Genomic DNA, 72,089 nt, shown 5'->3' with positions numbered 1-72,089 from the left:
TGTAAAATTCCATTATGATGTCATAATGTAACATTCCATTATGATGTCATAATGCAAAATTCCATTATGATGTCATAATGCAACATTCCATTATGATGTCATAATGCAAAATTCCATTATGATGTCATAATGTAAAATTCCATTATGATGTCATAATGTAACATTCCATTATGATGTCATAATGTAAAATTCCATTATGATGTCATAATGCAAAATTCCATTATGATGTCATAATGCAACATTCCATTATGATGTCATAATGCAAAATTCCATTATGATGTCATAATGTAACATTCCATAATGATGCCATAATGCAAAATTCTATTATGATGTCATAATGCAACATTCCTTTATGATGTCATAATGTAACATTCTATTATGATGTCATAATGCAACATTCCATTATGATGTCATAATGTAACATTCCATTATGATGTCATAATGTAACATTCCATTATGATGTCATAATGCAAAATTCCATTATGATGTCATAATGCAAAATTCCATTATGATGTCATAATGTAACATGCCATTATGATGTCATAATGCAAAATTCCATTATGATGTCATAATGTAACATTCCATTATGATGCCATAATGCAAAATTCTATTATGATGTCATAATGCAACATTCCATTATGATGTCATAATGTAACATTCTATTATGATGTCATAATGTAACATTCCATTATGATATCATAATGTAACATTCCATTATGATGTCATAATGCAAAATTCTATTATGATGTCATAATGCAAAATTCCATTATGATGTCATAATGTAACATTCCATTATGATGTCATAATGCAAAATTCCATTATGATGTCATAATGTAACATTCCATTATGATGTCATAATGTAAACTTCTATTATGATGTAATAATGTAACATTCCATTATGATGTCATAATGTAACATTCCATTATGATGTCATAATGCAAAATTCCATTATGATGTCATAATGCAAAATTCCATTGTGATGTCATAATGTAACATTCCATTATGATGTCATAATGCAAAATTCCATTATGATGTCATAATGCAACATTCCATTATGATGGCATAATGTAACATTCCATTATGATGTCATAATGCAAAATTCTATTATGATGTCATAATGCAAAATTCCATTATGATGTCATAATGTAACATTCCATTATGATGTCATAATGTAACATTCCATTATGATGTCATAATGCAACATTCCATTATGATGTCATAATCTAACATTCCATAATGATGCCATAATGCAAAATTCTATTATGATGTCATAATGCAACATTACATTATGATGTCATAATGTAACATTCTATTATGATGTCATAATGTAATATTCCATTATGATGTCATAATGTAACATTCCATTATGATGTCATAATGCAAAATTCCATTATGATGTCATAATGCAAAATTCCATTATGATGTCGTAATGCAAAATTCCATTATGATGTCATAATGCAAAATTCCATTATGATGTCATAATGTAACATTCCATTATGATGCCATAATGCAAAATTCTATTATGATGTCATAATGCAACATTCCATTATGATGTCATAATGTAACATTCCATTTTGATGTCATAATGCAAAATTCCATTATGATGTCATAATGCAAAATTCCATTATGATGTCATAATGCAACATTCTATTATGATGTCATAATGCAACATTCCATTATGATGGCATAATGTAACATTCCATTATGATGCCATAATGCAAAATTCTATTATGATGTCATAATGCAAAATTCCATTATGACATCATAATGTAACATTCCATTATGATGTCATAATGCAAAATTCCATTATGATGTCATAATGTAAAATTCCATTATGATGTCATAATGTAACATTCCATTATGATGTCATAATGTAAAATTCCATTATGATGTCATAATGTAACATTCCATTATGATGTCATAATGCAAAATTCCATTATGATGTCATAATACAACATTCCATTATGATGTCATAATGCAAAATTCCATTATGATGTTATAATGTAACATTCCATAATGATGCCATAATGCAACATTCCATTATGATGTCATAATGCAACATTCCATTATGATGTCATAATGTAACATTCTATTATGATGTCATAATGTAACATTCCATTATGATGTCATAATGTAACATTCCATAATGATGTCATAATGCAAAATTCCATTATGATGATATAGTACAAAATTCCATTATGATGTCATAATGCAAAATTCCATTATGATGTCATAATGTAACATTCCATTATGATGCCATAATGCAAAATTCTATTTTGATGTCATAATGCAACATTCCATTATGATGTCATAATGTAACATTCCATTATGATGTCATAATGTAACATTCCATTATGATGTCATAATGCAAAATTCCATTATGATGTCATAATGTTAAATTCCATTATGATGTCATAATGTAACATTCCATTATGATGTCACAATGTAAAATTCCATTATGATGTCATAATGTAACATTCCATTATGATGTAATAATGCAAAATTCCATTATGATGTCATAATGTAACATTCCATTATGATGTCATAATGTAACATTCCATTATGATGTCATAATGTAACATTCTATTATGATGTCATAATGTAACATTCCATTATGATGTCATAATGTAACATTCCATAATGATGTCATAATGCAAAATTCCATTATTATGATATAATACAAAATTCCATTATGATGTCAGAATGCAAAATTCCATTATGATGTCATAATGTAACATTCCATTATGATGCCATAATGCAAAATTCTATTATGATGTCATAATGCAACATTCCATTATGATGTCATAATGTAACATTCCATTATGATGTCATAATGTAACATTCCATTATGATGTCATAATGCAAAATTCCATTATGATGTCATAATGTTAAATTCCATTATGATGTCATAATGTAACATTCCATTATGATGTCACAATGTAAAATTCCATTATGATGTCATAATGTAACATTCCATTATGATGTCATAATGCAAAATTCCATTATGATGTCATAATATAACATGCCATTATGATGTCATAATGCAAAATTCCATTATGATGTCATAATGTAACATTCCATTATGATGCCATAATGCAAAATTCTATTATGATGTCATAGCGCAACATTCCATTATGATGTCATAATGTAACATTCTGTTATGATGTCATAATGTAACATTCCATTATGATGTCATAATGTAACATTCCATTATGATGTCATAATGCAAAATTCCATTATGATGTCATAATGCAAAATTCCATTATGATGTCATAATGTAACATTCCATTATGATGTCATAATGTAACATTCCATTATGATGTCATAATGTAAAATTCCATTATGATGTCATAATGTAACATTCCATTATGATGTCATAATGCAAAATTCCATTATGATGTCATAATGCAACATTCCATTATGATGTCATAATGCAAAATTCCATTATGATGTTATAATGTAACATTCCATAATGATGCCATAATGCAACATTCCATTATGATGTCATAATGCAACATTCCATTATGATGTCATAATGTAACATTCCATTATGATGCCATAATGCAAAATTCTATTATGATGTCATAATGCAACATTCCATTATGATGTCATAATGTAACATTCTATTATGATGTCATAATGTAACATTCCATTATGATGTCATAATGTAACATTCCATTATTATGTCATAATGCAAAATTCTATTATAATGTCATAATGCAAAATTCCATTATGATGTCATAATGTAACATTCCATTATGATGTCATAATGTAACATTCCATTATGATGTCATAATGTAAAATTCCATTATGATGTCATAATGTAACATTCCATTATGATGTCATAATGTAAAATTCCATTATGATGTCATAATGTAACATTCCATTATGATGTCATAATGCAAAATTCCATTATGATGTCATAATGCAACATTCCATTATGATGTCATAATGCAAAATTCCATTATGATGTCATAATGTAAAATTCCATTATGATGTCATAATGTAACATTCCATTATGATGTCATAATGTAAAATTCCATTATGATGTCATAATGCAAAATTCCATTATGATGTCATAATGCAACATTCCATTATGATGTCATAATGCAAAATTCCATTATGATGTCATAATGTAACATTCCATAATGATGCCATAATGCAAAATTCTATTATGATGTCATAATGCAACATTCCTTTATGATGTCATAATGTAACATTCTATTATGATGTCATAATGTAACATTCCATTATGATATCATAATGTAACATTCCATTATGATGTCATAATGCAAAATTCTATTATGATGTCATAATGCAAAATTCCATTATGATGTCATAATGTAACATTCCATTATGATGTCATAATGCAAAATTCCATTATGATGTCATAATGTAACATTCCATTATGATGTCATAATGTAAACTTCTATTATGATGTCATAATGTAACATTCCATTATGATGTCATAATGTAACATTCCATTATGATGTCATAATGCAAAATTCCATTATGATGTCATAATGCAAAATTCCATTGTGATGTCATAATGTAACATTCACTTATGATGTCATAATGCAAAATTCCATTATGATGTCATAATGCAACATTCCATTATTACGGCATAATGTAACATTCCATTATGATGTCATAATGCAAAATTCTATTATGATGTCATAATGCAAAATTCCATTATGATGTCATAATATAACATTCCATTATGATGTCATAATGTAACATTCCATTATGATGTCATAATGCAACATTCCATTATGATGTCATAATGTAACATTCCATAATGATGCCATAATGCAAAATTCTATTATGATGTCATAATGCAACATTCCATTATGATGTCATAATCTAACATTCTATTATGATGTCATAATGTAATATTCCATTATGATGTCATAATGTAACATTCCATTATGATGTCATAATGCAAAATTCCATTATGATGTCATAATGCAAAATTCCATTATGATGTCATAATGCAAAATTCCATTATGATGTCATAATGCAAAATTCCATTATGATGTCATAATGCAACATTCCATTATGATGTCATAATGTAACATTCCATTATGATGTCATAATGTAAAATTCCATTATGATGTCATAATGCAAAATTCCATTATGATGTCATAATGCAAAATTCCATTATGATGTCATAATGTAACATGCCATTATGATGTCATAATGCAAAATTCCATTATGATGTCATAATGTAACATTCCATTATGATGCCATAATGCAAAATTCTATTATGATGTCATAATGCAACATTCCATTATGATGTCATAATGTAACATTCTATTATGATGTCATAATGTAACATTCCATTATGATATCATAATGTAACATTCCATTATGATGTCATAATGCAAAATTCTATTATGATGTCATAATGCAAAATTCCATTATGATGTCATAATGTAACATTCCATTATGATGTCATAATGCAAAATTCCATTATGATGTCATAATGTAACATTCCATTATGATGTCATAATGTAAACTTCTATTATGATGTAATAATGTAACATTCCATTATGATGTCATAATGTAACATTCCATTATGATGTCATAATGCAAAATTCCATTATGATGTCATAATGCAAAATTCCATTGTGATGTCATAATGTAACATTCCATTATGATGTCATAATGCAAAATTCCATTATGATGTCATAATGCAACATTCCATTATGATGGCATAATGTAACATTCCATTATGATGTCATAATGCAAAATTCTATTATGATGTCATAATGCAAAATTCCATTATGATGTCATAATGTAACATTCCATTATGATGTCATAATGTAACATTCCATTATGATGTCATAATGCAACATTCCATTATGATGTCATAATGTAACATTCCATAATGATGCCATAATGCAAAATTCTATTATGATGTCATAATGCAACATTCCATTATGATGTCATAATGTAACATTCTATTATGATGTCATAATGTAATATTCCATTATGATGTCATAATGTAACATTCCATTATGATGTCATAATGCAAAATTCTATTATGATGTCATAATGCAAAATTCCATTATGATGTCATAATGCAAAATTCCATTATGATGTCATAATGCAAAATTCCATTATGATGTCATAATGTAACATTCCATTATGATGCCATAATGCAAAATTCTATTATGATGTCATAATGCAACATTCCATTATGATGTCATAATGTAACATTCCATTTTGATGTCATAATGCAAAATTCCATTATGATGTCATAATGCAAAATTCCATTATGATGTCATAATGCAACATTCTATTATGATGTCATAATGCAACATTCCATTATGATGGCATAATGTAACATTCCATTATGATGCCATAATGCAAAATTCTATTATGATGTCATAATGCAAAATTCCATTATGACATCATAATGTAACATTCCATTATGATGTCATAATGCAAAATTCCATTATGATGTCATAATGTAAAATTCCATTATGATGTCATAATGTAACATTCCATTATGATGTCATAATGTAAAATTCCATTATGATGTCATAATGTAACATTCCATTATGATGTCATAATGCAAAATTCCATTATGATGTCATAATGCAACATTCCATTATGATGTCATAATGCAAAATTCCATTATGATGTTATAATGTAACATTCCATAATGATGCCATAATGCAACATTCCATTATGATGTCATAATGCAACATTCCATTATGATGTCATAATGTAACATTCTATTATGATGTCATAATGTAACATTCCATTATGATGTCATAATGTAACATTCCATAATGATGTCATAATGCAAAATTCCATTATGATGATATAATACAAAATTCCATTATGATGTCATAATGCAAAATTCCATTATGATGTCATAATGTAACATTCCATTATGATGCCATAATGCAAAATTCTATTATGATGTCATAATGCAACATTCCATTATGATGTCATAATGTAACATTCCATTATGATGTCATAATGTAACATTCCATTATGATGTCATAATGCAAAATTCCATTATGATGTCATAATGTTAAATTCCATTATGATGTCATAATGTAACATTCCATTATGATGTCACAATGTAAAATTCCATTATGATGTCATAATGTAACATTCCATTATGATGTAATAATGCAAAATTCCATTATGATGTCATAATGTAACATTCCATTATGATGTCATAATGTAACATTCCATTATGATGTCATAATGTAACATTCTATTATGATGTCATAATGTAACATTCCATTATGATGTCATAATGTAACATTCCATAATGATGTCATAATGCAAAATTCCATTATTATGATATAATACAAAATTCCATTATGATGTCAGAATGCAAAATTCCATTATGATGTCATAATGTAACATTCCATTATGATGCCATAATGCAAAATTCTAATATGATGTCATAATGCAACATTCCATTATGATGTCATAATGTAACATTCCATTATGATGTCATAATGTAACATTCCATTATGATGTCATAATGCAAAATTCCATTATGATGTCATAATGTTAAATTCCATTATGATGTCATAATGTAACATTCCATTATGATGTCACAATGTAAAATTCCATTATGATGTCATAATGTAACATTCCATTATGATGTCATAATGCAAAATTCCATTATGATGTCATAATATAACATGCCATTATGATGTCATAATGCAAAATTCCATTATGATGTCATAATGTAACATTCCATTATGATGCCATAATGCAAAATTCTATTATGATGTCATAATGCAACATTCCATTATGATGTCATAATGTAACATTCTGTTATGATGTCATAATGTAACATTCCATTATGATGTCATAATGTAACATTCCATTATGATGTCATAATGCAAAATTTCATTATGATGTCATAATGCAAAATTCCATTATGATGTCATAATGTAACATTCCATTATGATGTCATAATGTAACATTCCATTATGATGTCATAATGTAAAATTCCATTATGATGTCATAATGTAACATTCCATTATGATGTCATAATGCAAAATTCCATTATGATGTCATAATGCAACATTCCATTATGATGTCATAATGCAAAATTCCATTATGATGTTATAATGTAACATTCCATAATGATGCCATAATGCAACATTCCATTATGATGTCATAATGCAACATTCCATTATGATGTCATAATGTAACATTCCATTATGATGCCATAATGCAAAATTCTATTATGATGTCATAATGCAACATTCCATTATGATGTCATAATGTAACATTCTATTATGATGTCATAATGTAACATTCCATTATGATGTCATAATGTAACATTCCATTATTATGTCATAATGCAAAATTCTATTATAATGTCATAATGCAAAATTCCATTATGATGTCATAATGTAACATTCCATTATGATGTCATAATGTAACATTCCATTATGATGTCATAATGTAAAATTCCATTATGATGTCATAATGTAACATTCCATTATGATGTCATAATGTAAAATTCCATTATGATGTCATAATGTAACATTCCATTATGATGTCATAATGCAAAATTCCATTATGATGTCATAATGCAACATTCCATTATGATGTCATAATGCAAAATTCCATTATGATGTCATAATGTAAAATTCCATTATGATGTCATAATGTAACATTCCATTATGATGTCATAATGTAAAATTCCATTATGATGTCATAATGCAACATTCCATTATGATGTCATAATGCAAAATTCCATTATGATGTCATAATGCAACATTCCATTATGATGTCATAATGCAAAATTCCATTATGATGTCATAATGTAACATTCCATAATGATGCCATAATGCAAAATTCTATTATGATGTCATAATGCAACATTCCTTTATGATGTCATAATGTAACATTCTATTATGATGTCATAATGCAACATTCCATTATGATGTCATAATGTAACATTCCATTATGATGTCATAATGTAACATTCCATTATGATGTCATAATGCAAAATTCCATTATGATGTCATAATGCAAAATTCCATTATGATGTCATAATGTAACATGCCATTATGATGTCATAATGCAAAATTCCATTATGATGTCATAATGTAACATTCCATTATGATGCCATAATGCAAAATTCTATTATGATGTCATAATGCAACATTCCATTATGATGTCATAATGTAACATTCTATTATGATGTCATAATGTAACATTCCATTATGATATCATAATGTAACATTCCATTATGATGTCATAATGCAAAAGTCTATTATGATGTCATAATGCAAAATTCCATTATGATGTCATAATGTAACATTCCATTATGATGTCATAATGCAAAATTCCATTATGATGTCATAATGTAACATTCCATTATGATGTCATAATGTAAACTTCTATTATGATGTCATAATGTAACATTCCATTATGATGTCATAATGTAACATTCCATTATGATGTCATAATGCAAAATTCCATTATGATGTCATAATGCAAAATTCCATTGTGATGTCATAATGTAACATTCACTTATGATGTCATAATGCAAAATTCCATTATGATGTCATAATGCAACATTCCATTATGATGGCATAATGTAACATTCCATTATGATGTCATAATGCAAAATTCTATTATGATGTCATAATGCAAAATTCCATTATGATGTCATAATATAACATTCCATTATGATGTCATAATGTAACATTCCATTATGATGTCATAATGCAACATTCCATTATGATGTCATAATGTAACATTCCATAATGATGCCATAATGCAAAATTCTATTATGATGTCATAATGCAACATTCCATTATGATGTCATAATCTAACATTCTATTATGATGTCATAATGTAATATTCCATTATGATGTCATAATGTAACATTCCATTATGATGTCATAATGCAAAATTCCATTATGATGTCATAATGCAAAATTCCATTATGATGTCATAATGCAAAATTCCATTATGATGTCATAATGCAAAATTCCATTATGATGTCATAATGTAACATTCCATTATGATGCCATAATGCAAAATTCTATTATGATGTCATAATGCAACATTCCATTATGATGTCATAATGTAACATTCCATTTTGATGTCATAATGTAACATTCCATTATGATGTCATAATGCAAAATTCCATTATGATGTCATAATGCAACATTCCATTATGATGTCATAATGCAACATTCCATTATGATGGCATAATGTAACATTCCATTATGATGCCATAATGCAAAATTCTATTATGATGTCATAGTGCAAAATTCCATTATGACATCATAATGTAACATTCCATTATGATGTCATAATGCAAAATTCCATTATGATGTCATAATGTAAAATTCCATTATGATGTCATAATGTAACATTCCATTATGATGTCATAATGTAAAATTCCATTATGATGTCATAATGTAACATTCCATTATGATGTCATAATGCAAAATTCCATAATGATGTCATAATGCAACATTCCATTATGATGTCATAGTGCAAAATTCCATTATGATGTTATAATGTAACATTCCATAATGATGCCATAATGCAACATTCCATTATGATGTCATAATGCAACATTCCATTATGATGTCATAATGCAACATTCTATTATGATGTCATAATGTAACATTCCATTATGATGTCATAATGTAACATTCCATTATGATGTCATAATGCAAAATTCCATTATGATGATATAATACAAAATTCCATTATGATGTCATAATGCAAAATTCCATTATGATGTCATAATGTAACATTCCATAATGATGCCATAATGCAACATTCCATTATGATGTCATAATGCAACATTCCATTATGATGTCATAATGTAACATTCCATTATGATGCCATAATGCAAAATTCTATTATGATGTCATAATGCAACATTCCATTATGATGTCATAATGTAACATTCTATTATGATGTCATAATGTAACATTCCATTATGATGTCATAATGTAACATTCCATTATGATGTCATAATGCAAAATTCTATTATGATGTCATAATGCAAAATTCCATTATGATGTCATAATGTAACATTCCATTATGTGTCATAATGTAACATTCCATTATGATGTCATAATGTAAAATTCCATTATGATGTCATAATGTAACATTCCATTATGATGTCATAATGTAAAATTCCATTATGATGTCATAATGTAACATTCCATTATGATGTCATAATGCAAAATTCCATTATGATGTCATAATGCAACATTCCATTATGATGTCATAATGCAAAATTCCATTATGATGTCATAATGTAAAATTCCATTATGATGTCATAATGTAACATTCCATTATGATGTCATAATGTAAAATTCCATTATGATGTCATAATGCAAAATTCCATTATGATGTCATAATGCAACATTCCATTATGATGTCATAGTGCAAAATTCCATTATGATGTTATAATGTAACATTCCATAATGATGCCATAATGCAACATTCCATTATGATGTCATAATGCAACATTCCATTATGATGTCATAATGTAACATTCTATTATGATGTCATAATGTAACATTCCATTATGATGTCATAATGTAACATTCCATTATGATGTCATAATGCAAAATTCCATTATGATGATATAATACAAAATTCCATTATGATGTCATAATGCAATATTCCATTATGATGTCATAATGTAACATTCCATAATGATGCCATAATGCAACATTCCATTATGATGTCATAATGCAACATTCCATTATGATGTCATAATGTAACATTCCATTATGATGCCATAATGCAAAATTCTATTATGATGTCATAATGCAACATTCCATTATGATGTCATAATGTAACATTCTATTATGATGTCATAATGTAACATTCCATTATGATGTCATAATGTAACATTCCATTATGATGTCATAATGCAAAATTCCATTATGATGTCATAATGCAAAATTCCATTATGATGTCATAATGTAACATTCCATTATGTGTCATAATGTAACATTCCATTATGATGTCATAATGTAAAATTCCATTATGATGTCATAATGTAACATTCCATTATGATGTCATAATGTAAAATTCCATTATGATGTCATAATGTAACATTCCATTATGATGTCATAATGCAAACTTCCATTATGATGTCATAATGCAACATTCCATTATGATGTCATAATGCAACATTCCATTATGATGTCATAATGCAAAATTCCATTATGATGTCATAATGTAACATTCCATAATGATGCCATAATGCAAAATTCTATTATGATGTCATAATGCAACATTCCTTTATGATGTCATAATGTAACATTCTATTATGATGTCATAATGCAACATTCCATTATGATGTCATAATGTAACATTCCATTATGATGTCATAATGTAACATTCCATTATGATGTCATAATGCAAAATTCCATTATGATGTCATAATGTAACATGCCATTATGATGTCATAATGCAAAATTCCATTATGATGTCATAATGTAACATTCCATTATGATGCCATAATGCAAAATTCTATTATGATGTCATAATGCAACATTCCATTATGATGTCATAATGTAACATTCTATTATGATGTCATAATGTAACATTCCATTATGATGTCATAATGTAACATTCCATTATGATATCATAATGTAACATTCCATTATGATGTCATAATGCAAAATTCTATTATGATGTCATAATGCAAAATTCCATTATGATGTCATAATGTAACTGTCAGAACCTGCAACTCTCGGGGCCGCCGTGCCCACACCACCGGTCCTGCCACCCGGGTTACAGGAGTGCGGCACAGGGGAGCCCCGGTTCTTGTGATCTCCCCGGGCCGCTGTAAGACTGGTCGCCGCCGGGTTGCTAGGGAGGCAGCTGGTGCTTCTAGTCACTTGACTACCAGGCTGGCTTCCCTAGTAACTGTCTGTGCAGCAAGACTGGGGGCGTGCCCCCAGCACCTCCCTGATTAGCCCTGCTGCTGTCAGGCTCCCCGCCCCAATCAGCTTCTGGGGCGGGAGCACTGACAGCATTTAAATATGTGTGTTTTCCTTTCAGCCCTTGCCAGTGTTAGTTTGGTTCTCCAGCTGCACCCGCGTTTATCCTGACTACTCTTTGTGACCCCGGCTTTCCTGACACCTGCTTTTGGACTTGACTACGTTTTTGCCTGACCCCTCCGTACTGCGTACCCTCTTGTTGCCAACCCGGATTGTCTGACCATTCTACCGTTGTTTTGTCTCAGTGTCTGTTTGTCTTCCCGTGTCCCGCTTCCCTAGTGAGGGTAGGGACCGCCGCCCAGTTGTCGCCCTGGGGGTTAGCCCAGGGGGGCAAGTAGGCAGGGACAGGGGTTGCGGGATATCTCAGGGACCCCCATATCCCGGACACTGTCCTGACAGTAACATTCCATTATGATGTCATAATGCAAAATTCCATTATGATGTCATAATGTAACATTCCATTATGATGTCATAATGTAAACTTCTATTATGATGTCATAATGTAACATTCCATTATGTGTCATAATGTAACATTCCATTATGATGTCATAATGTAAAATTCCATTATGATGTCATAATGTAACATTCCATTATGATTTCATAATGTAAAATTCCATTATGATGTCATAATGTAACATTCCATTATGATGTCATAATGCAAAATTCCATTATGATGTCATAATGCAACATTCCATTATGATGTCATAATGCAAAATTCCATTATGATGTCATAATGTAAAATTCCATTATGATGTCATAATGTAACATTCCATTTTGATGTCATAATGTAAAATTCCATTATGATGTCATAATGCAAACTTCCATTATGATGTCATAATGCAACATTCCATTATGATGTCATAATGCAAAATTCCATTATGATGTCATAATGTAACATTCCATAATGATGCCATAATGCAAAATTCTATTATGATGTCATAATGCAACATTCCTTTATGATGTCATAATGTAACATTCTATTATGATGTCATAATGCAACATTCCATTATGATGTCATAATGTAACATTCCATTATGATGTCATAATGTAACATTCCATTATGATGTCATAATGCAAAATTCCATTATGATGTCATAATGCAAAATTCCATTATGATGTCATAATGTAACATGCCATTATGATGTCATAATGCAAAATTCCATTATGATGTCATAATGTAACATTCCATTATGATGCCATAATGCAAAATTCTATTATGATGTCATAATGCAACATTCCATTATGATGTCATAATGTAACATTCTATTATGATGTCATAATGTAACATTCCATTATGATATCATAATGTAACATTCCATTATGATGTCATAATGCAAAATTCTATTATGATGTCATAATGCAAAATTCCATTATGATGTCATAATGTAACATTCCATTATGATGTCATAATGCAAAATTCCATTATGATGTCATAATGTAACATTCCATTATGATGTCATAATGTAAACTTCTATTATGATGTCATAATGTAACATTCCATTATGATGTCATAATGTAACATTCCATTATGATGTCATAATGCAAAATTCCATTATGATGTCATAATGCAAAATTCCATTGTGATGTCATAATGTAACATTCACTTATGATGTCATAATGCAAAATTCCATTATGATGTCATAATGCAACATTCCATTATGATGGCATAATGTAACATTCCATTATGATGTCATAATGCAAAATTCTATTATGATGTCATAATGCAAAATTCCATTATGATGTCATAATATAACATTCCATTATGATGTCATAATGTAACATTCCATTATGATGTCATAATGCAACATTCCATTATGATGTCATAATGTAACATTCCATAGTGATGACATAATGCAAAATTCTATTATGATGTCATAATGCAACATTCCATTATGATGTCATAATCTAACATTCTATTATGATGTCATAATGTAATATTCCATTATGATGTCATAATGTAACATTCCATTATGATGTCATAATGCAAAATTCCATTATGATGTCATAATGCAAAATTCCATTATGATGTCATAATGCAAAATTCCATTATGATGTTATAATGTAACATTCCATTATGATGTCATAATGTAACATTCCATTATGATGTCATAATGTAAAATTCCATTATGATGTCATAATGTAACATTTCATTATGATGTCATAATGCAAAATTCCATTATGATGTCATAATGCAACATTCCATTATGATGTCATAATGTAAAATTCCATTATGATGTTATAATGTAACATTCCATAATGATGCCATAATGCAAAATTCCATTATGATGTCATAATGCAAAATTCCATTATGATGTCATAATGTAACATTCCATTATGATGCCATAATGCAAAATTCTATTATGATGTCATAATGCAACATTCCATTATGATGTCATAATGTAACATTCTATTATGATGTCATAATGTAACATTCCATTATGATGTCATAATGTAACATTCCATTATGATGTCTGTCTTACCTGCTCAAGATTTTGGCAATTTTTTAACCTCATTAACATACCCGTTAAGCACACAGTCTGAGGTAAGACAAATATAAAACACAAGTTTATTTACTCTTTAGTATATGTAAGTAAAATAGTTAATTAACATATAGGCATTGAGATCACATGGGTAACAAAAATAAGCATCAATACATCACCGGATATTGTAGCATCACTCCGCAATCGGGGGATCTCCAGGTACGATTGGCAAGAGGATCCGGTTAGTACGCCGATACGTCTATCGACCACAACAAAACGAGTCCCGACTCTTCCCTGAAGATCACTGCTATTTATGCCGTTCTTACACTACGTGGCATATCTGCTTCTGCGCAGTTATGGGTATATACGTCATTCTAATATGGCTATTCAGGTTCTAGACATGCGTAGTAGATGATTGGCAACACAATATATTGAATATTTTGTCCATGAAGTTATCACATCTGTGTTATATTATGAGTCATTCTTGCTGTCTTACCATATATGTCGATAATATTCTGCATTGAGCAGAATATTCAGACAGGTCATTAGTTCATTGAAGTTCTGGTTAACTCATACGGCAACTAGTTATTTGATTACACAATCATCCAGTTCAATCGTATCCCATACGTGTCACAATCGGTCCTTAATCATTCACTATTTGCCGTATGATACCATTAAAACTTTTGGTTTTCTACAGAATACCTTATATGCCATGAAACAATTCCATAGCGATAAAAGTATTACAACTATGGCCAATACCAAAACAGGATGTATTAGCCAATTAAGAGTGGTTTGTGCAGATGATGAATAACCCATAAAGATGTCATACCAATGGTGTGACGTGGCATCAGCAATAGCCGATCCCATCTTTACAATTTTGCCAGCTATTACAGTAGTACTTACAATATGCGTTGCCAAAGATCTATTAAGCAATTTAATATGTTGCTGTACTTCTTCTGTGTCTTCTAACAACTTTTTGAATTTGGTCAAATTTAGATCCCAATTTGACACATTTAAAGGCAGTGGTTGCCAATTGACAGCCACTGTCTTGTCTTGTTCGGGTAATAACACAAAGGTCTCATTTTCCCAAACAAGTGCAGATACGTTTCGCAAGCATCCTGAAAATGGGACAACCATCCCAGGTACAACAGGATGATTACTTGCCAAACATACCTCCTGTGGGGCTATTTCAACCATCATCTTAAAAGTGAGTGGCAGCACAGTCCATTCACATACATTGATCGTATTTTGTAATAAGCATGGTTCATAAACAGCCGATTGGACCTTGCATATGGTCCCTTCTAATGTATCATCACACAATGATAAATCATGAGTTCTATTTTGGTCATCAATGTAAATCCCGTTAAATCTAGGTACCCAGAAATGCATATCTTCTGGAACACCTATAAGTAAGGGGAGAACTACAAACTTACACATCACATTCTTTTTAGTAACATTGTATATGAATATGGTCCCTTTACATAATATATCATTGCAAACCATTTTCTGCGCCTCCAACTGTATCCAATCAGTCTCAGTTATAGTCTGATTGAACACGGTCCTCCACACTTGCTCATTGCCAGTCATGAGCATAGTTTGAAGTGTGTTCTTTTGTTGTTGCTGATAAATGGTCTGCAAGGTACATATTGACCAATTAACATAGTTAGATATGTTAGAATTTATTTCATATGAAAACCTATTAGATGCATCTTGGAAATCAAGCATTATTGTGTCCACATCCGTTTGCATACTAAAGGGCTGCCATATAGTGGGCATCCAGTTAGCCTGCAATGTGAGCACATCTTTAATACCACTTCCCGCGTTATGCATTCGATTAGCTAAAGTCTCTATATCAAAACCATTAATAGTCCCAGAAAGCGCTCCGTAGCCTCCGAGTAAGGTATCATACCAAGCTCGACGGGAACGCTTGGTAGGACAAGTCCTTGAGGGTGGAAACTGCACGGAGGCTTGTATAACAGTCTTTTGAGCATCTCGTCCCACCATGCGACAGGTGGATGGAACCCTTTTTATATGTCCAGGATCTATTTTAGAAGCATTAATGTTCACGAATACCAGGAACTGGCCCCACATGGCCCGATTCTCGATCTCCGTTGCATTCCCACACGTAATTACTTCTGTCTCATTTAAGGGAAATGAAAACTGCACTCCCGTATTTGTACAATTCTGAACATATTGTATCACCAGGGAGTAATTGAGATATGGCAACTCTTTTGGTCTCTGACAGCAGGACACTTTCACAAGTGACGTAATGTTTATTTGTCCCGTTGCCTTATGCAGTGCATATGAAGGACGGTAGGTCGAACTTATATGCGATAATGGATTTCCACTCCAGATAGTCCCATCAAAGGTAATATTCACGATATAACATTTCTGGTTGGCTTCACAAGTGAAGTTGTCTTGCTTCCTGGTTCGGGTTGAATTCCTCCAGCCCCACGAATAATCATTCCTTCCGGTGTCATTGACGCGGATCCCTGGCGTCCACGCATCACCTACTGCGAACACCGAACACATGACGCCAAGGATTCCAAAAATGATTATGTGATTCTGTAAGTGGCCTTCTCTCCCAAGTGTCCACTTTTTTGGTGAGCCCAAACAGCTGTACCTTGAAGCCATGCTTCCTTTTCCTTGTCAGGTTCTTGTATGGCAACAGAAATCGATGCTGCCGCATCTGCTTGAGAATTAAATAAACGTTCCAATGAGTCAAGAGGGACATGAGCATCAACATGAAACACTGTACTTTTGGTACTCCTAATGAATCCCTCTATGTCTTGCCAAAGCTCTTTCCCCCACAATTCCTTACCATGAATGTTCCAGTCGTTCTTCTTCCATCCCATGATCCAAGTGGCCAAACCATTGGCAACTGACCATGAGTCCGTATACAAATGACATTCTTGCCCTTGTTCCTGCTTCAGAGCTAAGAATACTGCACAAAGTTCTGCATATTGACTACTCTTACCTTCTCCTTCCATGACCAACGTCTTGTCTAATTTTGGATTAAAGGCTACACTTTTCCATCTACGTCTTCCACTGATATACTTGGCCGAACCATCCGTGAACCAAGCATGCTCTTTTTGGGAGTCTGTCAACTCAGAGTAAGGTATTCCCCACTTTACTGGGGATTCCTCCATTTGCGCTACTGGTGTAACCTGACCATCTGGAGGGATATCAGCTATCTTTTCATGCAGGGCAGCTATCCCCCCTTCACCTTTTTTCGCTCTTTCCGAGATGTACCATTTCCACTTAATGATACTCTGCTCCTGGGCATGTCCTATCCGATTGGACTTTGGATTAGATAATACCCAACTCATGATGGGTATTTGCGGCCTTAGAAGGACTATGTGTCCTGTCGTCAATTGTTCAGTATCCACCAGGGCCCAATAACATGCCAACAGCTGTTGCTCCAGTGGAGTGTATTTTTCTCCTGCATCTGGTAATTTCCGATTCCAGAAGCCTAGTGGCACTCTTTTGCCCCCTTGCTTCTGCCACAATGACCAGTTTGCATACATATGCTGAACTGATACATGAAGTTCTATCTCACCATCTTGTAAAGGCCATAAATCTACAGCCTGTTGTATGGCTTCTTTTACTGCCTCAAATGCAACCTGTTGCTCTTCTCCCCACGTGAACTCGTACTTCTTGCGAGTCACCTTGTAAAGAGGAGCAAGAAGCTGCCCCAGATGCGGAATGTGTTGTCTCCAGAATCCAAACAATCCTATGTAGGATTGTGTTTCCTTCTTGTCTTTCGGAGTGGGAAAATTTAAGATTTTCTGCCTTGCCTTAGGGAGAATCTCCCTATGGCCCTTATTCCATTGAATTCCTAAGAATTTCACCGTCTGAGAGGGGCCCTGCACCTTGCTATCATTTATTTCCCATCCTTTTTCTCGCAGATGATGTAACAATTCGTCCAATTGTTTCTTTACAGATTGTTCATCCAGTCCCTGAATCATTATATCATCGATATAATGTGAAAACTGCATTTCTGATGGTAAATCAAACTCATCCAAATGTTCTGCCACCGTCCGGTGACAGATGGTTGGACTATGTATCCAACCTTGTGGCAATCGAGTGAACGTATATTGACGTCCTTGCCACGTAAAGGCAAACTGATCTTGCGCCTTTTCTTCTATTGGAATTGTGAAGAACGCTTGTGCGATATCAATCACAGCGTACCATTGTCCACTGTGACTTTGGATCTGCTCCACAATTGTAATGGTGTCTGGGACAGCTGCCGTCAAGGGAGGTGTTTGTTTATTCAACTCCCTGTAATCGACAGTCATCCTCCAAGACCCATCACTTTTCTTCACAGGCCATACCGGATTGTTCCATGCTGTGGTTGCAGGCCTCACAACCCCAGCATCGACCAAATCCTTAATGGTTTCTCCTATTTCCTTGTGACCTCCAGGAATTCTGTATTGCTTCATAGCAACCAGTTTTCCTGCAGGAGGGATGTGTACGGGTGGCATTTTGACCTTTCCCACCGTAACTGGACAAGCTTTTATCCCTATTTTCCTTACGCCAAAGGCAAACTTACCATCTTCGAGGTGTAGTGTCAATCCTTTCAGAATATCTATGCCAATGATATATTCCGGAATAGGTACTACTAACACCGTGTATTTACGTAAGGGCAAATTGCCCAATTTCAAAGTTACCTGTGTCTGTACTCCCTCAGTAACTTTTCCTCCCAATCCTGAAATATTAACTTTTGGACCTTTAAACTTTTTGGGATTTCCATAAATCAGAGTAGCCTCCGCCCCTGTATCTACTAAAGCTGGGACCCTTTGGACATTACCCCCTTTCCAATGTATGGCTAGCGGGACATAGGGTCTGTCATCCCGCCTAACCCAAACAGGGGCTTGGCTTGCTACCTATGCGGAATCAGAATCTGATTCCTCCAGGAGCGGAGCAGATGGCTTCATATGGTCCTGCACTTGGCTAGCTACCATTGCAGCCATCTCCTTCCATGGATAGATCTTTTGAAAATCCTCCCATTCTAATTTCTTAGGTTCTAAATTAGTGACCTGCTTCTCTCTCTTTTTAGAAGCTTTTGGGGCCACTGAATCTTCCCTTTTATCCACCTTTTTGTTGGATAATACCTTCTGTTTATAAAGACGCCACAAATCACCTGTATCTTTTCCATCAATGGCGTCCTTGGAGACTCCAGCTTTCAGGAGAGCCTGAAACATATCTCTACGAGATACCCTTGGCACTCCTGAATCACCAGTCCCCTGGGAACTAGGATTCCTAGACCTATCACGATCTGTTCGCTTTTCCTCTCTATCCCAGTTTCCCATATCTTGCAATTCCCGCATTCTAGCCACAACCGCAGACATTGGCTCATTAGTCATGGATAGAAGTAGGGTCATCATCACGGCTTTATAAGCCGAAGGTGCAGTCTTAATTAAACGATTTCTAACTCCTGCTGTCAGCCGAGTCTCCAAATAATCTTCCATATGCTCGATGATAATTAATGAGACCCTCATAGCTTCCTCCTTCAACCTTTCAATGCCATCCCTGATAGTGTACCAAGGTTTGTCATTGATTGGAATGTCTGCCTCTGTTGGGAATTTATTAAGAAACCCATTGGTTACTATATTAAACAGGGAAATAGCACTTTCTCCTTGATGACTAGGAAAATATTCTCTAAAATTTCTACTAATTACTGGATCTCTAGTTAGAGTAACAAATCTCATTGCATCTTTTGGATCCAACATTACCCCAGTCGCCCCGTGCTCAAATAGACGGACCAACCATGGTATGTCAGATTCCCCAGGCCTTTGCCTAAATCTACTCAGTATATCATCAACTTCTGACTGAGAAAAATCCTCTAGGGTAAGCCTGGTGCGCCTATGTGGCACCAATTCTTCTTGCACCAACAGTCTCCCATCGGCATCGTACATATAGTTTCCCTGATCGTCATACCTGGGCAACCTTTGCCCATCATGACCTACGATAGGCTGGGTATCGGGTCCATATTCAGTAGTTTCCTTCCTTCTGCTAATGGGCTGGGCACGTTTTAAAGCAGGTGGATCAATTATTGGATTGGGTGGGTCTTCCCAATCCCCCTTATGCCAGTCCTCCTCCCCCGAAGAAGATGAGGAATCCCATAAGTCTCCATCCCACTTATCTGGGTCCCAGTTCACAGAAGCAGAAGCTATAGCTTTCGATACCTTTCGCTTATCAACTTTACCTTTACGCCCCTTATATTTATTCTGAGCAACTTTTACAACAGCCTTTTCTGCAATATTCTGGTAATGTTCTATTTTTTCCTTTATCAGCCTTTGGTTACATTCCAACACCACTCTCTTTCCTTCAGATTCTGCTAACTTTTGTTCCGTCTGATTAAGTTTTCTTATTAGTTGGGACTTCTTCTTATGGATATTCCTATAGGCTGAGGCCAATACCCAATTTCTCCTACCCAACTGAACTGCGTCACCTGCCTTGGCAGGGGTCTCCTCGAGTACCTTAACGACATCGAGGGGCTCTGAATCTTTTAGCTTACTATCCCATGATTCTGCAAGCCCACTATGCATCAACTCCTGAGCTAATATATCATAGGGACCCTCGGACCAGCCGGGGATGTCTATTTTCTGAACGATTTTAGTTTTATCTTTCTTGGTTCTTTTTCTAAACATATTGTTGTCTTATTGGCAAAATGCCAATTGGTGAAACTTTTTGCGCAGAGTTCCCCCTTACAGAACTCACAAAATTTTGGCAACTTGCCAATTGGTGAAACTTTGCACAGAGGTCCCCTTTACTGCGAGAAACCACCCTGCAAATTGGCACCAATTTCCCAAGTCCTGTCTCAAAGTTACAGAACTCCGAAAGTTTTGGCAACGTGCCAATTTGGTGAAACTCTGCACAGAGTTCCCCTTTACAAAATTTTGGCAACGTGCCAATCTGGTGAAACTTTGCACAGAGGTCCCCTTTACGGCGAGGCACCACCCTGCAAACTGGCACCGATTTCCCGAGTCCTGCCTCAAAGTTACAGAACTCCGAAAATTTTGGCAACGTGCCAATTTGGTGAAACTCTGCACAGAGTTCCCCTTTACAAAATTTTGGCAACGTGCCAATCTGGTGAAACTTTGCACAGAGGTCCCCTTTACGGCGAGGCACCACCCTGCAAACTGGCACCGATTTCCCGAGTCCTGCCTCAAAGTTACAGAACTCTGAAAATTTTGGCAACGTGCCAATTGGTGAAATTTTGCACAGTGGTCCCCTTTACTGCTAGACACCACCGTGCAAACTGGCACCAATCTCCCAAGTCCTGCTTCAAAGTTACAGAACTTATAATATTTTGGCAGTATGCCAATGGGTTCAACAAGGATTACTTACTGCAACTATCAATTTGTATTTACTATTATTACTCTATCACCTATCAAAGCAAAGTTATAACCATTTGAACCCCTTGGCAATGGGCCAAAAATCTAATATGGCGACAGCAACCCCCCCGTGCACTGAGAAGCACTGTCACAATACCAAATTATACAGTAATATAACCTTACCAAAGACAACAATATCCTGCCAGACTACGCCAATTTATGTCTTACCTGCTCAAGATTTTGGCAATTTTTTAACCTCATTAACATACCCGTTAAGCACACAGTCTGAGGTAAGACAAATATAAAACACAAGTTTATTTACTCTTTAGTATATGTAAGTAAAATAGTTAATTAACATATAGGCATTGAGATCACATGGGTAACAAAAATAAGCATCAATACATCACCGGATATTGTAGCATCACTCCGCAATCGGGGGATCTCCAGGTACGATTGGCAAGAGGATCCGGTTAGTACGCCGATACGTCTATCGACCACAACAAAACGAGTCCCGACTCTTCCCTGAAGATCACTGCTATTTATGCCGTTCTTACACTACGTGGCATATCTGCTTCTGCGCAGTTATGGGTATATACGTCATTCTAATATGGCTATTCAGGTTCTAGACATGCGTAGTAGATGATTGGCAACACAATATATTGAATATTTTGTCCATGAAGTTATCACATCTGTGTTATATTATGAGTCATTCTTGCTGTCTTACCATATATGTCGATAATATTCTGCATTGAGCAGAATATTCAGACAGGTCATTAGTTCATTGAAGTTCTGGTTAACTCATACGGCAACTAGTTATTTGATTACACAATCATCCAGTTCAATCGTATCCCATACGTGTCACAATGTCATAATGTAACATTCCATTATTATGTCATAATGCAAAATTCTATTATATTGTCATAATGCAAAATTCCATTATGATGTCATAATGTAACATTCCATTATGATGTCATAATGTAACATTCCATTATGATGTCATAATGTAAAATTCCATTATGATGTCATAATGTAACATTCCATTATGATGTCATAATGTAAAATTCCATTATGATGTCATAATGTAACATTCCATTATGATGTCATAATGCAAAATTCCATTATGATGTCATAATGCAACATTCCATTATGATGTCATAATGCAAAATTCCATTATGATGTCATAATGTAAAATTCCATTATGATGTCATAATGTAACATTCCATTATGATGTCATAATGTAAAATTCCATTATGATGTCATAATGCAAAATTCCATTATGATGTCATAATGCAACATTCCATTATGATGTCATAATGCAAAATTCCATTATGATGTCATAATGTAACATTCCATAATGATGCCATAATGCAAAATTCTATTATGATGTCATAATGCAACATTCCTTTATGATGTCATAATGTAACATTCTATTATGATGTCATAATGCAACATTCCATTATGATGTCATAATGTAACATTCCATTATGATGTCATAATGTAACATTCCATTATGATGTCATAATGCAAAATTCCATTATGATGTCATAATGCAAAATTCCATTATGATGTCATAATGTAACATGCCATTATGATGTCATAATGCAAAATTCCATTATGATGTCATAATGTAACATTCCATTATGATGCCATAATGCAAAATTCTATTATGATGTCATAATGCAACATTCCATTATGATGTCATAATGTAACATTCTATTATGATGTCATAATGTAACATTCCATTATGATATCATAATGTAACATTCCATTATGATGTCATAATGCAAAATTCTATTATGATGTCATAATGCAAAATTCCATTATGATGTCATAATGTAACATTCCATTATGATGTCATAATGCAAAATTCCATTATGATGTCATAATGTAACATTCCATTATGATGTCATAATGTAAACTTCTATTATGATGTCATAATGTAACATTCCATTATGATGTCATAATGTAACATTCCATTATGATGTCATAATGCAAAATTCCATTATGATGTCATAATGCAAAATTCCATTGTGATGTCATAATGTAACATTCACTTATGATGTCATAATGCAAAATTCCATTATGATGTCATAATGCAACATTCCATTATGATGGCATAATGTAACATTCCATTATGATGTCATAATGCAAAATTCTATTATGATGTCATAATGCAAAATTCCATTATGATGTCATAATATAACATTCCATTATGATGTCATAATGTAACATTCCATAATGATGCCATAATGCAAAATTCTATTATGATGTCATAATGCAACATTCCATTATGATGTCATAATCTAACATTCTATTATGATGTCATAATGTAATATTCCATTATGATGTCATAATGTAACATTCCATTATGATGTCATAATGCAAAATTCCATTATGATGTCATAATGCAAAATTCCATTATGATGTCATAATGCAAAATTCCATTATGATGTCATAATGCAAAATTCCATTATGATGTCATAATGTAACATTCCCTTATGATGCCATAATGCAAAATTCTATTATGATGTCATAATGCAACATTCCATTATGATGTCATAATGTAACATTCCATTTTGATGTCATAATGTAACATTCCATTATGATGTCATAATGCAAAATTCCATTGTGATGTCATAATGCAACATTCCATTATGATGTCATAATGCAACATTCCATTATGATGGCATAATGTAACATTCCATTATGATGCCATAATGCAAAATTCTATTATGATGTCATAGTGCAAAATTCCATTATGACATCATAATGTAACATTCCATTATGATGTCATAATGCAACATTCCATTATGATGTCATAATGTAACATTCCATTATGATGCCATAATGCAAAATTCTATTATGATGTCATAATGCAACATTCCATTATGATGTCATAATGTAACATTCTATTATGATGTCATAATGTAACATTCCTTTATGATGTCATAATGTAACATTCCATTATGATGTCATAATGCAAAATTCTATTATGATGTCATAATGCAAAATTCCATTATGATGTCATAATGTAACATTCCATTATGTGTCATAATGTAACATTCCATTATGATGTCATAATGTAAAATTCCATTATGATGTCATAATGTAACATTCCATTATGATGTCATAATGTAAAATTCCATTATGATGTCATAATGTAACATTCCATTATGATGTCATAATGCAAAATTCCATTATGATGTCATAATGCAACATTCCATTATGATGTCATAATGCAAAATTCCATTATGATGTCATAATGTAAAATTCCATTATGATGTCATAATGTAACATTCCATTATGATGTCATAATGTAAAATTCCATTATGATGTCATAATGCAAAATTCCATTATGATGTCATAATGCAACATTCCATTATGATGTCATAATGCAAAATTCCATTATGATGTCATAATGTAACATTCCATAATGATGCCATAATGCAAAATTCTATTATGATGTCATAATGCAACATTCCTTTATGATGTCATAATGTAACATTCTATTATGATGTCATAATGCAACATTCCATTATGATGTCATAATGTAACATTCCATTATGATGTCATAATGTAACATTCCATTATGATGTCATAATGCAAAATTCCATTATGATGTCATAATGCAAAATTCCATTATGATGTCATAATGTAACATGCCATTATGATGTCATAATGCAAAATTCCATTATGATGTCATAATGTAACATTCCATTATGATGCCATAATGCAAAATTCTATTATGATGTCATAATGCAACATTCCATTATGATGTCATAATGTAACATTCCATTATGATATCATAATGTAACATTCCATTATGATGTCATAATGCAAAATTCTATTATGATGTCATAATGCAAAATTCCATTATGATGTCATAATGTAACATTCCATTATGATGTCATAATGCAAAATTCCATTATGATGTCATAATGTAACATTCCATTATGATGTCATAATGTAAACTTCTATTATGATGCCATAATGTAACATTCCATTATGATGTCATAATGTAACATTCCATTATGATGTCATAATGCAAAATTCCATTATGATGTCATAATGCAAAATTCCATTGTGATGTCATAATGTAACATTCACTTATGATGTCATAATGCAAAATTCCATTATGATGTCATAATGCAACATTCCATTATGATGGCATAATGTAACATTCCATTATGATGTCATAATGCAAAATTCTATTATGATGTCATAATGCAAAATTCCATTATGATGTCATAATATAACATTCCATTATGATGTCATAATGTAACATTCCATTATGATGTCATAATGCAACATTCCATTATGATGTCATAATGTAACATTCCATAATGATGCCATAATGCAAAATTCTATTATGATGTCATAATGCAACATTCCATTATGATGTCATAATCTAACATTCTATTATGATGTCATAATGTAATATTCCATTATGATGTCATAATGTAACATTCCATTATGATGTCATAATGCAAAATTCCATTATGATTTCATAATGCAAAATTCCATTATGATGTCATAATGCAAAATTCCATTATGATGTCATAATGCAAAATTCCATTATGATGTCATAATGTAACATTCCATTATGATGCCATAATGCAAAATTCTATTATGATGTCATAATGCAACATTCCATTATGATGTCATAATGTAACATTCCATTTTGATGTCATAATGTAACATTCCATTATGATGTCATAATGCAAAATTCCATTATGATGTCATAATGCAACATTCCATTATGATGTCATAATGCAACATTCCATTATGATGGCATAATGTAACATTCCATTATGATGCCATAATGCAAAATTCTATTATGATGTCATAATGCAAAATTCCATTATGACATCATAATGTAACATTCCATTATGATGTCATAATGCAAAATTCCATTATGATGTCATAATGTAAAATTCCATTATGATGTCATAATGTAAAATTCCATTATGATGTCATAATGTAACATTCCATTATGATGTCATAATGCAAAATTCCATTATGATGTCATAATGCAACATTCCATTATGATGTCATAATGCAAAATTCCATTATGATGTTATAATGTAACATTCCATAATGATGCCATAATGCAACATTCCATTATGATGTCATAATGCAACATTCCATTATGATGTCATAATGTAACATTCTATTATGATGTCATAATGTAACATTCCATTATGATGTCATAATGCAAAATTCCATTATGATGATATAATACAAAATTCCATTATGATGTCATAATGCAAAATTCCATTATGATGTCATAATGTAACATTCCATTATGATGCCATAATGCAAAATTCTATTATGATGTCATAATGCAACATTCCATTATGATGTAATAATGTAACATTCCATTATGATGTCATAATGTAACATTCCATTATGATGTCATAATGCAAAATTCCATTATGATGTCATAATGTTAAATTCCATTATGATGTCATAATGTAACATTCCATTATGATGTAATAATGCAAAATTCCATTATGATGTCATAATGCAAAATTCCATTATGATGTCATAATGTAACATTCCATTATGATGCCATAATGCAAAATTCTATTATGATGTCATAATGCAACATTCCATTATGATGTCATAATGTAACATTCCATTTTGATGTCATAATGTAACATTCCATTATGATGTCATAATGCAAAATTCCATTATGATGTCATAATGCAACATTCCATTATGATGTCATAATGCAACATTCCATTATGATGGCATAATGTAACATTCCATTATGATGCCATAATGCAAAATTCTATTATGATGTCATAATGCAAAATTCCATTATGACATCATAATGTAACATTCCATTATGATGTCATAATGCAAAATTCCATTATGATGTCATAATGTAAAATTCCATTATGATGTCATAATGTAAAATTCCATTATGATGTCATAATGTAACATTCCATTATGATGTCATAATGCAAAATTCCATTATGATGTCATAATGCAACATTCCATTATGATGTCATAATGCAAAATTCCATTATGATGTTATAATGTAACATTCCATAATGATGCCATAATGCAACATTCCATTATGATGTCATAATGCAACATTCCATTATGATGTCATAATGTAACATTCTATTATGATGTCATAATGTAACATTCCATTATGATGTCATAATGTAACATTCCATAATGATGTCATAATGCAAAATTCCATTATGATGATATAATACAAAATTCCATTATGATGTCATAATGCAAAATTCCATTATGATGTCATAATGTAACATTCCATTATGATGCCATAATGCAAAATTCTATTATGATGTCATAATGCAACATTCCATTATGATGTAATAATGTAACATTCCATTATGATGTCATAATGTAACATTCCATTATGATGTCATAATGCAAAATTCCATTATGATGTCATAATGTTAAATTCCATTATGATGTCATAATGTAACATTCCATTATGATGTCACAATGTAAAATTCAATTATGATGTCATAATGTAACATTCCATTATGATGTAATAATGCAAAATTCCATTATGATGTCATAATGCAACATTCCATTATGATGTCATAATGCAAAATTCCATTATGATGTCATAATGCAACATTCCATTATGATGTCATAATGCAAAATTCCATTATGATGTCATAATGTAAAATTCCATTATGATGTCATAATGTAACATTCCATTATGATGTCATAATGTAAAATTCCATTATGATGTCATAATGCAAAATTCCATTATGATGTCATAATGCAACATTCCATTATGATGTCATAGTGCAAAATTCCATTATGATGTTATAATGTAACATTCCATAATGATGCCATAATGCAACATTCCATTATGATGTCATAATGCAACATTCCATTATGATGTCATAATGTAACATTCTATTATGATGTCATAATGTAACATTCCATTATGATGTCATAATGTAACATTCCATTATGATGTCATAATGCAAAATTCCATTATGATGATATAATACAAAATTCCATTATGATGTCATAATGCAAAATTCCATTATGATGTCATAATGTAACATTCCATAATGATGCCATAATGCAACATTCCATTATGATGTCATAATGCAACATTCCATTATGATGTCATAATGTAACATTCCATTATGATGCCATAATGCAAAATTCTATTATGATGTCATAATGCAACATTCCATTATGATGTCATAATGTAACATTCTATTATGATGTCATAATGTAACATTCCATTATGATGTCATAATGTAACATTCCATTATGATGTCATAATGCAAAATTCTATTATGATGTCATAATGCAAAATTCCATTATGATGTCATAATGTAACATTCCATTATGTGTCATAATGTAACATTCCATTATGATGTCATAATGTAAAATTCCATTATGATGTCATAATGTAACATTCCATTATGATGTCATAATGTAAAATTCCATTATGATGTCATAATGTAACATTCCATTATGATGTCATAATGCAAAATTCCATTATGATGTCATAATGCAACATTCCATTATGATGTCATAATGCAAAATTCCATTATGATGTCATAATGTAACATTCCATTATGATGTCATAATGTAACATTCCATTTTGATGTCATAATGTAAAATTACATTATGATGTCATAATGCAAACTTCCATTATGATGTCATAATGCAACATTCCATTATGATGTCATAATGCAAAATTCCATTATGATGTCATAATGTAACATTCCATAATGATGCCATAATGCAAAATTCTATTATGATGTCATAATGCAACATTCCTTTATGATGTCATAATGTAACATTCTATTATGATGTCATAATGCAACATTCCATTATGATGTCATAATGCAACATTCCATTATGATGTCATAATGTAACATTCCATTATGATGTCATAATGTAACATTCCATTATGATGTCATAATGCAAAATTCCATTATGATGTCATAATGCAAAATTCCATTATGATGTCATAATGTAACATGCCATTATGATGTCATAATGTAACATTCCATTATGATGCCATAATGCAAAATTCTATTATGATGTCATAATGCAACATTCCATTATGATGTCATAATGTAACATTCTATTATGATGTCATAATGTAACATTCCATTATGATATCATAATGTAACATTCCATTATGATGTCATAATGCAAAATTCTATTATGATGTCATAATGCAAAATTCCATTATGATGTCATAATGTAACATTCCATTATGATGTCATAATGCAAAATTCCATTATGATGTCATAATGTAACATTCCATTATGATGTCATAATGTAAACTTCTATTATGATGTCATAATGTAACATTCCATTATGATGTCATAATGTAACATTCCATTATGATGTCATAATGCAAAATTCCATTATGATGTCATAATGCAAAATTCCATTGTGATGTCATAATGTAACATTCACTTATGATGTCATAATGCAAAATTCCATTATGATGTCATAATGCAACATTCCATTATGATGGCATAATGTAACATTCCATTATGATGTCATAATGCAAAATTCTATTATGATGTCATAATGCAAAATTCCATTATGATGTCATAATATAACATTCCATTATGATGTCATAATGTAACATTCCATTATGATGTCATAATGCAACATTCCATTATGATGTCATAATGTAACATTCCATAATGATGACATAATGCAAAATTCTATTATGATGTCATAATGCAACATTCCATTATGATGTCATAATCTAACATTCTATTATGATGTCATAATGTAATATTCCATTATGATGTCATAATGTAACATTCCATTATGATGTCATAATGCAAAATTCCATTATGATGTCATAATGCAAAATTCCATTATGATGTCATAATGCAAAATTCCATTATGATGTCATAATGCAAAATTCCATTATGATGTCATAATGTAACATTCCCTTATGATGCCATAATGCAAAATTCTATTATGATGTCATAATGCAACATTCCATTATGATGTCACAATGTAACATTCCATTTTGATGTCATAATGTAACATTCCATTATGATGTCATAATGCAAAATTCCATTGTGATGTCATAATGCAACATTCCATTATGATGTCATAATGCAACATTCCATTATGATGGCATAATGTAACATTCCATTATGATGTCATAATGCAAAACTCTATTATGATGTCATAGTGCAAAATTCCATTATGACATCATAATGTAACATTCCATTATGATGTCATAATGCAAAATTCCATTATGATGTCATAATGTAAAATTCCATTATGATGTCATAATGTAACATTCCATTATGATGTCATAATGTAAAATTCCATTATGATGTCATAATGTAACATTCCATTATGATGTCATAATGCAAAATTCCATTATGATGTCATAATGCAACATTCCATTATGATGTCATAGTGCAAAATTCCATTATGATGTTATAATGTAACATTCCATAATGATGCCATAATGCAACATTCCATTATGATGTCATAATGCAACATTCCATTATGATGTCATAATGTAACATTCCATTATGATGCCATAATGCAAAATTCTATTATGATGTCATAATGCAACATTCCATTATGATGTCATAATGTAACATTCTATTATGATGTCATAATGTAACATTCCTTTATGATGTCATAATGTAACATTCCATTATAATGTCATAATGCAAAATTCTATTATGATGTCATAATGCAAAATTCCATTATGATGTCATAATGTAACATTCCATTATGTGTCATAATGTAACATTCCATTATGATGTCATAATGTAAAATTCCATTATGATGTCATAATGTAACATTCCATTATGATGTCATAATGTAAAATTCCATTATGATGTCATAATGTAACATTCCATTATGATGTCATAATGCAAAATTCCATTATGATGTCATAATGCAACATTCCATTATGATGTCATAATGCAAAATTCCATTATGATGTCATAATGTAAAATTCCATTATGATGTCATAATGTAACATTCCATTATGATGTCATAATGTAAAATTCCATTATGATGTCATAATGCAAAATTCCATTATGATGTCATAATGCAACATTCCATTATGATGTCATAATGCAAAATTCCATTATGATGTCATAATGTAACATTCCATAATGATGCCATAATGCAAAATTCTATTATGATGTCATAATGCAACATTCCTTTATGATGTCATAATGTAACATTCTATTATGATGTCATAATGCAACTTTCCATTATGATGTCATAATGTAACATTCCATTATGATGTCATAATGTAACATTCCATTATGATGTCATAATGCAAAATTCCATTATGATGTCATAATGCAAAATTCCATTATGATGTCATAATGTAACATGCCATTATGATGTCATAATGCAAAATTCCATTATGATGTCATAATGTAACATTCCATTATGATGCCATAATGCAAAATTCTATTATGATGTCATAATGCAACATTCCATTATGATGTCATAATGTAACATTCCATTATGATATCATAATGTAACATTCCATTATGATGTCATAATGCAACATTCCATTATGATGTCATAATGTAACATTCCATAATGATGACATAATGCAAAATTCTATTATGATGTCATAATGCAACATTCCATTATGATGTCATAATCTAACATTCTATTATGATGTCATAATGTAATATTCCATTATGATGTCATAATGTAACATTCCATTATGATGTCATAATGCAAAATTCCATTATGATGTCATAATGCAAAATTCCATTATGATGTCATAATGCAAAATTCCATTATGATGTCATAATGCAAAATTCCATTATGATGTCATAATGTAACATTCCCTTATGATGCCATAATGCAAAATTCTATTATGATGTCATAATGCAACATTCCATTATGATGTCATAATGTAACATTCCATTTTGATGTCATAATGTAACATTCCATTATGATGTCATAATGCAAACTTCCATTATGATGTCATAATGCAACATTCCATTATGATGTCATAATGCAAAATTCCATTATGATGTCATAATGTAACATTCCATAATGATGCCATAATGCAAAATTCTATTATGATGTCATAATGCAACATTCCTTTATGATGTCATAATGTAACATTCTATTATGATGTCATAATGCAACATTCCATTATGATGTCATAATGTAACATTCCATTATGATGTCATAATGTAACATTCCATTATGATGTCATAATGCAAAATTCCATTATGATGTCATAATGCAAAATTCCATTATGATGTCATAATGTAACATGCCATTATGATGTCATAATGCAAAATTCCATTATGATGTCATAATGTAACATTCCATTATGATGCCATAATGCAAAATTCTATTATGATGTCATAATGCAACATTCCATTATGATGTCATAATGTAACATTCTATTATGATGTCATAATGTAACATTCCATTATGATATCATAATGTAACATTCCATTATGATGTCATAATGCAAAATTCTATTATGATGTCATAATGCAAAATTCCATTATGATGTCATAATGTAACATTCCATTATGATGTCATAATGCAAAATTCCATTATGATGTCATAATGTAACATTCCATTATGATGTCATAATGTAAACTTCTATTATGATGTCATAATGTAACATTCCATTATGATGTCATAATGTAACATTCCATTATGATGTCATAATGCAAAATTCCATTATGATGTCATAATGCAAAATTCCATTGTGATGTCATAATGTAACATTCACTTATGATGTCATAATGCAAAATTCCATTATGATGTCATAATGCAACATTCCATTATGATGTCATAATGTAACATTCCATTATGATGCCATAATGCAAAATTCTATTATGATGTCATAATGCAACATTCCATTATGATGTCATAATGTAACATTCTATTATGATGTCATAATGTAACATTCCTTTATGATGTCATAATGTAACATTCCATTATAATGTCATAATGCAAAATTCTATTATGATGTCATAATGCAAAATTCCATTATGATGTCATAATGTAACATTCCATTATGTGTCATAATGTAACATTCCATTATGATGTCATAATGTAAAATTCCATTATGATGTCATAATGTAACATTCCATTATGATGTCATAATGTAAAATTCCATTATGATGTCATAATGTAACATTCCATTATGATGTCATAATGCAAAATTCCATTATGATGTCATAATGCAACATTCCATTATGATGTCATAATGCAAAATTCCATTATGATGTCATAATGTAAAATTCCATTATGATGTCATAATGTAACATTCCATTATGATGTCATAATGTAAAATTCCATTATGATGTCATAATGCAAAATTCCATTATGATGTCATAATGCAACATTCCATTATGATGTCATAATGCAAAATTCCATTATGATGTCATAATGTAACATTCCATAATGATGCCATAATGCAAAATTCTATTATGATGTCATAATGCAACATTCCTTTATGATGTCATAATGTAACATTCTATTATGATGTCATAATGCAACTTTCCATTATGATGTCATAATGTAACATTCCATTATGATGTCATAATGTAACATTCCATTATGATGTCATAATGCAAAATTCCATTATGATGTCATAATGCAAAATTCCATTATGATGTCATAATGTAACATGCCATTATGATGTCATAATGCAAAATTCCATTATGATGTCATAATGTAACATTCCATTATGATGCCATAATGCAAAATTCTATTATGATGTCATAATGCAACATTCCATTATGATGTCATAATGTAACATTCCATTATGATATCATAATGTAACATTCCATTATGATGTCATAATGCAACATTCCATTATGATGTCATAATGTAACATTCCATAATGATGACATAATGCAAAATTCTATTATGATGTCATAATGCAACATTCCATTATGATGTCATAATCTAACATTCTATTATGATGTCATAATGTAATATTCCATTATGATGTCATAATGTAACATTCCATTATGATGTCATAATGCAAAATTCCATTATGATGTCATAATGCAAAATTCCATTATGATGTCATAATGCAAAATTCCATTATGATGTCATAATGCAAAATTCCATTATGATGTCATAATGTAACATTCCCTTATGATGCCATAATGCAAAATTCTATTATGATGTCATAATGCAACATTCCATTATGATGTCATAATGTAACATTCCATTTTGATGTCATAATGTAACATTCCATTATGATGTCATAATGCAAACTTCCATTATGATGTCATAATGCAACATTCCATTATGATGTCATAATGCAAAATTCCATTATGATGTCATAATGTAACATTCCATAATGATGCCATAATGCAAAATTCTATTATGATGTCATAATGCAACATTCCTTTATGATGTCATAATGTAACATTCTATTATGATGTCATAATGCAACATTCCATTATGATGTCATAATGTAACATTCCATTATGATGTCATAATGTAACATTCCATTATGATGTCATAATGCAAAATTCCATTATGATGTCATAATGCAAAATTCCATTATGATGTCATAATGTAACATGCCATTATGATGTCATAATGCAAAATTCCATTATGATGTCATAATGTAACATTCCATTATGATGCCATAATGCAAAATTCTATTATGATGTCATAATGCAACATTCCATTATGATGTCATAATGTAACATTCTATTATGATGTCATAATGTAACATTCCATTATGATATCATAATGTAACATTCCATTATGATGTCATAATGCAAAATTCTATTATGATGTCATAATGCAAAATTCCATTATGATGTCATAATGTAACATTCCATTATGATGTCATAATGCAAAATTCCATTATGATGTCATAATGTAACATTCCATTATGATGTCATAATGTAAACTTCTATTATGATGTCATAATGTAACATTCCATTATGATGTCATAATGTAACATTCCATTATGATGTCATAATGCAAAATTCCATTATGATGTCATAATGCAAAATTCCATTGTGATGTCATAATGTAACATTCACTTATGATGTCATAATGCAAAATTCCATTATGATGTCATAATGCAACATTCCATTATGATGGCATAATGTAACATTCCATTATGATGTCATAATGCAAAATTCTATTATGATGTCATAATGCAAAATTCCATTATGATGTCATAATATAACATTCCATTATGATGTCATAATGTAACATTCCATTATGATGTCATAATGCAACATTCCATTATGATGTCATAATGTAACATTCCATAATGATGACATAATGCAAAATTCTATTATGATGTCATAATGCAACATTCCATTATGATGTCATAATCTAACATTCTATTATGATGTCATAATGTAATATTCCATTATGATGTCATAATGTAACATTCCATTATGATGTCATAATGCAAAATTCCATTATGATGTCATAATGCAAAATTCCATTATGATGTCATAATGCAAAATTCCATTATGATGTTATAATGTAACATTCCATTATGATGTCATAATGTAACATTCCATTATGATGTCATAATGTAAAATTCCATTATGATGTCATAATGTAACATTTCATTATGATGTCATAATGCAAAATTCCATTATGATGTCATAATGCAACATTCCATTATGATGTCATAATGTAAAATTCCATTATGATGTTATAATGTAACATTCCATAATGATGCCATAATGCAACATTCCATTATGATGTCATAATGCAACATTCCATTATGATGTCATAATGTAACATTCCATTATGATGCCATAATGCAAAATTCTATTATGATGTCATAATGCAACATTCCATTATGATGTCATAATGTAACATTCTATTATGATGTCATAATGTAACATTCCATTATGATGTCATAATGTAACATTCCATTATGATGTCATAATGTAACATTCCATTATTATGTCATAATGCAAAATTCTATTATATTGTCATAATGCAAAATTCCATTATGATGTCATAATGTAACATTCCATTATGATGTCATAATGTAACATTCCATTATGATGTCATAATGTAAAATTCCATTATGATGTCATAATGTAACATTCCATTATGATGTCATAATGTAAAATTCCATTATGATGTCATAATGTAACATTCCATTATGATGTCATAATGCAAAATTCCATTATGATGTCATAATGCAACATTCCATTATGATGTCATAATGCAAAATTCCATTATGATGTCATAATGTAAAATTCCATTATGATGTCATAATGTAACATTCCATTATGATGTCATAATGTAAAATTCCATTATGATGTCATAATGCAAAATTCCATTATGATGTCATAATGCAACATTCCATTATGATGTCATAATGCAAAATTCCATTATGATGTCATAATGTAACATTCCATAATGATGCCATAATGCAAAATTCTATTATGATGTCATAATGCAACATTCCTTTATGATGTCATAATGTAACATTCTATTATGATGTCATAATGCAACATTCCATTATGATGTCATAATGTAACATTCCATTATGATGTCATAATGTAACATTCCATTATGATGTCATAATGCAAAATTCCATTATGATGTCATAATGCAAAATTCCATTATGATGTCATAATGTAACATGCCATTATGATGTCATAATGCAAAATTCCATTATGATGTCATAATGTAACATTCCATTATGATGCCATAATGCAAAATTCTATTATGATGTCATAATGCAACATTCCATTATGATGTCATAATGTAACATTCTATTATGATGTCATAATGTAACATTCCATTATGATATCATAATGTAACATTCCATTATGATGTCATATTGCAAAATTCTATTATGATGTCATAATGCAAAATTCCATTATGATGTCATAATGTAACATTCCATTATGATGTCATAATGCAAAATTCCATTATGATGTCATAATGTAACATTCCATTATGATGTCATAATGTAAACTTCTATTATGATGTCATAATGTAACATTCCATTATGATGTCATAATGTAACATTCCATTATGATGTCATAATGCAAAATTCCATTATGATGTCATAATGCAAAATTCCATTGTGATGTCATAATGTAACATTCACTTATGATGTCATAATGCAAAATTCCATTATGATGTCATAATGCAACATTCCATTATGATGGCATAATGTAACATTCCATTATGATGTCATAATGCAAAATTCTATTATGATGTCATAATGCAAAATTCCATTATGATGTCATAATATAACATTCCATTATGATGTCATAATGTAACATTCCATTATGATGTCATAATGCAACATTCCATTATGATGTCATAATGTAACATTCCATAATGATGCCATAATGCAAAATTCTATTATGATGTCATAATGCAACATTCCATTATGATGTCATAATCTAACATTCTATTATGATGTCATAATGTAATATTCCATTATGATGTCATAATGTAACATTCCATTATGATGTCATAATGTAACATTCCATTATGATGTCATAATGCAAAATTCCATTATGATGTCATAATGCAAAATTCCATTATGATGTCATAATGCAAAATTCCATTATGATGTCATAATGCAAAATTCCATTATGATGTCATAATGTAACATTCCCTTATGATGCCATAATGCAAAATTCTATTATGATGTCATAATGCAACATTCCATTATGATGTCATAATGTAACATTCCATTTTGATGTCATAATGTAACATTCCATTATGATGTCATAATGCAAAATTCCATTGTGATGTCATAATGCAACATTCCATTATGATGTCATAATGCAACATTCCATTATGATGGCATAATGTAACATTCCATTATGATGCCATAATGCAAAATTCTATTATGATGTCATAGTGCAAAATTCCATTATGACATCATAATGTAACATTCCATTATGATGTCATAATGCAACATTCCATTATGATGTCATAATGTAACATTCCATTATGATGCCATAATGCAAAATTCTATTATGATGTCATAATGCAACATTCCATTATGATGTCATAATGTAACATTCTATTATGATGTCATAATGTAACATTCCTTTATGATGTCATAATGTAACATTCCATTATGATGTCATAATGCAAAATTCTATTATGATGTCATAATGCAAAATTCCATTATGATGTCATAATGTAACATTCCATTATGTGTCATAATGTAACATTCCATTATGATGTCATAATGTAAAATTCCATTATGATGTCATAATGTAACATTCCATTATGATGTCATAATGTAAAATTCCATTATGATGTCATAATGTAACATTCCATTATGATGTCATAATGCAAAATTCCATTATGATGTCATAATGCAACATTCCATTATGATGTCATAATGCAAAATTCCATTATGATGTCATAATGTAAAATTCCATTATGATGTCATAATGTAACATTCCATTATGATGTCATAATGTAAAATTCCATTATGATGTCATAATGCAAAATTCCATTATGATGTCATAATGCAACATTCCATTATGATGTCATAATGCAAAATTCCATTATGATGTCATAATGTAACATTCCATAATGATGCCATAATGCAAAATTCTATTATGATGTCATAATGCAACATTCCTTTATGATGTCATAATGTAACATTCTATTATGATGTCATAATGCAACATTCCATTATGATGTCATAATGTAACATTCCATTATGATGTCATAATGTAACATTCCATTATGATGTCATAATGCAAAATTCCATTATGATGTCATAATGCAAAATTCCATTATGATGTCATAATGTAACATGCCATTATGATGTCATAATGCAAAATTCCATTATGATGTCATAATGTAACATTCCATTATGATGCCATAATGCAAAATTCTATTATGATGTCATAATGCAACATTCCATTATGATGTCATAATGTAACATTCCATTATGATATCATAATGTAACATTCCATTATGATGTCATAATGCAAAATTCTATTATGATGTCATAATGCAAAATTCCATTATGATGTCATAATGTAACATTCCATTATGATGTCATAATGCAAAATTCCATTATGATGTCATAATGTAACATTCCATTATGATGTCATAATGTAAACTTCTATTATGATGCCATAATGTAACATTCCATTATGATGTCATAATGTAACATTCCATTATGATGTCATAATGCAAAATTCCATTATGATGTCATAATGCAAAATTCCATTGTGATGTCATAATGTAACATTCACTTATGATGTCATAATGCAAAATTCCATTATGATGTCATAATGCAACATTCCATTATGATGGCATAATGTAACATTCCATTATGATGTCATAATGCAAAATTCTATTATGATGTCATAATGCAAAATTCCATTATGATGTCATAATATAACATTCCATTATGATGTCATAATGTAACATTCCATTATGATGTCATAATGCAACATTCCATTATGATGTCATAATGTAACATTCCATAATGATGCCATAATGCAAAATTCTATTATGATGTCATAATGCAACATTCCATTATGATGTCATAATCTAACATTCTATTATGATGTCATAATGTAATATTCCATTATGATGTCATAATGTAACATTCCATTATGATGTCATAATGCAAAATTCCATTATGATTTCATAATGCAAAATTCCATTATGATGTCATAATGCAAAATTCCATTATGATGTCATAATGCAAAATTCCATTATGATGTCATAATGTAACATTCCATTATGATGCCATAATGCAAAATTCTATTATGATGTCATAATGCAACATTCCATTATGATGTCATAATGTAACATTCCATTTTGATGTCATAATGTAACATTCCATTATGATGTCATAATGCAAAATTCCATTATGATGTCATAATGCAACATTCCATTATGATGTCATAATGCAACATTCCATTATGATGGCATAATGTAACATTCCATTATGATGCCATAATGCAAAATTCTATTATGATGTCATAATGCAAAATTCCATTATGACATCATAATGTAACATTCCATTATGATGTCATAATGCAAAATTCCATTATGATGTCATAATGTAAAATTCCATTATGATGTCATAATGTAAAATTCCATTATGATGTCATAATGTAACATTCCATTATGATGTCATAATGCAAAATTCCATTATGATGTCATAATGCAACATTCCATTATGATGTCATAATGCAAAATTCCATTATGATGTTATAATGTAACATTCCATAATGATGCCATAATGCAACATTCCATTATGATGTCATAATGCAACATTCCATTATGATGTCATAATGTAACATTCTATTATGATGTCATAATGTAACATTCCATTATGATGTCATAATGTAACATTCCATTATGATGTCATAATGCAAAATTCCATTATGATGATATAATACAAAATTCCATTATGATGTCATAATGCAAAATTCCATTATGATGTCATAATGTAACATTCCATTATGATGCCATAATGCAAAATTCTATTATGATGTCATAATGCAACATTCCATTATGATGTAATAATGTAACATTCCATTATGATGTCATAATGTAACATTCCATTATGATGTCATAATGCAAAATTCCATTATGATGTCATAATGTTAAATTCCATTATGATGTCATAATGTAACATTCCATTATGATGTCACAATGTAAAATTCAATTATGATGTCATAATGTAACATTCCATTATGATGTAATAATGCAAAATTCCATTATGATGTCATAATGCAAAATTCCATTATGATGTCATAATGTAACATTCCATTATGATGCCATAATGCAAAATTCTATTATGATGTCATAATGCAACATTCCATTATGATGTCATAATGTAACATTCCATTTTGATGTCATAATGTAACATTCCATTATGATGTCATAATGCAAAATTCCATTATGATGTCATAATGCAACATTCCATTATGATGTCATAATGCAACATTCCATTATGATGGCATAATGTAACATTCCATTATGATGCCATAATGCAAAATTCTATTATGATGTCATAATGCAAAATTCCATTATGACATCATAATGTAACATTCCATTATGATGTCATAATGCAAAATTCCATTATGATGTCATAATGTAAAATTCCATTATGATGTCATAATGTAAAATTCCATTATGATGTCATAATGTAACATTCCATTATGATGTCATAATGCAAAATTCCATTATGATGTCATAATGCAACATTCCATTATGATGTCATAATGCAAAATTCCATTATGATGTTATAATGTAACATTCCATAATGATGCCATAATGCAACATTCCATTATGATGTCATAATGCAACATTCCATTATGATGTCATAATGTAACATTCTATTATGATGTCATAATGTACCATTCCATTATGATGTCATAATGTAACATTCCATAATGATGTCATAATGCAAAATTCCATTATGATGATATAATACAAAATTCCATTATGATGTCATAATGCAAAATTCCATTATGATGTCATAATGTAACATTCCATTATGATGCCATAATGCAAAATTCTATTATGATGTCATAATGCAACATTCCATTATGATGTAATAATGTAACATTCCATTATGATGTCATAATGTAACATTCCATTATGATGTCATAATGCAAAATTCCATTATGATGTCATAATGTTAAATTCCATTATGATGTCATAATGTAACATTCCATTATGATGTCACAATGTAAAATTCAATTATGATGTCATAATGTAACATTCCATTATGATGTAATAATGCAAAATTCCATTATGATGTCATAATGCAACATTCCATTATGATGTCATAATGCAAAATTCCATTATGATGTCATAATGCAACATTCCATTATGATGTCATAATGCAAAATTCCATTATGATGTCATAATGTAAAATTCCATTATGATGTCATAATGTAACATTCCATTATGATGTCATAATGTAAAATTCCATTATGATGTCATAATGCAAAATTCCATTATGATGTCATAATGCAACATTCCATTATGATGTCATAGTGCAAAATTCCATTATGATGTTATAATGTAACATTCCATAATGATGCCATAATGCAACATTCCATTATGATGTCATAATGCAACATTCCATTATGATGTCATAATGTAACATTCTATTATGATGTCATAATGTAACATTCCATTATGATGTCATAATGTAACATTCCATTATGATGTCATAATGCAAAATTCCATTATGATGATATAATACAAAATTCCATTATGATGTCATAATGCAAAATTCCATTATGATGTCATAATGTAACATTCCATAATGATGCCATAATGCAACATTCCATTATGATGTCATAATGCAACATTCCATTATGATGTCATAATGTAACATTCCATTATGATGCCATAATGCAAAATTCTATTATGATGTCATAATGCAACATTCCATTATGATGTCATAATGTAACATTCTATTATGATGTCATAATGTAACATTCCATTATGATGTCATAATGTAACATTCCATTATGATGTCATAATGCAAAATTCTATTATGATGTCATAATGCAAAATTCCATTATGATGTCATAATGTAACATTCCATTATGTGTCATAATGTAACATTCCATTATGATGTCATAATGTAAAATTCCATTATGATGTCATAATGTAACATTCCATTATGATGTCATAATGTAAAATTCCATTATGATGTCATAATGTAACATTCCATTATGATGTCATAATGCAAAATTCCATTATGATGTCATAATGCAACATTCCATTATGATGTCATAATGCAAAATTCCATTATGATGTCATAATGTAACATTCCATTATGATGTCATAATGTAACATTCCATTTTGATGTCATAATGTAAAATTACATTATGATGTCATAATGCAAACTTCCATTATGATGTCATAATGCAACATTCCATTATGATGTCATAATGCAAAATTCCATTATGATGTCATAATGTAACATTCCATAATGATGCCATAATGCAAAATTCTATTATGATGTCATAATGCAACATTCCTTTATGATGTCATAATGTAACATTCTATTATGATGTCATAATGCAACATTCCATTATGATGTCATAATGCAACATTCCATTATGATGTCATAATGTAACATTCCATTATGATGTCATAATGTAACATTCCATTATGATGTCATAATGCAAAATTCCATTATGATGTCATAATGCAAAATTCCATTATGATGTCATAATGTAACATGCCATTATGATGTCATAATGTAACATTCCATTATGATGCCATAATGCAAAATTCTATTATGATGTCATAATGCAACATTCCATTATGATGTCATAATGTAACATTCTATTATGATGTCATAATGTAACATTCCATTATGATATCATAATGTAACATTCCATTATGATGTCATAATGCAAAATTCTATTATGATGTCATAATGCAAAATTCCATTATGATGTCATAATGTAACATTCCATTATGATGTCATAATGCAAAATTCCATTATGATGTCATAATGTAACATTCCATTATGATGTCATAATGTAAACTTCTATTATGATGTCATAATGTAACATTCCATTATGATGTCATAATGTAACATTCCATTATGATGTCATAATGCAAAATTCCATTATGATGTCATAATGCAAAATTCCATTGTGATGTCATAATGTAACATTCACTTATGATGTCATAATGCAAAATTCCATTATGATGTCATAATGCAACATTCCATTATGATGGCATAATGTAACATTCCATTATGATGTCATAATGCAAAATTCTATTATGATGTCATAATGCAAAATTCCATTATGATGTCATAATATAACATTCCATTATGATGTCATAATGTAACATTCCATTATGATGTCATAATGCAACATTCCATTATGATGTCATAATGTAACATTCCATAATGATGACATAATGCAAAATTCTATTATGATGTCATAATGCAACATTCCATTATGATGTCATAATCTAACATTCTATTATGATGTCATAATGTAATATTCCATTATGATGTCATAATGCAAAATTCCATTATGATGTCATAATGCAAAATTCCATTATGATGTCATAATGCAAAATTCCATTATGATGTCATAATGTAACATTCCCTTATGATGCCATAATGCAAAATTCTATTATGATGTCATAATGCAACATTCCATTATGATGTCATAATGTAACATTCCATTTTGATGTCATAATGTAACATTCCATTATGATGTCATAATGCAAAATTCCATTGTGATGTCATAATGCAACATTCCATTATGATGGCATAATGTAACATTCCATTATGATGTCATAATGCAAAACTCTATTATGATGTCATAGTGCAAAATTCCATTATGACATCATAATGTAACATTCCATTATGATGTCATAATGCAAAATTCCATTATGATGTCATAATGTAAAATTCCATTATGATGTCATAATGTAACATTCCATTATGATGTCATAATGTAAAATTCCATTATGATGTCATAATGTAACATTCCATTATGATGTCATAATGCAAAATTCCATTATGATGTCATAATGCAACATTCCATTATGATGTCATAGTGCAAAATTCCATTATGATGTTATAATGTAACATTCCATAATGATGCCATAATGCAACATTCCATTATGATGTCATAATGCAACATTCCATTATGATGTCATAATGTAACATTCCATTATGATGCCATAATGCAAAATTCTATTATGATGTCATAATGCAACATTCCATTATGATGTCATAATGTAACATTCTATTATGATGTCATAATGTAACATTCCTTTATGATGTCATAATGTAACATTCCATTATAATGTCATAATGCAAAATTCTATTATGATGTCATAATGCAAAATTCCATTATGATGTCATAATGTAACATTCCATTATGTGTCATAATGTAACATTCCATTATGATGTCATAATGTAAAATTCCATTATGATGTCATAATGTAACATTCCATTATGATGTCATAATGTAAAATTCCATTATGATGTCATAATGTAACATTCCATTATGATGTCATAATGCAAAATTCCATTATGATGTCATAATGCAACATTCCATTATGATGTCATAATGCAAAATTCCATTATGATGTCATAATGTAAAATTCCATTATGATGTCATAATGTAACATTCCATTATGATGTCATAATGTAAAATTCCATTATGATGTCATAATGCAAAATTCCATTATGATGTCATAATGCAACATTCCATTATGATGTCATAATGCAAAATTCCATTATGATGTCATAATGTAACATTCCATAATGATGCCATAATGCAAAATTCTATTATGATGTCATAATGCAACATTCCTTTATGATGTCATAATGTAACATTCTATTATGATGTCATAATGCAACTTTCCATTATGATGTCATAATGTAACATTCCATTATGATGTCATAATGTAACATTCCATTATGATGTCATAATGCAAAATTCCATTATGATGTCATAATGCAAAATTCCATTATGATGTCATAATGTAACATGCCATTATGATGTCATAATGCAAAATTCCATTATGATGTCATAATGTAACATTCCATTATGATGCCATAATGCAAAATTCTATTATGATGTCATAATGCAACATTCCATTATGATGTCATAATGTAACATTCCATTATGATATCATAATGTAACATTCCATTATGATGTCATAATGCAACATTCCATTATGATGTCATAATGTAACATTCCATAATGATGACATAATGCAAAATTCTATTATGATGTCATAATGCAACATTCCATTATGATGTCATAATCTAACATTCTATTATGATGTCATAATGTAATATTCCATTATGATGTCATAATGTAACATTCCATTATGATGTCATAATGCAAAATTCCATTATGATGTCATAATGCAAAATTCCATTATGATGTCATAATGCAAAATTCCATTATGATGTCATAATGCAAAATTCCATTATGATGTCATAATGTAACATTCCCTTATGATGCCATAATGCAAAATTCTATTATGATGTCATAATGCAACATTCCATTATGATGTCATAATGTAACATTCCATTTTGATGTCATAATGTAACATTCCATTATGATGTCATAATGCAAAATTCCATTGTGATGTCATAATGCAACATTCCATTATGATGTCATAATGCAACATTCCATTATGATGGCATAATGTAACATTCCATTATGATGCCATAATGCAAAATTCTATTATGATGTCATAGTGCAAAATTCCATTATGACATCATAATGTAACATTCCATTATGATGTCATAATGCAAAATTCCATTATGATGTCATAATGTAAAATTCCATTATGATGTCATAATGTAAAATTCCATTATGATGTCATAATGTAAAATTCCATTATGATGTCATAATGTAACATTCCATTATGATGTCATAATGCAAAATTCCATTATGATGTCATAATGCAACATTCCATTATGATGTCATAGTGCAAAATTCCATTATGATGTTATAATGTAACATTCCATAATGATGCCATAATGCAACATTCCATTATGATGTCATAATGCAACATTCCATTATGATGTCATAATGTAACATTCCATTATGATGCCATAATGCAAAATTCTATTATGATGTCATAATGCAACATTCCATTATGATGTCATAATGTAACATTCTATTATGATGTCATAATGTAACATTCCTTTATGATGTCATAATGTAACATTCCATTATGATGTCATAATGCAAAATTCTATTATGATGTCATAATGCAAAATTCCATTATGATGTCATAATGTAACATTCCATTATGTGTCATAATGTAACATTCCATTATGATGTCATAATGTAAAATTCCATTATGATGTCATAATGTAAAATTCCATTATGATGTCATAATGTAACATTCCATTATGATGTCATAATGCAAAATTCCATTATGATGTCATAATGCAACATTCCATTATGATGTCATAATGCAAAATTCCATTATGATGTCATAATGTAAAATTCCATTATGATGTCATAATGTAACATTCCATTATGATGTCATAATGTAAAATTCCATTATGATGTCATAATGCAAAATTCCATTATGATGTCATAATGCAAAATTCCATTATGATGTCATAATGTAACATTCCATAATGATGCCATAATGCAAAATTCTATTATGATGTCATAATGCAACATTCCTTTATGATGTCATAATGTAACATTCTATTATGATGTCATAATGCAACATTCCATTATGATGTCATAATGTAACATTCCATTATGATGTCATAATGTAACATTCCATTATGATGTCATAATGCAAAATTCCATTATGATGTCATAATGCAAAATTCCATTATGATGTCATAATGTAACATGCCATTATGATGTCATAATGCAAAATTCCATTATGATGTCATAATGTAACATTCCATTATGATGCCATAATGCAAAATTCTATTATGATGTCATAATGCAACATTCCATTATGATGTCATAATGTAACATTCCATTATGATATCATAATGTAACATTCCATTATGATGTCATAATGCAAAATTCTATTATGATGTCATAATGCAAAATTCCATTATGATGTCATAATGTAACATTCCATTATGATGTCATAATGCAAAATTCCATTATGATGTCATAATGTAACATTCCATTATGATGTCATAATGTAAACTTCTATTATGATGCCATAATGTAACATTCCATTATGATGTCATAATGTAACATTCCATTATGATGTCATAATGCAAAATTCCATTATGATGTCATAATGCAAAATTCCATTGTGATGTCATAATGTAACATTCACTTATGATGTCATAATGCAAAATTCCATTATGATGTCATAATGCAACATTCCATTATGATGGCATAATGTAACATTCCATTATGATGTCATAATGCAAAATTCTATTATGATGTCATAATGCAACATTCCATTATGATGTCATAATCTAACATTCTATTATGATGTCATAATGTAATATTCCATTATGATGTCATAATGTAACATTCCATTATGATGTCATAATGCAAAATTCCATTATGATTTCATAATGCAAAATTCCATTATGATGTCATAATGCAAAATTCCATTATGATGTCATAATGCAAAATTCCATTATGATGTCATAATGTAACATTCCATTATGATGCCATAATGCAAAATTCTATTATGATGTCATAATGCAACATTCCATTATGATGTCATAATGTAACATTCCATTTTGATGTCATAATGTAACATTCCATTATGATGTCATAATGCAAAATTCCATTATGATGTCATAATGCAACATTCCATTATGATGTCATAATGCAACATTCCATTATGATGGCATAATGTAACATTCCATTATGATGCCATAATGCAAAATTCTATTATGATGTCATAATGCAAAATTCCATTATGACATCATAATGTAACATTCCATTATGATGTCATAATGCAAAATTCCATTATGATGTCATAATGTAAAATTCCATTATGATGTCATAATGTAAAATTCCATTATGATGTCATAATGTAACATTCCATTATGATGTCATAATGCAAAATTCCATTATGATGTCATAATGCAACATTCCATTATGATGTCATAATGCAAAATTCCATTATGATGTTATAATGTAACATTCCATAATGATGCCATAATGCAACATTCCATTATGATGTCATAATGCAACATTCCATTATGATGTCATAATGTAACATTCTATTATGATGTCATAATGTAACATTCCATTATGATGTCATAATGTAACATTCCATTATGATGTCATAATGCAAAATTCCATTATGATGTCATAATGTAACATTCCATTATGATGCCATAATGCAAAATTCTATTATGATGTCATAATGCAACATTCCATTATGATGTAATAATGTAACATTCCATTATGATGTCATAATGTAACATTCCATTATGATGTCATAATGCAAAATTCCATTATGATGTCATAATGTTAAATTCCATTATGATGTCATAATGTAACATTCCATTATGATGTCACAATGTAAAATTCAATTATGATGTCATAATGTAACATTCCATTATGATGTAATAATGCAAAATTCCATTATGATGTCATAATGCAAAATTCCATTATGATGTCATAATGTAACATTCCATTATGATGCCATAATGCAAAATTCTATTATGATGTCATAATGCAACATTCCATTATGATGTCATAATGTAACATTCCATTTTGATGTCATAATGTAACATTCCATTATGATGTCATAATGCAAAATTCCATTATGATGTCATAATGCAACATTCCATTATGATGTCATAATGCAACATTCCATTATGATGGCATAATGTAACATTCCATTATGATGCCATAATGCAAAATTCTATTATGATGTCATAATGCAAAATTCCATTATGACATCATAATGTAACATTCCATTATGATGTCATAATGCAAAATTCCATTATGATGTCATAATGTAAAATTCCATTATGATGTCATAATGTAAAATTCCACTATGATGTCATAATGTAACATTCCATTATGATGTCATAATGCAAAATTCCATTATGATGTCATAATGCAACATTCCATTATGATGTCATAATGCAAAATTCCATTATGATGTTATAATGTAACATTCCATAATGATGCCATAATGCAACATTCCATTATGATGTCATAATGCAACATTCCATTATGATGTCATAATGTAACATTCTATTATGATGTCATAATGTAACATTCCATTATGATGTCATAATGTAACATTCCATTATGATGTCATAATGCAAAATTCCATTTTGATGATATAATACAAAATTCCATTATGATGTCATAATGCAAAATTCCATTATGATGTCATAATGTAACATTCCATTATGATGCCATAATGCAAAATTCTATTATGATGTCATAATGCAACATTCCATTATGATGTAATAATGTAACATTCCATTATGATGTCATAATGTAACATTCCATTATGATGTCATAATGCAAAATTCCATTATGATGTCATAATGTTAAATTCCATTATGATGTCATAATGTAACATTCCATTATGATGTCACAATGTAAAATTCAATTATGATGTCATAATGTAACATTCCATTATGATGTAATAATGCAAAATTCCATTATGATGTCATAATGCAACATTCCATTATGATGTCATAATGCAAAATTCCATTATGATGTCATAATGTAACATTCCATAATGATGCCGTAATGCAAAATTCTATTATGATGTCATAATGCAACATTCCATTATGATGTCATAATGTAACATTCTATTATGATGTCATAATGTAACATTCCATTATGATGTCATAATGTAACATTCCATTATGATGTCATAATGCAAAATTCCATTATGATGTCATAATGTAAAATTCCATTATGATGTCATAATGCACCATTCCATTATGATGTCATAATGCAAAATTCCATTATAATGTCATAATGTAACATTCCATAATGATGCCATAATGCAAAATTCTATTATGATGTCATAATGCAACATTCCATTATGATGTCATAATGTAACATTCTATTATGATGTCATAATGCAAAATTCCATTATGATGTCATAATGTAACATTCCATTATGATGTCATAATGCAAAATTCCATTATGATGTCATAATGTAAAATTCCATTATGATGTCATAATGTAACATTCCATTATGATGTCATAATGTAACATTCCATTATGATGTAATAATGCAAAATTCCATTATGATGTCATAATGCAACATTCCATTATGATGTCATAATGCAAAATTCCATTATGATGTCATAATGTAACATTCCATAATGATGCCATAATGCAAAATTCTACTATGATGGCATTAAGCAACATTCCATTATGATGTCATAATGTAACATTCTATTATGATGTCATAATGCAGCATTCCATTATGATGTCATAATGTAACATTCCATTATGATGTCATAATGTAACATTCCATTATGATGTCATAATGCAAAATTCCATTATGATGTCATAATGCAAAATTCCATTATGATGTCATAATGTAACATTCCATTATGATGTCATAATGCAAAATTCCATTATAATGCCATAATGCAACATTCCATTATGATGGCATAATGTAACATTCCATTATGATGTCATAATGTAACATTCCATTATGATGCCATAATGCAAAATTCTATTATGATGTCATAATGTAACATTCCATTATGATGCCATAATGCAAAATTCTATTGTGATGTCATAATGCAACATTCCATTATGATGTCATAATGTAACATTCCATAATGATGCCATAATGCAAAATTCTATTATGATGGCATTAAGCAACATTCCATTATGATGTCATAATGTAACATTCTATTATGATGTCATAATGCAACATTCCATTATGATGTCATAATGTAACATTCTATTATGATGTCATAATGTAACATTCCATTATGATGTCATAATGTAACATTCCATTATGATGTCATAATGTAACATTCCATTATGATGTCATAATGCAAAATTCCATTATGATGTCATAATGCAAAATTCCATTATGATGTCATAATGTAACATTCCATTATGATGTCATAATGCAAAATTCCATTATGATGTCATAATGTAACATTCCATTACGATGTCATAATGTAACATTCCATTATGATGTCATAATGCAACATTCCATTATGATGTCATAATGTAACATTCCATAATGATGTTATAATGTAACATTCCATAATGATGCCATAATGCAAAATTCTTTTATGATGTCATAATGCAACATTCCATTATGATGTCATAATGTAACATTCTATTATGATGTCATATTGTAACATTCCATTATGATGTCATAATGTAACATTCCATTATGATGTCATAATGCAAAATTCCATTATGATGTCATAATGTAACATTCCATTATGATGCCATAATGCAAAATTCTATTATGATGTCATAATGCAACATTCCATTATGATGTCATAATGTAACATTCCATTTTGATGTCATAATGTAACATTCCATTATGATGTCATAATGCAAAATTCCATTATGATGTCATAATGCAACATTCCATTATGATGTCATAATGCAAAATTCCATTATGATGTCATAATGCAACATTCCATTATGATGGCATAATGTAACATTCCATTATGATGCCATAATGCAAAATTCTATTATGATGTCATAATGCAAAATTCCATTATGATGTCATACTGTAACATTCCATAATGATGCCATAATGCAAAATTCTATTATGATGTCATAATGCAACATTCCATTATGATGTCATAATGTAACATTCTATTATGATGTCATGATGTAACATTCCATTATGATGTCATAATGTAACATTCCATTATGATGTCATAATGCAAAATTCCATTATGATGTCATAATGTAAAATTCCATTATGATGTCATAATGCACCATTCCATTATGATGTCATAATGCAAAATTCCATTATAATGTCATAATGTAACATTCCATAATGATGCCATAATGCAAAATTCTATTATGATGTCATAATGCAACATTCCATTATGATGTCATAATGTAACATTCTATTATGATGTCATAATGCAAAATTCCATTATGATGTCATAATGTAACATTCCATTATGATGTCATAATGCAAAATTCCATTATGATGTCATAATGTAAAATTCCATTATGATGTCATAATGTAACATTCCATTATGATGTCATAATGTAACATTCCATTATGATGTAATAATGCAAAATTCCATTATGATGTCATAATGCAACATTCCATTATGATGTCATAATGCAAAATTCCATTATGATGTCATAATGTAACATTCCATAATGATGCCATAATGCAAAATTCTATTATGATGGCATTAAGCAACATTCCATTATGATGTCATAATGTAACATTCCATTATGATGTCATAATGTAAAATTCCATTATGATGTCATAATGCACCATTCCATTATGATGTCATAATGCAAAATTCCATTATAATGTCATAATGTAACATTCCATAATGATGCCATAATGCAAAATTCTATTATGATGTCATAATGCAACATTCCATTATGATGTCATAATGTAACATTCTATTATGATGTCATAATGCAAAATTCCATTATGATGTCATAATGTAACATTCCATTATGATGTCATAATGCAAAATTCCATTATGATGTCATAATGTAAAATTCCATTATGATGTCATAATGTAACATTCCATTATGATGTCATAATGTAACATTCCATTATGATGTAATAATGCAAAATTCCATGATGATGTCATAATGCAACATTCCATTATGATGTCATAATGCAAAATTCCATTATGATGTCATAATGTAACATTCCATAATGATGCCATAATGCAAAATTCTATTATGATGGCATTAAGCAACATTCCATTATGATGTCATAATGTAACATTCTATTATGATGTCATAATGCAGCATTCCATTATGATGTCATAATGTAACATTCCATTATGATGTCATAATTTAACATTCCATTATGATGTCATAATGCAAAATTCCATTATGATGTCATAATGCAAAATTCTATTATGATGTCATAATGTAACATTCCATTATGATGTCATAATGCAAAATTCCATTATGATGTCATAATGCAACATTCCATTATGATGGCATAATGTAACATTCCATTATGATGTCATAATGTAACATTCCATTATGATGCCATAATGCAAAATTCTATTATGATGTCATAATGTAACATTCCATTATGATGCCATAATGCAAAATTCTATTATGATGTCATAATGCAACATTCCATTATGATGTCATAATGTAACATTCCATAATGATGCCATAATGCAAAATTCTATTATGATGGCATTAAGCAACATTCCATTATGATGTCATAATGTAACATTCTATTATGATGTCATAATGCAACATTCCATTATGATGTCATAATGTAACATTCTATTATGATGTCATAATGTAACATTCCATTATGATGTCATAATGTAACATTCCATTATGATGTCATAATGTAACATTGCATTATGATGTCATAATGCAAAATTCCATTATGATGTCATAATGCAAAATTCCATTATGATGTCATAATGTAACATTCCATTATGATGTCATAATGCAAAATTCCATTATGATGTCATAATGTAACATTCCATTACGATGTCATAATGTAACATTCCATTATGATGTCATAATGTAAAATTCCTTTATGATGTCATAATGTAACATTCCATTATGATGTCATAATGCAACATTCCATTATGATGTCATAATGTAACATTCCATAATGATGTCATAATGTAACATTCCATAATGATGCCATAATGCAAAATTCTATTATGATGTCATAATGCAACATTCCATTATGATGTCATAATGTAACATTCTATTATGATGTCATATTGTAACATTCCATTATGATGTCATAATGTAACATTCCATTATGATGTCATAATGCAAAATTCCATTATGATGTCATAATGTAACATTCCATTATGATGCCATAATGCAAAATTCTATTATGATGTCATATTGCAACATTCCATTATGATGTCATAATGTAACATTCCATTTTGATGTCATAATGTAACATTCCATTATGATGTCATAATGCAAAATTCCAATATGATGTCATAATGCAACATTCCATTATGATGTCATAATGCAAAATTCAATTATGATGTCATAATGCAACATTCCATTATGATGTCATAATGCAAAATTCAATTATGATGTCATAATGCAACATTCCATTATGATGTCATAATGCAAAATTCCATTATGATGTCATAATGCAACATTCCATTATGATGGCATAATGTAACATTCCATTATGATGCCATAATGCAAAATTCTATTATGATGTCATAATGCAAAATTCCATTATGATGTCATAATGTAACATTCCATAATGATGCCATAATGCAAAATTCTATTATGATGTCATAATGCAACATTCCATTATGATGTCATAATGTAACATTCTATTATGATGTCATAATGTAACATTCCATTATGATGTCATAATGCAAAATTCCATTATGATGTCATAATGTAAAATTCCATTATGATGTCATAATGCACCATTCCATTATGATGTCATAATGCAAAATTCCATTATAATGTCATAATGTAACATTCCATAATGATGCCATAATGCAAAATTCTATTATGATGTCATAATGCAACATTCCATTATGATGTCATAATGTAACATTCTATTATGATGTCATAATGCAAAATTCCATTATGATGTCATAATGTAACATTCCATTATGATGTCATAATGCAAAATTCCATTATGATGTCATAATGTAAAATTCCATTATGATGTAATAATGCAAAATTCCATTATGATGTCATAATGTAACATTCCATTATGATGTAATAATGCAAAATTCCATTATGATGTCATAATGCAACATTCCATTATGATGTCATAATGCAAAATTCCATTATGATGTCATAATGTAACATTCCATAATGATGCCATAATGCAAAATTCTACTATGATGGCATTAAGCAACATTCCATTATGATGTCATAATGTAACATTCTATTATGATGTCATAATGCAGCATTCCATTATGATGTCATAATGTAACATTCCATTATGATGTCATAATGTAACATTCCATTATGATGTCATAATGCAAAATTCCATTATGATGTCATAATGCAAAATTCCATTATGATGTCATAATGTAACATTCCATTATGATGTCATAATGCAAAATTCCATTATGATGTCATAATGCAACATTCCATTATGATGGCATAATGTAACATTCCATTATGATGCCATAATGCAAAATTCTATTATGATGTCATAATGTAACATTCCATTATGATGCCATAATGCAAAATTCTATTATGATGTCATAATGCAACATTCCATTATGATGTCATAATGTAACATTCCATAATGATGCCATAATGCAAAATTCTATTATGATGGCATTAAGCAACATTCCATTATGATGTCATAATGTAACATTCTATTATGATGTCATAATGCAACATTCCATTATGATGTCATAATGTAACATTCTATTATGATGTCATAATGTAACATTCCATTATGATGTCATAATGTAACATTCCATTATGATGTCATAATGTAACATTCCATTATGATGTCATAATGCAAAATTCCATTATGATGTCATAATGCAAAATTCCATTATGATGTCATAATGTAACATTCCATTATGATGTCATAATGCAAAATTCCATTATGATGTCATAATGTAACATTCCATTACGATGTCATAATGTAACATTCCATTATGATGTCATAATGTAAAATTCCTTTATGATGTCATAATGTAACATTCCATTATGATGTCATAATGCAACATTCCATTATGATGTCATAATGTAACATTCCATAATGATGTCATAATGTAACATTCCATAATGATGCCATAATGCAAAATTCTATTATGATGTCATAATGCAACATTCCATTATGATGTCATAATGTAACATTCTATTATGATGTCATATTGTAACATTCCATTATGATGTCATAATGTAACATTCCATTATGATGTCATAATGCAAAATTCCATTATGATGTCATAATGTAACATTCCATTATGATGCCATAATGCAAAATTCTATTATGATGTCATAATGCAACATTCCATTATGATGTCATAATGTAACATTCCATTTTGATGTCATAATGTAACATTCCATTATGATGTCATAATGCAAAATTCCATTATGATGTCATAATGCAACATTCCATTATGATGTCATAATGCAAAATTCAATTATGATGTCATAATGCAACATTCCATTATGATGTCATAATGCAAAATTCCATTATGATGTCATAATGCAAAATTCAATTATGATGTCATAATGCAACATTCCATTATGATGTCATAATGCAAAATTCCATTATGATGTCATAATGCAACATTCCATTATGATGGCATAATGTAACATTCCATTATGATGCCATAATGCAAAATTCTATTATGATGTCATAATGCAAAATTCCATTATGATGTTATAATGTAACATTCCATAATGATGCCATAATGCAACATTCCATTATGATGTCATAATGCAACATTCCATTATGATGTCATAATGTAACGTTCTATTATGATGTCATAATGTAACATTCCATTATGATGTTATAATGCAACATTCCATTATGATGCCATAATGCAAAATTCAATTATGATGTCATAATGCAACATTCCATTATGATGTCATAATGCAAAATTCCATTATGATGTCATAATGTAACATTCCATTATGATGCCATAATGCAAAATTCTATTATGATGTTATAATGCAACATTCCATTATGATGTCATAATGCAACATTCCATTATGATGTCATAATGCAAAATTCCATTATGATGTCATAATGTAACATTCCATAATGATGCCATAATGCAAAATTCTATTATGATGGCATTAAGCAACATTCCATTATGATGTCATAATGTAACATTCTATTATGATGTCATAATGCAGCATTCCATTATGATGTCATAATGTAACATTCCATTATGATGTCATAATGTAACATTCCATTATGATGTCATAATGTAAAATTCCATTATGATGTCATAATGTAACATTCCATTATGATGTTATAATGCAAAATTCCATTATGATGTCATAATGCAACATTCCATTATGATGTCATAATGCAAAATTCCATTATGATGTTATAATGTAACATTCCATAATGATGCCATAATGCAACATTCCATTATGATGTCATAATGCAACATTCCATTATGATGTCATAATGTAACATTCTATTATGATGTCATAATGTAACATTCCATTATGATGTCATAATGTAACATTCCATTATGATGTCATAATGCAAAATTCCATTATGATGATATAATTCAAAATTCCATTATGATGTCATAATGCAAAATTCCATTATGATGTCATAATGTAACATTCCATTATGATGCCATAATGCAAAATTCTATTATGATGTCATAATGCAACATTCCATTATGATGTCATAATGTAACATTCCATTATGATATCATAATGTAACATTCCATTATGATGTCATAATGCAAAATTCCATTATGATGTCATAATGTAACATTCCATTATGATGCCATAATGCAAAATTCTATTATGATGTCATAATGCAACATTCCATTATGATGTCATAATGTAACATTCCATTATGATATCATAATGTAACATTCCATTATGATGTCATAATGTTAAATTCCATTATGATGTCATAATGTAACATTCCATTATGATGTCACAATGTAAAATTCCATTATGATGTCATAATGTAACATTCCATTATGATGTAATAATGCAAAATTCCATTATGATGTCATAATGTAACATTCCATTATGATGTCATAATGTAACATTCCATTATGATGTCATAATGCAAAATTCCATTATGATGTCATAATGTTAAATTCCATTATGATGTCATAATGTAACATTCCATTATGATGTCACAATGTAAAATTCCATTATGATGTCATAATGTAACATTCCATTATGATGTCATAATGCAAAATTCCATTATGATGTCATAATATAACATGCCATTATGATGTCATAATGCAAAATTCCATTATGATGTCATAATGTAACATTCCATTATGATGCCATAATGCAAAATTCTATTATGATGTCATAATGCAACATTCCATTATGATGTCATAATGTAACATTCTATTATGATGTCATAATGTAACATTCCATTATGATGTCATAATGTAACATTCCATTATGATGTCATAATGCAAAATTCTATTATGATGTCATAATGCAAAATTCCATTATGATGTCATAATGTAACATTCCATTATGATGTCATAATGTAACATTCCATTATGATGTCATAATGTAAAATTCCATTATGATGTCATAATGTAACATTCCATTATGATATCATAATGTAACATTCCATTATGATGTCATAATGTTAAATTCCATTATGATGTCATAATGTAACATTCCATTATGATGTCACAATGTAAAATTCCATTATGATGTCATAATGCAAAATTCCATTATGATGTCATAATGCAAAATTCTATTATGATGTCATAATGTAACATTCCATTATGATGTCATAATGCAAAATTCCATTATGATGTCATAATGCAACATTCCATTATGATGGCATAATGTAACATTCCATTATGATGTCATAATGTAACATTCCATTATGATGCCATAATGCAAAATTCTATTATGATGTCATAATGTAACATTCCATTATGATGCCATAATGCAAAATTCTATTATGATGTCATAATGCAACATTCCATTATGATGTCATAATGTAACATTCCATAATGATGCCATAATGCAAAATTCTATTATGATGGCATTAAGCAACATTCCATTATGATGTCATAATGTAACATTCTATTATGATGTCATAATGCAACATTCCATTATGATGTCATAATGTAACATTCTATTATGATGTCATAATGTAACATTCCATTATGATGTCATAATGTAACATTCCATTATGATGTCATAATGTAACATTGCATTATGATGTCATAATGCAAAATTCCATTATGATGTCATAATGCAAAATTCCATTATGATGTCATAATGTAACATTCCATTATGATGTCATAATGCAAAATTCCATTATGATGTCATAATGTAACATTCCATTACGATGTCATAATGTAACATTCCATTATGATGTCATAATGTAAAATTCCTTTATGATGTCATAATGTAACATTCCATTATGATGTCATAATGCAACATTCCATTATGATGTCATAATGTAACATTCCATAATGATGTCAAAATGTAACATTCCATAATGATGCCATAATGCAAAATTCTATTATGATGTCATAATGCAACATTCCATTATGATGTCATAATGTAACATTCTATTATGATGTCATATTGTAACATTCCATTATGATGTCATAATGTAACATTCCATTATGATGTCATAATGCAAAATTCCATTATGATGTCATAATGTAACATTCCATTATGATGCCATAATGCAAAATTCTATTATGATGTCATATTGCAACATTCCATTATGATGTCATAATGTAACATTCCATTTTGATGTCATAATGTAACATTCCATTATGATGTCATAATGCAAAATTCCAATATGATGTCATAATGCAACATTCCATTATGATGTCATAATGCAAAATTCAATTATGATGTCATAATGCAACATTCCATTATGATGTCATAATGCAAAATTCAATTATGATGTCATAATGCAACATTCCATTATGATGTCATAATGCAAAATTCCATTATGATGTCATAATGCAACATTCCATTATGATGGCATAATGTAACATTCCATTATGATGCCATAATGTAACATTCCATTATGATGCCATAATGCAAAATTCTATTATGATGTTATAATGCAACATTCCATTATGATGTCATAATGCAACATTCCATTATGATGTCATAATGCAAAATTCCATTATGATGTCATAATGTAACATTCCATAATGATGCCATAATGCAAAATTCTATTATGATGGCATTAAGCAACATTCCATTATGATGTCATAATGTAACATTCTATTATGATGTCATAATGCAGCATTCCATTATGATGTCATAATGTAACATTCCATTATGATGTCATAATGTAACATTCCATTATGATGTCATAATGTAAAATTCCATTATGATGTCATAATGTAACATTCCATTATGATGTTATAATGCAAAATTCCATTATGATGTCATAATGCAACATTCCATTATGATGTCATAATGCAAAATTCCATTATGATGTTATAATGTAACATTCCATAATGATGCCATAATGCAACATTCCATTATGATGTCATAATGCAACATTCCATTATGATGTCATAATGTAACATTCTATTATGATGTCATAATGTAACATTCCATTATGATGTCATAATGTAACATTCCATTATGATGTCATAATGCAAAATTCCATTATGATGATATAATTCAAAATTCCATTATGATGTCATAATGCAAAATTCCATTATGATGTCATAATGTAACATTCCATTATGATGCCATAATGCAAAATTCTATTATGATGTCATAATGCAACATTCCATTATGATGTCATAATGTAACATTCCATTATGATATCATAATGTAACATTCCATTATGATGTCATAATGCAAAATTCCATTATGATGTCATAATGTAACATTCCATTATGATGCCATAATGCAAAATTCTATTATGATGTCATAATGCAACATTCCATTATGATGTCATAATGTAACATTCCATTATGATATCATAATGTAACATTCCATTATGATGTCATAATGTTAAATTCCATTATGATGTCATAATGTAACATTCCATTATGATGTCACAATGTAAAATTCCATTATGATGTCATAATGTAACATTCCATTATGATGTAATAATGCAAAATTCCATTATGATGTCATAATGTAACATTCCATTATGATGTCATAATGTAACATTCCATTATGATGTCATAATGCAAAATTCCATTATGATGTCATAATGTTAAATTCCATTATGATGTCATAATGTAACATTCCATTATGATGTCACAATGTAAAATTCCATTATGATGTCATAATGTAACATTCCATTATGATGTCATAATGCAAAATTCCATTATGATGTCATAATATAACATGCCATTATGATGTCATAATGCAAAATTCCATTATGATGTCATAATGTAACATTCCATTATGATGCCATAATGCAAAATTCTATTATGATGTCATAATGCAACATTCCATTATGATGTCATAATGTAACATTCTATTATGATGTCATAATGTAACATTCCATTATGATGTCATAATGTAACATTCCATTATGATGTCATAATGCAAAATTCTATTATGATGTCATAATGCAAAATTCCATTATGATGTCATAATGTAACATTCCATTATGATGTCATAATGTAACATTCCATTATGATGTCATAATGTAAAATTCCATTATGATGTCATAATGTAACATTCCATTATGATATCATAATGTAACATTCCATTATGATGTCATAATGTTAAATTCCATTATGATGTCATAATGTAACATTCCATTATGATGTCACAATGTAAAATTCCATTATGATGTCATAATGCAAAATTCCATTATGATGTCATAATGCAAAATTCTATTATGATGTCATAATGTAACATTCCATTATGATGTCATAATGCAAAATTCCATTATGATGTCATAATGCAACATTCCATTATGATGGCATAATGTAACATTCCATTATGATGTCATAATGTAACATTCCATTATGATGCCATAATGCAAAATTCTATTATGATGTCATAATGTAACATTCCATTATGATGCCATAATGCAAAATTCTATTATGATGTCATAATGCAACATTCCATTATGATGTCATAATGTAACATTCCATAATGATGCCATAATGCAAAATTCTATTATGATGGCATTAAGCAACATTCCATTATGATGTCATAATGTAACATTCTATTATGATGTCATAATGCAACATTCCATTATGATGTCATAATGTAACATTCTATTATGATGTCATATTGTAACATTCCATTATGATGTCATAATGTAACATTCCATTATGATGTCATAATGTAACATTGCATTATGATGTCATAATGCAAAATTCCATTATGATGTCATAATGCAAAATTCCATTATGATGTCATAATGTAACATTCCATTATGATGTCATAATGCAAAATTCCATTATGATGTCATAATGTAACATTCCATTACGATGTCATAATGTAACATTCCATTATGATGTCATAATGTAAAATTCCTTTATGATGTCATAATGTAACATTCCATTATGATGTCATAATGCAACATTCCATTATGATGTCATAATGTAACATTCCATAATGATGTCATAATGTAACATTCCATAATGATGCCATAATGCAAAATTCTATTATGATGTCATAATGCAACATTCCATTATGATGTCATAATGTAACATTCTATTATGATGTCATATTGTAACATTCCATTATGATGTCATAATGTAACATTCCATTATGATGTCATAATGCAAAATTCCATTATGATGTCATAATGTAACATTCCATTATGATGCCATAATGCAAAATTCTATTATGATGTCATATTGCAACATTCCATTATGATGTCATAATGTAACATTCCATTTTGATGTCATAATGTAACATTCCATTATGATGTCATAATGCAACATTCCATTATGATGTCATAATGTAACATTCCATAATGATGTCATAATGTAACATTCCATAATGATGCCATAATGCAAAATTCTATTATGATGTCATAATGCAACATTCCATTATGATGTCATAATGTAACATTCTATTATGATGTCATATTGTAACATTCCATTATGATGTCATAATGTAACATTCCATTATGATGTCATAATGCAAAATTCCATTATGATGTCATAATGTAACATTCCATTATGATGCCATAATGCAAAATTCTATTATGATGTCATAATGCAACATTCCATTATGATGTCATAATGTAACATTCCATTTTGATGTCATAATGTAACATTCCATTATGATGTCATAATGCAAAATTCCATTATGATGTCATAATGCAACATTCCATTATGATGTCATAATGCAAAATTCAATTATGATGTCATAATGCAACATTCCATTATGATGTCATAATGCAAAATTCCATTATGATGTCATAATGCAAAATTCAATTATGATGTCATAATGCAACATTCCATTATGATGTCATAATGCAAAATTCCATTATGATGTCATAATGCAACATTCCATTATGATGGCATAATGTAACATTCCATTATGATGCCATAATGCAAAATTCTATTATGATGTCATAATGCAAAATTCCATTATGATGTTATAATGTAACATTCCATAATGATGCCATAATGCAACATTCCATTATGATGTCATAATGCAACATTCCATTATGATGTCATAATGTAACGTTCTATTATGATGTCATAATGTAACATTCCATTATGATGTTATAATGCAACATTCCATTATGATGCCATAATGCAAAATTCAATTATGATGTCATAATGCAACATTCCATTATGATGTCATAATGCAAAATTCCATTATGATGTCATAATGTAACATTCCATTATGATGCCATAATGCAAAATTCTATTATGATGTTATAATGCAACATTCCATTATGATGTCATAATGCAACATTCCATTATGATGTCATAATGCAAAATTCCATTATGATGTCATAATGTAACATTCCATAATGATGCCATAATGCAAAATTCTATTATGATGGCATTAAGCAACATTCCATTATGATGTCATAATGTAACATTCTATTATGATGTCATAATGCAGCATTCCATTATGATGTCATAATGTAACATTCCATTATGATGTCATAATGTAACATTCCATTATGATGTCATAATGTAAAATTCCATTATGATGTCATAATGTAACATTCCATTATGATGTTATAATGCAAAATTCCATTATGATGTCATAATGCAACATTCCATTATGATGTCATAATGCAAAATTCCATTATGATGTTATAATGTAACATTCCATAATGATGCCATAATGCAACATTCCATTATGATGTCATAATGCAACATTCCATTATGATGTCATAATGTAACATTCTATTATGATGTCATAATGTAACATTCCATTATGATGTCATAATGTAACATTCCATTATGATGTCATAATGCAAAATTCCATTATGATGATATAATTCAAAATTCCATTATGATGTCATAATGCAAAATTCCATTATGATGTCATAATGTAACATTCCATTATGATGCCATAATGCAAAATTCTATTATGATGTCATAATGCAACATTCCATTATGATGTCATAATGTAACATTCCATTATGATATCATAATGTAACATTCCATTATGATGTCATAATGCAAAATTCCATTATGATGTCATAATGTAACATTCCATTATGATGCCATAATGCAAAATTCTATTATGATGTCATAATGCAACATTCCATTATGATGTCATAATGTAACATTCCATTATGATATCATAATGTAACATTCCATTATGATGTCATAATGTTAAATTCCATTATGATGTCATAATGTAACATTCCATTATGATGTCACAATGTAAAATTCCATTATGATGTCATAATGTAACATTCCATTATGATGTAATAATGCAAAATTCCATTATGATGTCATAATGTAACATTCCATTATGATGTCATAATGTAACATTCCATTATGATGTCATAATGCAAAATTCCATTATGATGTCATAATGTTAAATTCCATTATGATGTCATAATGTAACATTCCATTATGATGTCACAATGTAAAATTCCATTATGATGTCATAATGTAACATTCCATTATGATGTCATAATGCAAAATTCCATTATGATGTCATAATATAACATGCCATTATGATGTCATAATGCAAAATTCCATTATGATGTCATAATGTAACATTCCATTATGATGCCATAATGCAAAATTCTATTATGATGTCATAATGCAACATTCCATTATGATGTCATAATGTAACATTCTATTATGATGTCATAATGTAACATTCCATTATGATGTCATAATGTAACATTCCATTATGATGTCATAATGCAAAATTCTATTATGATGTCATAATGCAAAATTCCATTATGATGTCATAATGTAACATTCCATTATGATGTCATAATGTAACATTCCATTATGATGTCATAATGTAAAATTCCATTATGATGTCATAATGTAACATTCCATTATGATATCATAATGTAACATTCCATTATGATGTCATAATGTTAAATTCCATTATGATGTCATAATGTAACATTCCATTATGATGTCACAATGTAAAATTCCATTATGATGTCATAATGCAAAATTCCATTATGATGTCATAATGCAAAATTCTATTATGATGTCATAATGTAACATTCCATTATGATGTCATAATGCAAAATTCCATTATGATGTCATAATGCAACATTCCATTATGATGGCATAATGTAACATTCCATTATGATGTCATAATGTAACATTCCATTATGATGCCATAATGCAAAATTCTATTATGATGTCATAATGTAACATTCCATTATGATGCCATAATGCAAAATTCTATTATGATGTCATAATGCAACATTCCATTATGATGTCATAATGTAACATTCCATAATGATGCCATAATGCAAAATTCTATTATGATGGCATTAAGCAACATTCCATTATGATGTCATAATGTAACATTCTATTATGATGTCATAATGCAACATTCCATTATGATGTCATAATGTAACATTCTATTATGATGTCATAATGTAACATTCCATTATGATGTCATAATGTAACATTCCATTATGATGTCATAATGTAACATTGCATTATGATGTCATAATGCAAAATTCCATTATGATGTCATAATGCAAAATTCCATTATGATGTCATAATGTAACATTCCATTATGATGTCATAATGCAAAATTCCATTATGATGTCATAATGTAACATTCCATTACGATGTCATAATGTAACATTCCATTATGATGTCATAATGTAAAATTCCTTTATGATGTCATAATGTAACATTCCATTATGATGTCATAATGCAACATTCCATTATGATGTCATAATGTAACATTCCATAATGATGTCATAATGTAACATTCCATAATGATGCCATAATGCAAAATTCTATTATGATGTCATAATGCAACATTCCATTATGATGTCATAATGTAACATTCTATTATGATGTCATATTGTAACATTCCATTATGATGTCATAATGTAACATTCCATTATGATGTCATAATGCAAAATTCCATTATGATGTCATAATGTAACATTCCATTATGATGCCATAATGCAAAATTCTATTATGATGTCATATTGCAACATTCCATTATGATGTCATAATGTAACATTCCATTTTGATGTCATAATGTAACATTCCATTATGATGTCATAATGCAAAATTCCAATATGATGTCATAATGCAACATTCCATTATGATGTCATAATGCAAAATTCAATTATGATGTCATAATGCAACATTCCATTATGATGTCATAATGCAAAATTCAATTATGATGTCATAATGCAACATTCCATTATGATGTCATAATGCAAAATTCCATTATGATGTCATAATGCAACATTCCATTATGATGGCATAATGTAACATTCCATTATGATGCCATAATGTAACATTCCATTATGATGCCATAATGCAAAATTCTATTATGATGTTATAATGCAACATTCCATTATGATGTCATAATGCAACATTCCATTATGATGTCATAATGCAAAATTCCATTATGATGTCATAATGTAACATTCCATAATGATGCCATAATGCAAAATTCTATTATGATGGCATTAAGCAACATTCCATTATGATGTCATAATGTAACATTCTATTATGATGTCATAATGCAGCATTCCATTATGATGTCATAATGTAACATTCCATTATGATGTCATAATGTAACATTCCATTATGATGTCATAATGTAAAATTCCATTATGATGTCATAATGTAACATTCCATTATGATGTTATAATGCAAAATTCCATTATGATGTCATAATGCAACATTCCATTATGATGTCATAATGCAAAATTCCATTATGATGTTATAATGTAACATTCCATAATGATGCCATAATGCAACATTCCATTATGATGTCATAATGCAACATTCCATTATGATGTCATAATGTAACATTCTATTATGATGTCATAATGTAACATTCCATTATGATGTCATAATGTAACATTCCATTATGATGTCATAATGCAAAATTCCATTATGATGATATAATTCAAAATTCCATTATGATGTCATAATGCAAAATTCCATTATGATGTCATAATGTAACATTCCATTATGATGCCATAATGCAAAATTCTATTATGATGTCATAATGCAACATTCCATTATGATGTCATAATGTAACATTCCATTATGATATCATAATGTAACATTCCATTATGATGTCATAATGCAAAATTCCATTATGATGTCATAATGTAACATTCCATTATGATGCCATAATGCAAAATTCTATTATGATGTCATAATGCAACATTCCATTATGATGTCATAATGTAACATTCCATTATGATATCATAATGTAACATTCCATTATGATGTCATAATGTTAAATTCCATTATGATGTCATAATGTAACATTCCATTATGATGTCACAATGTAAAATTCCATTATGATGTCATAATGTAACATTCCATTCTGATGTAATAATGCAAAATTCCATTATGATGTCATAATGTAACATTCCATTATGATGTCATAATGTAACATTCCATTATGATGTCATAATGCAAAATTCCATTATGATGTCATAATGTTAAATTCCATTATGATGTCATAATGTAACATTCCATTATGATGTCACAATGTAAAATTCCATTATGATGTCATAATGTAACATTCCATTATGATGTCATAATGCAAAATTCCATTATGATGTCATAATATAACATGCCATTATGATGTCATAATGCAAAATTCCATTATGATGTCATAATGTAACATTCCATTATGATGCCATAATGCAAAATTCTATTATGATGTCATAATGCAACATTCCATTATGATGTCATAATGTAACATTCTATTATGATGTCATAATGTAACATTCCATTATGATGTCATAATGTAACATTCCATTATGATGTCATAATGCAAAATTCTATTATGATGTCATAATGCAAAATTCCATTATGATGTCATAATGTAACATTCCATTATGATGTCATAATGTAACATTCCATTATGATGTCATAATGTAAAATTCCATTATGATGTCATAATGTAACATTCCATTATGATATCATAATGTAACATTCCATTATGATGTCATAATGTTAAATTCCATTATGATGTCATAATGTAACATTCCATTATGATGTCACAATGTAAAATTCCATTATGATGTCATAATGCAAAATTCCATTATGATGTCATAATGCAAAATTCTATTATGATGTCATAATGTAACATTCCATTATGATGTCATAATGCAAAATTCCATTATGATGTCATAATGCAACATTCCATTATGATGGCATAATGTAACATTCCATTATGATGTCATAATGTAACATTCCATTATGATGCCATAATGCAAAATTCTATTATGATGTCATAATGTAACATTCCATTATGATGCCATAATGCAAAATTCTATTATGATGTCATAATGCAACATTCCATTATGATGTCATAATGTAACATTCCATAATGATGCCATAATGCAAAATTCTATTATGATGGCATTAAGCAACATTCCATTATGATGTCATAATGTAACATTCTATTATGATGTCATAATGCAACATTCCATTATGATGTCATAATGTAACATTCTATTATGATGTCATAATGTAACATTCCATTATGATGTCATAATGTAACATTCCATTATGATGTCATAATGTAACATTGCATTATGATGTCATAATGCAAAATTCCATTATGATGTCATAATGCAAAATTCCATTATGATGTCATAATGTAACATTCCATTATGATGTCATAATGCAAAATTCCATTATGATGTCATAATGTAACATTCCATTACGATGTCATAATGTAACATTCCATTATGATGTCATAATGTAAAATTCCTTTATGATGTCATAATGTAACATTCCATTATGATGTCATAATGCAACATTCCATTATGATGTCATAATGTAACATTCCATAATGATGTCATAATGTAACATTCCATAATGATGCCATAATGCAAAATTCTATTATGATGTCATAATGCAACATTCCATTATGATGTCATAATGTAACATTCTATTATGATGTCATATTGTAACATTCCATTATGATGTCATAATGTAACATTCCATTATGATGTCATAATGCAAAATTCCATTATGATGTCATAATGTAACATTCCATTATGATGCCATAATGCAAAATTCTATTATGATGTCATATTGCAACATTCCATTATGATGTCATAATGTAACATTCCATTTTGATGTCATAATGTAACATTCCATTATGATGTCATAATGCAAAATTCCAATATGATGTCATAATGCAACATTCCATTATGATGTCATAATGCAAAATTCAATTATGATGTCATAATGCAACATTCCATTATGATGTCATAATGCAAAATTCAATTATGATGTCATAATGCAACATTCCATTATGATGTCATAATGTAACATTCCATAATGATGCCATAATGAAAAATTCTATTATGATGCCATAATGCAAAATTCTATTATGATGTCATAATGCAAAATTCCATTATGATGTCATAATGTAACC

Source organism: Eleutherodactylus coqui, chromosome 2 (assembly GCF_035609145.1).
Source record: "Eleutherodactylus coqui strain aEleCoq1 chromosome 2, aEleCoq1.hap1, whole genome shotgun sequence".
Taxonomy (NCBI): domain Eukaryota; kingdom Metazoa; phylum Chordata; class Amphibia; order Anura; family Eleutherodactylidae; genus Eleutherodactylus; species Eleutherodactylus coqui.
Note: the sequence above shows the minus strand (reverse complement) of the source record.